The following is a 72089-nucleotide window of genomic DNA, read 5'->3' as shown; positions in this document are numbered from 1 at the left end:
GGCACTCTACGCAGGCAATAGAAATAAAAGTAAAAATAAACAAATGAGACCTAATTAAATTTATAAACTTTTGTACAGCAAAGGAAACCATTAACAAAACAAAAAGACAACTACAGAATGGGAGAAAATATTTGCAAATGATACAACTGACAAAGGCTTAATTTCCAGAATATATGATCAGCTGGTGCAACTTAATAATAAAAAAACAAACAACCCAATCCAAAAATGAGCAGAAGGACTAAACAAGCAATTCTCCAATGAAGACAACAGATGGCCAATAGGCACATGAAAAAATGTTTAACATCACTAATTATCAGAGAAGTGCAAATCAAAACTACTGTCACCTCACACCAGTCAGAATGACCATCATTCAAAAGCCCACAAATGACAAATGCTGGAGAGGCTGTGGAGAAAAGGGACCCCCCCCCCTACACTGTTGGTGGGAATGTAATTTGATGTAGCCATTATGGAAAACAATATGTAGACTCCTCAAAAAATTAAAAATAGACTTACCATCTGATCCATCAATCACACTTCTGGGCATATATCCAGAGAGAACCTTAAATTGAAAATATATATGTACCCCAATGTTTATAGCAACACTATTTACAATAGCCAAGAGATGGAAACAACCCAAATGTCCATCCACTGATGACTAGATAAAGACACTGTGGTATATTTATACAGTGGAATACTACTCAGCCATAAAAAATAATAATGTCATTTTCAGCAACATGGATGGACCTGGAGATTGTCATTCTAAGTGAAGTAAGCCAGCAAGATAAAGAAAAATGCCATATAATATCACTCATATGTGGAATCTTAAAAGAAGAAGACACTGATGAATGTATCTACAAAACAGAAACACACTCACAGACGGAAAACAAACGTATGGTTACTGGGGTGGGGGGAAGTGAGTGGGAAGAGATAAACTGGGAATTTGAGATTTGCAGATACCAACTACTATATATAAAATAAACAACAAGTTTATACTGTATAGCACAAGGAACTATATTCAGTATCTTCTAGTAACATATAATGATGAAAAAGAATATGGAAATGAATGTATGTATGTATATGTATGATGAAAATATTATGTTGTGCACCAGATATTGATACATTGTAAACTGATTATACTACAGTAAAAATGTTATTAAGGAGCACATTGAGTCTGTGAAGATTAAGAGCTATTGAGATATCATTACATTGAGTTGATAAATTTTTGAAAATGTACCTAGATAGTCCTTTCCAAGTGATGACTTCTAATGAACATTCATAAACTTCTTCCGTGAAACAAACCTAATACCAACTTAAACATTTATTGATATTTTTTCTCACAATTGTTTTGAACTGACTAGTCAGTGTTTCTACTATTACACATTTTACTCTATGGTTAACTTATTCTGGCATAGTATAATTCTATCATAAATTTACAAGTATTGTAAGCTTCTTTTTTCAGCTCTTGGTGGGGGAAATAGACTGTGCATAACATTGACCATAAGGATATTACAAGATATTACATGAAGTTGCTCACTTGTGTGGCAGATATTAGACAGATACTAAACATGCTTCCTCTTCTTGGACCAACTTTTAAATATGATCATTTGCTTCTTTGCATACAGGTAGTTGTGCAGTTCGTTCTTGCTGTGGCCCATGTGCAAAAGTGAGTTGCAGTACTCCCGGGCCGAGGTATTTAGGAGAAGGTGTGCTTTGTTCACTTTCTTCTCTTCCCAGCAGCAGAAAAATTAGAGGTTACATGTTAAAAACGGTCAAATACCACAAGGTAGAAAGAACTTGGGTCTCTGAATGAACATGTGAAGCAGGAACCGCTTCCCTGTCATCACCCCTCCCAGAACGATTACACTATATTCTGAATGAGCCATAACATTTATGATATTGTCAGTGATAGTTTTATGTATTTCTATGGCAGGTGGCACATCCTGACTAATTAACATATCATGTAAGCACTTTTCACACTGCCTGGCATCAAATAACCACTTAATAAATGATAGCTGTTACCAACACTTTTATGTCAGATGATAAAATACAGTCTCTACAAAATATGCCTGGAGATAAAAGCATTTTTCTTACCAGCAATGCTACCTTGTTTGGTTTTTACAAAGTAATTATATTTTGAATAAATCTAATTTCGTGCAACAAAATCTTGATATACTAAAAGATATATCTACATTACTGATTTTATAATTTGCAATCCACCTGATATGAGTATTTCCAGAATTTCCCAGTTTTCCATTATTGTGAGTTTAAAAGACAGCCATATGTCTCTTCTAATGATAGTTAGCTTGATCTATTTCAATAGCCATTATGCTGTATTCCACAGTTTAAAACTTAGTGTTATTCGGATTTTTTCTTCTCATGTTCCTTCATTCATTCAACACATGTTTATTGGGTTACTAGTATATGCTGAACACTCTGCTGGGTTTCTTTCCATGATGGATGCTGTTCTTTGCATACCACAGAGTAGCCCTTGCTTCATTTGTCAGATGAATACATATTAAGATGTATTTTTCTCTTTCACATACAGGAGGACACTGGCCCAGGGTATTCCAAACAGGTAGTTTGCATATTATTGTCTTAATATCCTCTTTATTTAGTTTTTTTATTGAAAATTGTGAATGATACTAAATAATCTACAGTCTGGCTTATTGTATGGTGAAAAGTGATGGTTAGGAAAGCTTGGATGAATAAAAAGTAAATATCTCTCTGATTCAGAGTACACAAAACAGTAGAAATTGCCCAGCTGAGCCATGAGTGCAGTGTCTAATCAAGTGTCACCACATTTTATCAACTCATTTTTGAGACTGCACAATTAACCCTCATGTAGATAATCATTGGTATAATATTTTTTATTATTTATTAAGGAGATAGGAAAAATAGAAATCACTGATACTTGGAAGCAAATGTGCTCTTCTCAGAAAAATAAATAAATAAAAAGATAAATAAGTAAATAGAATAAGATTTAGGAGAAATAAAAGAGCTATTAAAACCTCACGTACCCCCAAATTGAGGGAGCATATAATCCTAAATATACTACTAATTTTAAGATAAGTTTAAGATAAAGGCACCTACATTTCTACCTGAAAGTTTTAAAAATACATGATTTTGTTTGAATTTTCTAATACTTGCCAGGATCTAGGTAAGCTAGAGTTATTCATCTTTTCAATGGCAGTGACAAAGAAAACCAATCTTTATCACTGAAATATTCATCATCATAAAACATAGCATACTTTTTTTGGTGCGATAAAGAGTCACAGAACATATGAATAGACGGCTGATTGTAATTGGAATGGCTGATGTAGTATCCAGTTAAAGAACCTAGGAGCATATTTTACTAATACCAGAAGACAACTTTTAAAAATACATACTATTAACTTCATTTGAATAAATCTTGCTACAGACATGGGGCATATGGTTTATAGTTAATTTAAATTATATAATCTTAAATAATTAAGTTAAAATGTTATTAATAATTTGGGAATTGATAGTTAGATTTGATAAACGATCCATATGTCTCAGAGTGAAGAAATTTTAACTGAAGAGAATACTTGTATGTAGGGCAATTTTATGTCTTTCCTTTGTTATGAAAGATGTCATGAACTAATGAAATGATGTGTTCCTGCCTGGGATTGAGTACAGGAAAATAAAACAAAATAAATAAGTACTGTAGTTAGAATGATTTTAGAAGTTGTGATTCCATAGTCAAATAAAACTTAAAAAGATAGTAATAATTAGCTTTTATGTTAATATCTAATATGCGAGAATTTTGCACATTTTAAGAGCCAAAAAACCCTATAAAAATACATTCAAGTTATTTAATCACTCAATTAAGAGGTTACAAATATAAGTTAGTATAATATATGGACAAAGACTATGTAATCACCTTTGGTTTACAGAGTCATTGGCATAATGAACACAAATGGGCTATCTGTGCATATCACTGTAATAGACAAGAAGCCAATCATTATTTTGAATAAACCTACACTAGTGTTGAGAGCTTGACCAACAGAGATGGTCATCCTGATGATTTTGAAGTGTATAGTTACTTCCTTAGTGGACAATCAACTTCTAACTGAAAGGATATTTAGAATTAAATTTAGAAAAGTTTAAGTGAATCATACCTACAGCATTGATATTTTTGAAATATGTAATATTTAAAATATTTATAATGTTTAACAAAATTTAGTGTATTAAGAGTAAAAAAACATAATTCCAACTCAAAATAATTAATTTTAATTTAAAATAAATAATTTCATACTTGATTTAGACTTGAATTCTAAGTTGAAATCTTACTAAACTTACATACAATATTAAAATATTCCAGAGGATTTCAGATCATATCTGTATTGGGGTTTTTGAAGAATGCACATTTTGCTGTGGAAAACTATCATGAAATAGATAATTAAATACAAATTTATAACATCTAAAAGCATTTCTTGCTACTGGTTTATACGATTTCTTGTTTTAGTCTGTTTTTTATTTATCAATAGTTTAATTTGGTACATGGTTCACTTAAGAAATGTTGACGCATTTGATATAATTTATTCCAAATAAAGGAAGGTGTAGAAAAGCATTTGATGTGAGTACTTCCAACCTGAATATAATGCTATAAAATTAGCATTTCTGTCTCTGTTTCAAAGTAACAAGAAAAATGAAAAACAGATTTCAGAGACAGTTAAAATCTAGATATCCCTGAAGAGGATTATGGCTACCAAACTAGTGGAGATTAGTCATGAAGCATGCAGGAGAAAGTAAGAGACAGAATAAAACCTATACATGTGATTCATATATGGAAGAGCCATTACAGAGGTAACACTTGAACAATGTGAGTTTGAACTAAGTGGGTCCACTTATACCACTGGAATTGTTTTCAATGCTAAACACTACCATACTACATGAATTAGAGTTGATTGAACTTGTACATGTGGAAACAGTGATATGGAGGAACTTCTGATATGGAGGAATCACTCTACAAAGAACAGGCAGCAAATTATACAGATTTTTGGCTGCACAGAGTGTCAGTGACCTTAACCTCCACATCGTTCAAGGGTCAACTATAAACATAAAGATGAATGACATACCATGAACTAAAAACCTAAGTTCCTAGTCTGCGTTAACAGGAATGTAGATATAGCAGCCTGTGGCAAGGGCTTCTCTGGACCCAAAGTGCAAGAGGCAGTAGAGACAGGCTAAATATCATTGAGCTGTGTATTAGTATATGTATTCCTAGTCTCCTTTACTCTTCTTCCTCACTTCCTTTGTTTCTGGAAGGCTGACACTTTTGTTCTGAATCAGCAGGATACGTTTGTCTTCTGTGATAAATAAGGTTGGGCTCATGGGAGGAAATAGTGGGGCCTCCAATGGAAGTGGGAGAGGGAGTTTGAGTATTTAGTATCCCAGTCCTCTCCGTAACAGACCAGTTTAATCTATTAAAGGTTACAGCTTCCATCAGGAAGCTCACTATCATAAGGCTCTTCTCCCATTAGGAATGAAGGTGCTCTTGCTAGTCCTGAGTTGCCTTAGCTACTCTTGTTGAGTCCCCTAACAACCCCTATGCTTGTAAATATTTTCACACACCCTTGTAAATACCGTCTTCATATATACATTTGAGTATTCCATCTTTTCGTTTTCAACCTCCAATGATTCTATAATTTATACCAGAAATAATTTTGAACATAGATCCTAAGAGTGGGATTTAGGAATTGAGATACTCACATATTTGAGGGATTTGGGGTCTTTGAAGAATGGGATGGAAACACTGAGAGGTACCAGATAGGACTGAGAATCCCCAATAATCCCTGAATACTACTTGTTGAGAAAAGCATGTCCTATGTCCCATCTGAGTTTTTCCATGCATGAATACATTTTAATGACTTTGAAGCAGTTGTCTCACAAAGAGACGTCAGTTGCCTTTAATACATATTCATTGTCTTTAAAATATATAAAAATTAAATTTCAGCATAACCTGGTCCAGAAGAAGATGTCTATATTTTGAAAGAGTTGCAAAATCTTAACAATTTGTGATGGCAGGGGTCTCCGGATCATGTAGAAGAGTGGATGTTAAAATAATTAGACTAATGAAGAGGAAGGAAAGTTTTCTCTGTTAGTGGTATGGAACTCAATATGTTGGCTTAAAAATCTGTGAGTGACATTAAGAGTGTCTAGGCTGGTTATTTGAAGCTGGAATCAAAACTGAGTCCAGTGTATGCTCAGGAACCTTACACACAACTATATTCCACAGTAGGGTCTGAAATACATTTCCTTCAGCAGTAGAAATGCTGAAGAAACTAAGAAATGCATTAGAGGAAAGGAAGAGGGACGTGCATCATCATCTCTGAAAATCTCTGGGTTTATTATTTTTTCTTTCTAGGCTAGAGATGACTCTAGGAGATGTTGCAAATGAAATTGGGCCCCCTGCTTTCAATGGAAATAATGAGCATTCTGAACACTTTGAAGTCAGTTGGTAGCACTTAACCTTCAGAGAGCCCAGTAGAATCAATGGTGGGTGAAATGATCATAACCAGGCCACAGGGACAGATTAGTAAACAGTGTTTTGATCAGCAGAGAATTGTGGAGAAGGCTAATTGATTATAGGGTCTTTAGGATTGAAACAGATGGGGAGCCTACAAAAATGCTGTTTGGAATGTACAATTAGAGAAATTCCTAGGCTGGTGTGAAGAATTCTAAGTCAGCATACCCACATGCACACATGCACACATGCACACATGCACACACACACACACATCCTTAATAAATTAGGAATAAATAAATACATCCTCAGTAATTAAAAAAACAACAATAACAACAGCAAATTTGTCTATATCTACTTCACCTAAAAAGCCAGTGTTGCTTTACTAAGCGAACACAAGCATCATCCTCACAAAACTGTATACTATCAATAAACTAATATTATTCTGAAATTACTAGTTAATCTGTTTAGATCAGAGAAAGAAATGAAAAATATGAAACATGGATAAGAAATATTTTTTAATTCTGCGTAAGATATGCTAATACACTTGGAAAATGGGATTATACCAATTTCTGTTACAAAAGTAGAGTATGTATGAAACAATAGGACAAAATGTAATTAATCACTAACTTTATACACACAACACAGATAATAAAATAATTCATTTCAAAAGCAATAGAAATATATATCAAAATTAATTCAGAATGAATATTAAAATCTACCTGAAGACATTCTTAAGGGGCATAAAATAACCTTGGAAGAAATGGAAAGGTATTTGACAGACATTCAAAATTAAAAAAAAAATTCATTGTTTTCTTTAAATATATTCACGCACTTAAGGTGATATCAATAAAAATATCAACAGGTGATTTTTGTGCTTGTTGTTTCACTATATACATTTTTATTAAAGTATAATTGATTTACAATTCTGTGTTAGTTTTAGTTGTACAAAAGTTATTCAAGTATATATATTTCTTATTATTTTCTAGTATAGGTAATTATAAGATATCGAATATAGTTCTCTGCGTTATACAGTAAACCCTTGTTGCTTATCTATTTTTATGTATAGTAGTTTATATCTGTTAATTCCACACTCCTAATTTATCCCTCCCCATTCTTTCCCCTTTGGTAACCGTAAGTTTTTTTCCTATGTTTGTGAGTCTGTTTCTGTTTTGTATGTAGATTCATTTATATTACTTTTTAGATTCCATATATAAGTGATATCATGTAATATTTATCTTTCTCTCCGTGACTTACCTCACTAAGTATGTTATTTTTTTAGATCCATTCATTTGGCTGTAAATGTCAATATTTTATCTTTTTATGGCTGAGTAATATTCCATTATATATATTTGTATGTGTATATAGACACATCTTCTTAAACCAATAATCTGTTGATGGGCTCTTGGATTGTTTCCATGTCTTGGCTATTGTAAACAGTATACTTGTTAGTATTTTTAATAGGAAATAGATGATCTAATTCCAGGCTTATATGGAAAGCTAACTTGCAACAGTAATCATGAACATTTTAAAAAGAAGAGAAATAATTGAAGACTAACCTTACTTGTTAAATCACGGTACAAAATCAGTATAGCTAATAAAGTGTGGTTTTGATGTACACATATCAATGAAAAGAATGGATATTGAAGAAAATATATATTTGATAATTAAATATATAGTAAAGATGGCATTTCAACTTATGTTAGGAGATGGATTATTCAATAAATTATGTTGGAAAATCTGGGTACCCCACATAGGGAAAGCACAATTTTGGAACTTTTATCCAAAATTACATCAGGATATGGTATATTCCAAATAAATCAAAGACTTAACTAAAAATTCTGAAGCAATACAAGTGGTGGAAAAAGACTTGGAAAACTTTTTCAGAAACAAAGTAGGAAAAGTGTGTCTCAACATGAAACAAAAGTATCAGACATTATAAAAGAAATAATTGATAAATTTGCTATATAAGATAAAAATTATGAAAAAATTTTAATTAAAGTTTAAAAACCCTAATTCTTGGGAAAATATATTTGCAGCTCATCTGAAAGGCAGTAGTTAATTAATTAACATATCTTTCTACTAATGGATGAGAAAAAGGCAAATAATCATATTTTAAATAATTCATAGGTGAATGAACAAGGCTCTTAAGGATAAAAAGAAGCTAAATCTCTCAAAATTACAGAACTTAAAGAGTGCACATAAATATAATTTCAATGATAAGATTGACAAAAATTCAAGTTTGCTAACAACTGTATTATCAAAGTTATTAGATAAATATATATTCTTATAAATTGTGGGTAAATATACAGATTGATAAAATACTTAGAAAGGGCAATTTTGAAAACATTTTTGAAGATTTTAATTACACCTACTCTCTGATCCTGAAATTCTTTTCTGAATATATCCTATAGATATGTGGCCATGAATCAGAGAAGGAATGTAGGAAAAATGTACTCAACATTTTTCAAAAACAGTCACAAAGTATTGAACCTAACTTTAATATCCATTAATGGTAAGTCCACTAATAAAACATTAATGATCCACAATGATCATATGTTATTGTATACACAATGCTATAGGTTAGACAGGTTAGAAAGAATAAGGAAACTATTTTGAATAGTATCAAAACACTGTACACATATAAAGTATATCAACATATTAAGCACAAATCAATGCAGTGGTTAATAAACCACTGCAGATCTTTGTGGCTTAAAATAACAATTGTATTTCATTCCCACTTTTATGGACTCAAGAATTTGGTAGAGATTTGCTGGGCTCTGTGTCTTAGAGTCTCCTGACCTCTGGACTTTCCCCAGAGTAAACCAGCTGGATGCTGAATGACCTTTTCTGACCTAAATTCAGAAATTAATTACATATGTGTCACTAAGGTCTGTTTTCGTTCAAAGGAAAGAGGTTACAGACCCCTGCTGTTGATGGAAAGAGTTTCAAAGTATTTGCAGACATATGTTAAAATTGTCATACACTGTATGTAAAGAAAAGAAAATGTCTCCTACCTGTATTAAGTGAAAAGAAGGGAGAAAACATAGATATAGTACAATATTTCTTATGGTTAATGGGGGAACATATATTATGCATATGTTTCTACATGCAAAATTCATTAGTTACTAATTAGAAATTAGTAACAGTTGATGCCTTTGGGAATGGATAGAATGACTAAGAGACGTTTGGAAAGATTATGTTACTCTGTAATGCTTCATGTAGTTTGAAAACTATCTTTTTCAAAAATTCAACGGAAACATAAGACAGTTTTGTAAAGTGGGGATAAATACATTAGGAAAGAAATGTTAACCGATATTAGATACAAAATAATGTTTGATATTCCGTGCTTAGAACATTTTTAAGACCATTTCCGTTATTTGGGGTTTATTTTATATACAGTATAATTCACATCAATAAAGTGTTACAGCTGGATGAATATTAACCTATGTATACAACCATGAAATCACTGTGCAGATTAAGATATAGATCATTTCTGGCACCTCCTAAAGTTATATTCCTTCCCAGTTCATTGCTTTCCCCCTGCTTCCCATCCCATAGAGGCATCTACTGTTTTGATTTATTTCACTCTAGCTGGTTTACCTGATTTAGGCATTCATGTATATGGACTCATACAATATGACTTTTGATCAGCATAGTGGTTTTGACTCATCCATGTAATTGCATATATCAATTATTTGTTTCTATCTGTTGCTGACTAGAAATACATTTGTATAAATACAAAAATTTTAGCCATTCTCTTGTTGGTGGACAGTTAGTATATTTCCAGTTTTTTAGCATTATGAGAAAAGTTGCTTTAAATACTCTAATTCAGTTGTGTATATATACATATGTTTTCAGCTCTCTGAGAAAATACAAAAGAGTGGAAATGCTATGACATTAAATTTATTAAATTATGCCATGCTAACTTTTATCAACAGTGTACAAGAATTCTAATAAAGAATATTTTAAAGTTATTTTAATTAGAGAAAAATATTTGACAACTCTAATGCCACATTCTCATTATTTGTATAATGGAAGTAATACTATATGTATTTATAGAATTTCTCAAATAAGTTAAGAAACTTTCCTTTCCTTCCTTCTTTCCTTCTTTCCTCCTGTCATCTGGGTAAAAATGGGTGACAAAGCATAAGCTTATGTGTGTGAGTTGTTTGTTTCTCCTAGGTGAAAACAATTAAGTAGTATAAAGTAGACAAGCTCTTGGATCTTTAAGAATTACCAGTGAGTTTATTAAACTGATTATTTACAGGCCACTGGGAATCATCGACAAGCTGTAAGCACAGAGGCAGTCCAAATAATCCATTTTTGCACTTTCAGATACACTGTTTAAGAATCTAATCACTTAAAGATTTTAATATAACAATCAAATAACATTTGACCTATATCTGAATTTATAATTAGAAAGTATTCAAAATTTTTAAGAATAGAGACTGCACATTATTTAGAAATAGTAAGAAGTCTTTTTTTTTTTTTCCTGTTAAATATAGAATAGTTCTAATAAAACATCATGGAGCTTTTTAAGATCACACATTTACACACATTCATCTAAAATTAAGCTGAAGCTATTTTACAGAATTAATACAAGGAACATTGCATTATTGATTCTAACTCCTTTGGAATTTAATGCATATTAACCTTTAATAACAGGTATACAATTAATCAATCTAATGCATGAGTCATTGGATAAAAAAATCACTGATTTTTTTTTTTACTTGTATAATCAACCTTATTTTATTTTGATAAAGTTTAGGCTGGTGTTAAAAGTTAAAATAAAAATAGGGAGATTTTTTTCTTTGATTCCCTGCTCAACATGTACTCATAAAATAGGAACAGATCTGAGACACAAGAAAATCTTCCTAATCAATAAATTGAATTTGGATTGCATGCTTGTGGCTTTCAAAATCTTTGAAATCCAGATTTTTTTCTTGTATGTCATTGTTTAGAAACAGTTACTGAATTTCTTTATAATACTTTTCTAAATGGCTGGAAAAGTTACAAACTGAGTTCTGACATGAAGGGCATTGAAGGAAGTTTTTAGGGATAAGGTTCACTATACATCATGTGTCTTGAGGAATCCTTATTGTTATAGCAAACTTGCATGAACATATACCCTCAAACATGTTAACTGATTAACAGATATGTGCTGGAAAGAAGAAAGGACAGAAAAAGAGAGGGAGGAAGAAATGAATAAACTCAGGCTAATTTTTGGATTAAAAATTGTATTTATTTCAATATGAAAACACTGACAAGTTTAAAAAATATATAGGGACTTTTCTTTCCTTTCAATTTTTGTTATCTTAAGAATCTTTTGCATGTAAAGTATATTTCTTGTAAATCAAGTTACTATAAAACCTAAAATCAAAAGTATCGGTACCCTTTCTATACGATTAGAGTTAGGAAGCCTTTCAACTCTACACATTTAGATACCATAAAGAATGAGATCAAAATTTGTCCATAAACTGCTGACCTTATGCTTTAAAAAATCATTTAAAAATCAAGAAAATTTAAAGTTATATGATGAAAATAAAGTTAATTTCAGAGAAAAATGAATTAAATTAACCCTAACCATAGAAATTAAATTTTTAAAACTGCAAAGTAGAACAATAATGAAATATCATATAAGGTTTTCAAGAGTTAGGAATTCAGGGATCACTTTATACTGCTAATGGGAGTATAAATTGATACAGTCTTGACAGGCAACTTGCTGATATCTATCCCAGTTTTAACGGACATGTCTTTTGATTCAAGAATGCCATACATATGCCAAAAGTCTATTTTCACCATGAGATTATTAGTATATGCAAAAAACTAGAAATACCAAAATCCCTATCTATAAAGCCTAGTTAAATAAACATACCAAAAACATATAAATGAATAATATGTTTATTAAATAGTATTTGTTTTTACTTTTAAAATTTCTGTACTGTAGACATATGCTAAAAATTGTAAAATTTTTAAAAATCTGCATAAACCTTGTTGAAATATTTTATTCCTTTTCTCAAATAATTTCAATTGATTAATGTAGTTGAACAAATATTTCTCAAAATTAAATGATATGGATGACATGTCTTAAGAGTTCGTGTCATTCCATAACTTTATGATATATATTTAATATCTATCAAAAACATTTGCATGGTTCTACTATGCAGATTTATTTTCCTTCATGATTCTGAAAATATGAATATAGTTAGATGATAATCAGTTTTCATTGCAAAGAATATCAATTCTGTATAATTAAAAAGAATAAAATATACAAGCATTTCATATAAATTTTCTCTTTATAATTTGAAGTATTAGATTTTATGAAGCCTTAATTACCACATGTTCCAATTGCATTACTAAATATATGTTAAAATATCTATTGTTTAGAAAGTGTAAATGTTTTAAAATTCACCATATACTTAACTCATTCAAATAAATACTATGATAATATATTTGAATAAACAACTTAAAACAATCTTAATGCCTGATTTGTAATCTTAAAAGTGTGTCCTTACTATATACATGCCTCTTTTCTTATATGTTTTAAAACGTATGAACAAATAAAATGCAGTTTTATTGTTTCCAAAACTTTGTTTTAGATTTAGATGTCACAACTTTGTGTGAAATTGTCATTGAACTGGACATAGTTTAGATCTAAAGACATAATGAAACTGGAAGTGTAAGATAAGCCTTTATTAGTATATTGTTATGGAAGAATTTAGATTCTGATTTGTATCTGCATGTATAATAAAAAAAGTTGTGCCAATTACTGAGTTAATTTGGGAACCAAACATGTTTTAGCTTAAATAAGTTGAATTTTCCAGGCAAAAGCTTTCTTTAATTGCATTTAATCAATTATCTTTATAAATAAATGTTCACCTATGTACTGCTAGCTTTAAAAGAGTAAACAAAATCATTGAAAATATTTCTATTTAAACATTGATAACATCTTTCACGTTACATATTGTTCATATCTACGTAATGGGATAAATCTGGTTTGCAGAGGAACAGAAAGCTGCATAGAGGTAGCATATTTTAATGGAATAATTCAACCTTACGAACATTTAGTTCCACAATTCCTAAAGACACTGAGTAGGGTGGCATAAAGATGTTACCTAAAGTTACCTGTTAGTATTCACCAAAACTGCTTCATTGGTATTCCCCCATAGCCTCTTTTTTTTTTTCCTATGGCAGGTACTTTGAATTATGAAAAAAAGTGCTTATGATATTTACCCCCCTTCTAACTAAGTAATAAAAAGAGTCACAGAGAAACAAACTCTTAACATTTCTCTTCCTCAGCTGCTTTCCCTGTCTTTGGTAAGACAGATACATAGCTGTCTATACTTCTCAGAAAGACTTTTGGAAATTTCACATGAATAACCACAGTCCTGTCACAATTTATGGTTTATTTTTAGTAAAAGATTACTATTCAGACCAGTACTACTGAACAATAGCTAGAAATGAAGACCACATTAAGATTTTGAAACAGTACATCATTTAGAAATCTATCACACAAGATATAATACCCAACAAACAAATATATAAATTAATTTTGACAAGTGGAAATTCTTAAACTGGAATAGATTATCTATCCCATTGTGGTAGCAAACATTGCTTTAACTAGACAAAAGGTTGCAGAGAATACGTTATCATGTCTCATGCTGAAATTCTTACTCTTTCTCATGGAATTGGGTGTTTTCAATTTCTAGCTATACTACTATCACAGCAGTCTAACCTGAAAGCCTTTCAAAGGAGTGGCTCACATGAATAATGATATTTATAGCTTCTCCTATGGTACTTACAGTATACTTTCCAAGTGAGAAATACAAACTTTTCCATCTGTGAATAGAATTTCTTTAGCCAAAAACTAGTAACAGCAATGTTACTTGGTAACCTGGAACATTGTTTTCCTTTCACTGGCCTCTGACTGTAACAGAGACATTCAGGGCTGACCTGGTGCAGACAGATCTCCATTGCCATCTAAAGACAATCGCAAGCTCTCCTGGATGTCAAAGCCTAGTTTTAATAACTGGTGCTTATTTAATCCAGACAAATGCAGCTCTTTAAATGATTGGCAGCTTACAGTCTGCCAGATCTGCCAGCTGTTATCTTTCAAATGAGAGTGGAAGCTAACAGCTTAATACTGTGTGGCTACAGCAGAGCATGAAGGCCATAAATATACCTCTGTAAATGGGTACAGAAAGTCTGCGTCTTCCAGTTTTATGTGGGAAACCAATTTTACATTATTCATCTGTTTTTATTCTTTTCAAAAATGTGGTTCGCTAATTTAGTTTAATATCTGTAAATCTCCAGGCATGTATTTTTCCAGTAACTTGCATCTAGAGTGCAACTTACCCTTTTTTCCCTTCCAACAGATAACGTTTGGTGCAATTGAGAAAGGAAATGTGGGAGAGTGAAAGAGTCAGCCTCTGGTCCTGTTTTCACATTTCAGTTCTATTTTATCTATACTTTGTAAACAATTGATGGTATTTTTTAGGCCATAGTGGTTATTTAATATAATAATTCAGTGTTTCCAAGGATATTAATATGGTAATTTGCTTTTAATAACACAGCTGCCGTTGGATATTCTCCCTTGGAAACTGATTTCATTAGGTGATGTGTTTTCATGTCACCAAAAGACAACTGACAGGTGAATGTGCAGTGTCCTGAGCTACTGCAACTGTTTATTAAACTCTTATTATATCTCAGGCAGGATCCAAGTCACTTTATAAATACATATTTTTAAAAAATATGTACATTGTAAACTCTCACAATAGTTGGTTAAGGTGTGCATTATTTTCCCATGTGTAAACTCAGTGATATAGGAAGGTCACAATAAATAAGAAACCAGTTTTTGACTTCAGTGCTGGTTTTTTTTTCTCATCATGAAATGTTTTCCTCCCTATCTAATAACGTCAGAGGAGGTATTTATTACATACTCTTTAATACATTTTTCGGAATTGTATCAATCACACAATGTTAATTGCATGGCATGTATTATGATGATACTATGATTGAAGGGAAACTATCAATAACTGTCAAGAAAGTGAATTTAACATATGTTAAACTAATTTTCATGCATTGGAAATCAAAGTGCTTATGAAGAGCTGTGGTACTTACTACTGAGTGATTTAATAGGGCTGTTTTAAAGTCTTCTGATAAACTTTGAAACATCATTGTCCTTCCCTGTGCGTAGGTATGTGTGTATTGTGCTTGTCAAAGCTACTAAAGTCTTTAGCAGTCAAATGAATGGAAAGAAGTGAGAACGGCAAACGTTAGGAGACTTTGTACATAAATAAGTGCATTAATTTGATACAGTGTAGGGTAAAATTATGGGAAGACCATTTTAGGATTTTTCTAGGCAACACCAAAGGTATAACTTGTTTAACCAGAATGCATGTTCAAGGGCAGAAAACAAAACCATTTGTCCAGGCAAGAGGCTGCTACTTATGGCTTATAGTTACGAGGGCTGGAACTGCACATCTCCATTTCTGGACGTTATCCTAAGGACTAGTGTGTGCAGTGAGGCAGCACTGCTCCTATAGGGGAATCAGCAGTAGCTGAAATCAAGAGGACTGGGTTTCCAGTATGCGAGGTGGTCGTAAGGCACAAAGCCAGCAGGTTTCAGCTGTGTAGGAAACCTCTCATTACAATACACTCTGGTTCTACAGAGGAAACTACAAGTCTGTGAGCTTCTTTTCTTTTTAAAATTCCCATTAAAATATATTGTTTTATTTTCATTAAAGAAATTTCTTTCATCTACCTTGTAAGTGATAACTCAATGCTTTTTACTGTAAATGTCTTACTCTTACTTACCTTTAGAAGTTCATATTTTTGGAAGACTCAAACTAATTTCCTGTAATCCACACTGACAAGAAGACAACATCACAGGAGGAACTAAAATTGCATTTTCCTGTTAAATTCTTCTCTCAAGTCTCAGAATCATCTCAGATTTAGGCCTGGCTGCACATCCAAAATGGAGAGAACTACTACTGAATACCTCACTTCACAGAATCTGTTGGTGGAATAGGAATCCAGGGTCTGCTGCAGACACGGTTGTGTCAGGTTGTGTCATGGGCCCACCGAGGCTCCACTTTTAAAGTCCCTTAGTAAGGGAAAATTACTCCTTCGCCTTTGAACACAGACATACTTTTCAAAATCCCTCTCTCCTCACATCTTCTATTGATTGATTTTTGTTGTCCTCCCCAGACTATTAAAGTCCTATTAATTTATATCTGTTTTCATGCAAAATTTAAAATGCTTCATTTAACCACCTTTAATTGAACTATACAAATTATATACTGAATTCATCAATCATTCCAAACCCAAGTCATTATTTCCAAAATTGCCGCCCTTTAAGTGACTTCTGTTACTTGGGCTCCTCCTGGCACACACACCTGGTTGCACCAGGCCATGTGATCTCTGTGGGGCCTTTCTTCCTGCTGAGCTCTGTGTTTGCACAGTGTTGAGATAAGTTTCCTGAGCATACAGAACAGAAAGGGAAAAGTTTTATTTAAAGAAATTGTCATATAACATCATTAAATAGTTCATTTTAAATGGTTAGAAATTAAATGGGCTAATTTTTGCATGTACAATTCAGTGACTTTTAATATGAATTTGGTGTGATTCCCTAAGAGCAACAAGTGCCTCCAAATTAATCATTCCCCGAACAAAGTGTATTTAATACATTTCGTAGGAGAACAAAATTCTGTTTGTGTATAAAACAGAAACAATGGGTTTTTCGAAAGGATGTTCTTCTCAATATAGCTTAATAAAGAGGTGATCAAATTTTGTGTTCTGAGTTCTCATTGTGACATAATTCAAATTTAACTGTCTGAAGAAAGAAATATTTTAATACAGTTACAAGAGTTACATGTCACTCCCCATATATATGGAGAATGTATACTTCTCCATATGAAACATTTTAAACAGTTCTTATAATGATTTTATCCTGATTTTACCAACTAGATTCAGGACTAAATGTTCTGTGAAGAGAACATAATAATCTTGTATACACAGTACTAGTAACGTTGACTATAGAGCTAAGTATGTAGTAGTCCCTAGTAGATATATTTTTGGATAAAAATGATCTATGTGAAGCAAGATAAACTGATCTTTAATAAATTTTCCTCAACTATTAAATATCTCATATGACATTCTGACAATAACTGAATGTCAGACACAGATTAAGACATTTGAGAGCAGATATTATTTGTTAATGCTATGAGTCCAAGTATATAAATAACCTTAATTAATAAATAAGTAACCTTAGTAAAAGTACATCACCACATATTTTAAATAAACTTTAATTTGGAATTTTTAGAATGTTTTTGAGATTTATAGAAAAATTGCAAGATATTACAACCAGTTCTCATTTACCCTGCACCAAATTTCCTTTATTATTAAAATCTTATATTGGTATGGTACATTTGTCATAATAATGAATTAACTGACTCATTATCATTGACAAATCTATACGTTAGTCCTAGTTCCTTAGATTTTATCGAATGTCATTTTCTGTTAGAGCATCCTATGCAGAATACAGCATGACATTTAGTTGTCAGATCTCTGAAGTCTTATCTGTGATGGTTTCTCAGACTTTCCTGGTTTTTAATGACCCTGACATTTTTGAGAGTAGGTATTTTATATAATGCTCCTCAATTGGGATTTGTCTAATGTTTTTTTTTCATGAGTACCCTGGGGTTGTGAATTTGGGGGAGGAAGGTCACAGAGGAAGCGTGACATTTTCTTTACCTCATATCAAGGGTACGTGCTATCAACAAGATTTATCACTGTTGATGCTAACCTTGGTCACCTGGCTGAAGCAGTTTGTCGGGTTTCTCCAATATGAAATTACTCTTTATTCTTTTCCTTCTTCCAAAATATACTCTTTCCAAGGAAGTCACTACAGGCAGTCCACACATATGGAGTGGGGAGGTCTGTGCTCCCTCCCTGAGGGCACAGTATCCACATATGTGTTTGGAATTCTGTTGCATTAGAGATTTATCTCTATCCTTCTGTTATTCATTTATTTAACTGTTTATTTATATCAGGGTGGAATCAAGCATGGGTTATAACTCAGTTCAGCTTTATTGATTTAGTTGATCAAATTGTTTCCCTGCTTTGGCTGTTGGGAGCTCTTTCTGTGGAATTCTCTGTTGAATTCCTAGAACTTTTACAAACCTCCATCACTTGTGTGTAGGGTTTTTTGCCTTTTAATTTATTTTCTTCTTTTTTGAGCTTTTCCTCATTTTCTGGCATGATAAGGTGCTCCAGGCTCATCTTACATATCTCCTGTCCTATCCTAAGATTAGTCATTTCTTCAAGGTGCCCTGTTTTTTTTTTTTTACTAAAGAGTGGAATCAGAAGCCAAGGTTCACGTGCTAGGGGTACTTATTACAATGAGCACGTCATTGTTTCTAGGCCCTCTCAACAGACAGACAAGGAAATATATGTGTGAATACTAACCTACGTGTACATATAAATCCATAAATATTTCTCTAAGTATACATCTGAACTTATAATAGTTTAACATGAATTCATACTGAGATCTTTAACTCTGTTTGATTACTCTATGGGATATTCTGGCTTCTTCCTCTTGCTTCTCTGTAAGCTCTCACTGAAATAGTGGAAAAACGTGGCTTTCACTGTCAGTCATCCATTTACTCATTTTTCAACATATATAGCAATATCAGAATTCTTCATCCCTAACCTTATGTGGCACGCCATTATCAGCTCGAGTACAGTGCTGACGTGAAGCTTCTTTTGTCTTTAAATTTACTTATGCTGTTCATTTCCAAAGTGCACTTGGTCAACCCATTTTCCCCTGTTCCCTTCAGCATGGTTATTTCAGACACTTTTAACACAGTTACGTGTTTTGCCCTATTCTACATTCCTTCCTGGGATCCCTCAGCCTCCTAAATAATTTTTTTAATTTGCATACATTAAGGTTTGTACTGTAAGATACTACTCATTTTGACCAATGGACAATGTCATGTACTCACAAATACAATAACATAACATAACAGGGATAGTTACCACTTTAAAACATCCCCTGTGTTTCACCCATTCAGATTTACTGTGACAATGAGAAATCCCTGGGAACTATCAGTCTTTTTACTGTCTCCACGGTTTGGACATTTTCAGGTTATTATATAAGAAGAACTATATAATTTGTAGTCTTTTTAATTTGGCTTCTTTCACTTAGCAATATGCATGTACAGTTGATCCACAACTTTTTGTAGCTTAATAACTCATTTTTATTTCTCAATAATATTCCATTTTATTTTTGTGCCACATATTGTTTATCCATTTATCTATTAATACTTATTGGTGTCTTCCTTTTTTAATAATTATGAATACAGCTGCTATAAATATTCATGTGTAGATGTAACATTTCAAATCAGTTGGCTAAATATCTAGGATCATAATTGCAAGATCATATGGCAAGACTATGTTTAGCTTTCTAAGAAACTGCCAAATTGTCTTCCAAAGTCTTGCATTTTGTATTTCCTCTAACAGTAAATTAGAGTTCCTGTTGGCCTGCATCCTTGCCAGAAATTGGTAATATCAATATTTTTTTTAAATTTTAGACATTGTAATAGTTATATAGCTGTGTTTCATTGTTGTTTTAATTAAAAATTCCCTAATAACTTATGATGTGGAGCAACTTTCATACTTCATTTTCCAACTGTTTATATTCTTTGGTGATGTCCCTAAAGTACTCTTTTGCTTATTTTAAATTTCGTTGCTTATTTTCTTATTGTTGAGGTATAAAATTTCTCTGCATATTTTGATTCTAAGACCTTTATCAAAAATGTCTTTAGAAAATACATTCTCCCAGTCTGTGGCTTGACTTTTGATCCTAATAACTGTGTATTTCAGAGAACATAAATTTGTAATTTTAATGAAATTCAACTTTCCAATTTTTTTTATATGAATGTCACTTTTCAGTTTGTATCTAAAAATTCATCATCAAAGTCACGGTCATCTAGATTGTCTCCTTTGTTTTCTACTAAGAAATTTGTGTTTTTACCTTTTAATCTTAGATAATGATCAATTTTTGAGATAATTTTATGAAAGGTATAAAATTTGTGCCTAAGTTTATTCTGTGTTTTGAATATTAATGTCCAATTCCTCTGGTAGCATTTGTTGAAAAGACTGTCCTTTATTGAATTGCCTGTGCTCCTTTGTCAAAGATCAGCTGTCTATATTTGTGTTGTGTATTTATGAGCTTTTTTTTCTGTTCCATGGATCAGTGTTTCAATTGTTTCTCCAAACCAGCTGTCTTGACTAATGTAGCTTTATACAAGTTCTTGAAACTGATAATGCAAGTCCTTTAATTTTTTTCACCTTTAGTATTTTGTTGGCTATTCTGGGTCCCTAGCCTTTCCATATAAACTTCACAATCAGCTTGTCAATATCCACAAATAAAAATGTGTTGTGATTTTGACTGAGATGGTGCTGAACCTATAGATCAGTTGGGAAAAACCGACACATAACAATACCGAGTCTTCCAAACCATAAGCATGAAATATCTCACCAGTTCTTTACACCTTCTTTTTCTCTTTCACTAGAATTTTGTAAATTTGTGTATTTTGATTCTGTACATATTTTGTTAGATTTACTCCTATGTAATTCATTGTTCTTGGTACTATTGTTATTGGTATTTTAGAATTTCAGATTCCAGTGGTTCATTGCTTGAATATAGGGAAGCGATTAAATTTTGAATATTAACCTTACATCTAACAACTTTACAGTACCTTTTTATTAGTTCCAAGAAATTTTTTCGTCAGTTCTTTGGGATTTTTTTATATTATTTATGAAGAGAGACAGTTTTATTTATTTCTAATCTCTATACAATTTATTTACTTTTCTTGTGTAAATAGACTAACTAAAATGTTGAATAGGAGTGGTGAGAGACATGATATCCTTGTATTGTTTCTGATCTTAGGGATGAAGCATCTGGTTTCTCACCATTACGTTTGATATTAGCTGTAGGGTTGTAGATGTATTATTTTAAATGGATGGAATTCTCTCCTACTTCTAGTTTTCTGAGTTTTGTAAAATCATCAATGGGTGATATTTATTTTTTATATTATTGATCCAGTGGATTATATTGCTTGATTATTGTTGCTATAGTGTTGAACTGGCCTTGTATAAGTGGAATAAATTCCACCTGGTCATGGTGTATAATTCTTTTAATCTAGTGTTGAATTCAGTCTTGCTAATATTGTCTGAAGAATGTTTGCATCTATTTTCATGAAATACTGGTTTTCAATGAGCCTTTCTTGTAATGTCTTTATCTTATTTTGACATGAGAGTAATGCTGATGTCAGAATGAATTAGGAAGGGCTCACTTTGGTTTTATTCGTTGGAAAATGTTGTGAGGAATTAGTCGTCACATCTTCCTTAAATGTTTGGTAGAATTCACCAGTAAAAATATTTGAGTTTAATGCTTTCTTTTTTTGTAAGGCTATTAATTGTTGGTTCAATCTCTTGAGCAGATACAGCTCTATTGAGATTATCTATTTCGCCTTGTGTGTGTTTTGGTTGATTTTGTCTTTGAGGGAATTGGTCTGTCTCATCTGAGTTAGCATATTTGTGAACACTGAGTTATTAATAGTATTCTTTATCAACTCTTTAATGTCCATGAGATCATTAGTAATAACTACTTTCATTTTGATATTAATTTGTAATTTCTTTCTTGATTTCATTGGATAGCATGACTAGAGGTTTATCAGTTTTATTGATATTTTCAAAGGATTAGCTTTTACTTTCATTCATTTTATATTGATTTCCTGATTTCAAATTCATTGATTTCTACTCTTTTTTATTATTTATTTTCCTCTACTTAAGGTGGTCTTCTTTCCAAAATTTCCTAAGGCAGAGGCTTTGATTACTGATTTTAGATCTTTCTACTTTTCTAATATATGCATTTAATTCTAAAGCCTTAGAACTAATTTCTTATAAAGTTTGATTTTTTATGTTTTATATTTTTAAATAATTTTTAAAAATTTACTTCAGATTTCTTCTTTGACTCATGTATTATTTAGAAGTGTGTTATTTAATCTCTGAATATTTGGGATTTCCATCTTTCTGTTATTAATTTATAATTTAATTCCATGTAGTAAGAGCATACTTTGTTTTCTATTCTTTTAATATTTTAAGGTATATTTTATAGCTCAGAGTGTGTTTCCTTAGTGACTATTGCATATGAGCTTGAGAAAAATGTGTATTCTCCTGTTCTTGGGTGGAGTATTCTATAATTGTCAATTAGAGTATCTTGATTGATTGTGCTATTTACGTCAACTGTATCTTTTCTGATTTTTTGCCTGCTTGATCTATGAATTACTAAAAGAGGGAAGCTAAGGCATCCAACTATAATAGTAGGTTCGTCTATTTCTCTTTGCAGTTCTTTCAGTTTTGCCTCATGTACTTCGATTCTGTACTCTCAGATAGATGCATATTTAAGATTGTTATATCTTTTTGGAGAATTGACAAATTGACCCATTTATCATTATGCAACACTCCTCTTAATCTCCCATCATTTTTCTTGTTCTCAAATTTGTTTCATCTGAAATTATTATAACAACTTCAGCTTTCATTTGATTAGTGTTAGCATGATAATATTTTGCCATTCCTTTACTTTTAACCAATGTGTTTATTTTACACTTAAAGTGGATTTCTAATTAAGATATAATTGGACCTTTTTAATCCACTCTGACAATCTCTGTCTTTAATTAGTATACTTATACATTCATGTATGGAGATTATTGATATAGTTGAATTAACTTCTAACATGTTACTATTTTTTTCCCTGCATTTGTTTTATGTTTCTGACATCTCTTCTTTAAATTGAGCCTTTTATTTGATTCTTTCTTAGCATATCAGTATCCTTCTTTTTAAACATTTAGGTGGGTGCTCTCGGGTCTACAATACACATTTTTCTAACATAGCTTAATCTTCAAATAATGCTATACTGCTTCACAGTTAGTTCATGTGCTTTATAATAAAGTATTCCAAGTTCCTTTGCCTAAGCCTTTATGATTTTGATGTTATTTGTTTCACTGATACATATTATAAATTCTAAACCATTGTCACTATTTCTTTAATCAAAGAATTATCTTTTGATCAATTAAGAATAAAAAAAATGTTTTTACCTCTATTCATTCTCTCATGTTCTTTATGTAAATCTATTTTTTCTTCTGAATCTAGAACTAAATAAATTAGACTATTTTCTTAAATAACTTTGAAGATGACTTCAGTTTGAAATAGTATGTTATCTTCCTTCTACAGAAAATTTAGCCAATACATCTTTGAATCATTTACCTTTTATATGTTCATTTTTTATTATTAATAAATATATCCAAATATAATTACAGAAGTCAATTTCTATTCTTCAGATAGTGAAAAAAGTGTTGTTCTAATTGGTGAAAGCATAGGTTTTATTAAAGGTGTTAAAAATATACAGAAGGTGAAATGATGTTTACACAGGAGATTAATGACTAGACCTCAGGACACATATTTGTTACAGATATGCAGGAACAGAGATGGTGTTCTCTCCATCTACCTCAGTTCTTCTGTTGTTGTTTGCTGTTCTAAATAAGAAAATTGTAGCCAGTAAACATTTTATCCTTTCAGGGTTCTGGTTTTTGTGGTTTATCTCTTTTCTACGTTTGTAATTTCCAATCTGGCAACCCATTTCTCTTTTCTCCTTGGAACGTAAAGTAATGATCATTAAAAACAATGATTTGGCTTCCATATTTGAAAAAAATAGTTTGGATGAAGAAGAATAAGGATTAAATTGGGGATGGTTTGATCCTTTCACTAAGGCAGCATTAGTTTAAAAGTACCTCTCTTTGTAACCCAAAATATAGTTTATTTTGTCATTTTTTTCCCTTATGAATTTTCTAGTCAGCCAGTTTGAAAAGACAATCCAGTTCTTTACTCCAAAACAGCATAAGCTTTATAAGCTTTCTGTAATGTTCACATCTGGTTTTTTTGTTGTTGTTGTTGTTTTTCCCCCCAAGCATTCTAAGTAAACATTTGTGAAAACTCTTTTCCTGAGATATGGTGAACTAGTTGGATGGCACACAATGACTGGAGATCTCCGTTTCTCATTAAGTATCTTTGTTTACAGCATCATTTAGTTTAGTCATTGTTTTTCATGATGTATTTTGTGGTGAATTGTCACCCTTAATATTCTTTTTTTTGGTATTGAATGTCTCCATGGGTCATGAATGGGATAGTAAGTACCAGACAGTCTGACTCCAGAAAAGTAGAAAGCTTTTATAAAAGGATTTCTATTTACTGCAAGATTTCTATTAGTGCACAATGGCCAAATAAAAAAATACAGTCAGCAAGAATAATAGTGTATAAAGTTGTGGCATAGTGCACTAGACACATATAGAATACTTCAATAAGTATAATGATTTTTATTTGTTAGCATTAATTTATTAAAAGAAAATAAGCATGCATACCAAATCCCTAATTTACAGGTTAGCTAAAATTTAAAAAAGAAAAAGTCAAAGATTCTTGTCATACAAAGTTATATATTTTTAAAATCTCAACTTTCAGAGATCAATTATATGGATTAATATTAAGCTATTAAGATATTAATTTATGTTTCTTATTTGGATATAAAGAGACTGAAAATCACTTTATTAACCAAGGTTGAAATATCCAGAAGTTTAGAAATCTTTCTACTTCTATTTAATACTTACTGCTCTTAAGTTATCATATGTATTCTTTGTAGCTTCACACATGTAGCCTACATTTCCCATTACCTCAAATAATACTTATTTTTGATTTGTTAACCTATCAGTTCCATAAGGACTCTTCAGAAATATTTAGTTTTATAAGATAGTAGATTCCCAGAAAAAATTTAATGATCTGAAAAAAATATTTAATAAAAAATCACAGAAAAACAAATACACTTTAAAGCTAATTTGGTCTCATATGGTATCATATTATTGTATTGTTACACACATATCAATATTTATGTAAGAGAGGAGCTGAATGATTTTGTGGCAAAATTCCAAAAATAATCATTATCTGTGCACTTTGATACAGAAAAGAGAGGTTAAAAATTTATTAAAGCTCTGAATTAATATTCCTTGAAATATATTACAACTATAGAAATTAACTATAATTTTATAACAGTCTGTACTAAATGAATAGCCTAGATATTTCTCCATACCCTTTATCCACTTCTTTCATCTGTTCTTTGGATAAGTACTGTATAAGTCAGGGTTCTCTGGAGAAACGGATCAACATAATGTGTGTGTGTGTCTGTGTGTGTGTGTGTGTGTGTTCTCAAAACAACATAAAGTGTAAAGAAAGATTAGCTAAACTTTGCTTAGGTGATAAAAACCATTATTGTCTAGGTTTATGCAGCCACTTACCTAAGTTGCTTTCATATATAAATATGAATTGGCTTGTAGAATTATGGAAGATGGCAAGTCTGAAAACTGCAGGGTGGGCTGACAGGCTAGAGAACCGCAGTTGAGACCCAAAATCAGTCTGCTGCGGACTTCCTTTTGCTGAGGGTGGGGGATTGGGATGGTGATCTTTTGTTCTTTTCAGATAGTCAGCTGATTAGAGTAGACCCACCCACATTATTTAGGGCATTCTGCTTTACTCACAGTCCACTGATTTAAGTGTAATATTGTCCAAAAACACTCACAGAAACATCAAGAATATTTGACCAAATATCTGGTTACTATAACCCAGAAAATTTGACACATAAAATTAACCATTATAAGTACATTTGTGTATTTGTGACTATACAATGAAACAACTAGTGTATTCACTGATTGCCAAAAAAAGGGTGTGTGGTGGGGGGGATAAACACAAAATGCTATGATATATCTTAATTATTTTTTCCCAATTTTTCAAACAGTTAGATCCAACTTTTCTCTCATTTGCACAACAGGCTTTGTAAGTTCTTAAAAAATTTGTAACGTGTAAAAGAAAGATTAGCTAAACTATAATTAGGTAATAGAGAATCATTATTGCCTAGATTTTAATGCACTTACCTAAGTTGCTGTATCACACACCTCTAAATAAACTCTAAAATCCCTTCTTATATAAGCTATATAGTGCTATTCCCTTTCAGTTCAGAAATGTTTATGGTAAAATTTGATAAAGTTATTTCTCAAATATTTCATTAGCAAGAAAGATAATCAACTTGAGTAAATTTGCAGGATCTGGATATTAGTTTATTCCAACATATTTAATCATATTACCCTGTTAAGGAAAATGGCAACTGATATGAAGTTGAGAATTTTAGTGGAAGATAGCTATGGGAAACTGTGAATTTCTAAATCTCTGTAAACATACCTCTTTTCCTACACTTTGTCTTACACTTGATGCTGAGTGTTGATTAGATAGATGTCTTGATGTTTCCATCCTTTAAATAACAAAGAAACAATAGCTGATTGTAATAATTACTTAAAATGCCCTGGAGACTGTTAAACATTGACAGGCACAATTAATTATCAAAGAGACAGTGTAAGGCTTGAGTAAGATCATTATGTCATAATTTAAGTGGGATATTTTTAAGGCAGATTTGATATACTTCATCTACAAGGCTAGGAAAGAGAAGGAAAGTCATGAAAAGGAGATCATCCATTTATATAGCAGTATCTAGTGTAAGAAATTTGTGCAAATTAACATAGTGTGTGTTGGGTACTTGGTGGAGAGAATCTCACACTTTTTCTGAACTATCGAGACACAGTTTGGTAATGGCAGAAGGCATAGAACTTTAGGAATGATACTGCTGAGAAAAACATAGTATTTATTGGTTTTGCGTTATAGCAGTCCTGAATGTAATTCCTTGAATTAAGTGTAGGACAACATAACTCTCTCCACGTAATAGAGAAAACCAAAACTAAATTGCACTATTTGAGGCTTTCAGTTCCAGTTGTTGCTTCATGTCTTTCTGGCCCAGGGATTGATGACTAAGACAGAAGATAGGTGGTGAATATTATTTTATTTTGAATCATTGGGCTGGCCATTAGAATGTCCTTTGAATTACCGAATGACTGGCAACCTCAGTAATGCAATGCATAGAGTGGAGAAGCCACTATACCAAGCAATACATCAACCTAAATGTGTAGAAGCCCTGGTCCACCAATTGCAAGGTGGTGATCTTGGGGATTTTAAATAATTTAACTAAACTTCCACTTTTCTTCTCTGTAAGATGCAGTTCATAATATCTCCTGTATAGAGTTAATATAAAGATTATATTGGATAAGCGTGAAAGATGTTGACGCTTTGTTTATAGTGTCAGGCTTTTAACAATATTTGCTGAGACCCCATGTTCCAGGAACTGGACATATAGCAATAACCAAAATAGTCAAAGCCTCTGTCCTTGCAGAGCTTTCATTTCCTGTGGAGAAATGAGGATAAAAATAAACAAATAGATAATACATTTAGTAATAAACAAGAATTACAATGAACAAAAATGAAGCAGGGTAAGGGGAATGGGCACAGCTGTCTCTCCAGAACTGTGTGTGTAGGGGTGGTTGATTCTGTTTAATGTGGAGTGCTCAGGGACTACTGTAATGATGAGGTGTGGCTGGATGAGGTATAAAAGCCCAGATAGAGGAGAGCGAATAGTGAGTAATCAACAGAGAGCCCATGTGCCTGGGACATGGGGAGCAAAGGAAGAGAGGAGGAGATGAGGGCAGAGCCACTAAGGGGTTAGAAGACTTCAGGCCACTCTGAGGAGCATGGTTCCACTGAAGGTCATGGGCAGCTACGGAAGGTTTTGAGGAGAGAAAGGCATCATCCAGAACATAGTTTGAGAGGTTCACTCTGGCAGCTCTACTGAGAATAGCCTGGAGAGAAGAAAGGGCAGACACACTTCCTAAGTGTTCACTGTTACTGTATCACTGTCATCATTTAAAATACTATACAATCGACACACAATTCTTTTTTGCAAGTAAACTAAAATAAATGCCACAATATACAATGTAGGGTATAGCAAGTTTTATTTGTTCATTTAGCATATTTCGCCTCTTTGTTCATACTTTGTCCTGTAATAAAATGTCTACTTTTGGTAGCAGGTACAGCAACAGCAGCCAAACCTGTGATGGAAGTGGAAGCAGTGTTTCTGTGTAGCTTTTCATATTCTACTCTCAGTGTTTCTGTAGATTTCTTATTTCTTTTTTCAGATGAGCTAGACAAGAAGAGGTCTATCAATTCACACTTCTGGTTTCACTTATTGTGAATCACCTGAAACAGCACCTCCCTCTTGTTTTTTCTTTGCCATTATCTATATCCTGCAATTATTTTTTCATGTCTTTTTTTTTTTCCACACCAAAGGGATTTTACAAAGACATGAGTGATTTTATATGCAGCAACAATGATGTCTATTCTGTCAAAATATAAAGCTATATAGCTATCTAGTTGTATTATTATGAATGTTTAAGATTTGAAACCTAAAACATGTAATTTAAGTCCACTGGCAACAGTGAAAATGTATGCACCATTATTTGTATACTTATTTAGCCAAAGATCAATAAATGCTCAATGATACTTCTCTATAGACTTAGACTTAATCCATGGCTTTCTAAAAACCGTCTCCTGAGACTTTTCACCACAGAATCAATATTCACGTCTATCCTCCTGCTGACTGATTTATGCTTTGTTATAGACTGCACCCCAGCAACTTAAATGCAGCCCATAAAGCAGGTAACCACCAATCTATGCACTAGTAGTATTTGGGAAGTTTACATTTAATTACTAATAGGAAGCCAGGTGGAAACAAAAGTAATTTGTTATTCGTTGTTATATTAATATTGCCAAATGTTAAAGAAATAGACTCAAAATCGACTTGATTCACTCACTTGAATGTGAGGTGCTAACCTTCTTTAATAAAATACTATAGAAACTTCTAATGTGAAAGTAGACAAATGATTTTAATATTCAAAAATAGTCCACCAATTAGTTTCTTCTTGGGCTGCAATTTGTACACCATGATGTGTGTATTGTTTTTGTGTCTTTTCATGGATTCACTTAATACATATGCTTGAATTTCTTTAACATATTTATGTAAATTTGTGTGTGAAAGAACTAACAAGTTTGGGAACATAAAATGGAAGCAGTAAAGAAACTACACAATGTTTTCTTTTTTTAAATCCTTTCCCTCCCTCCCTCCCTCCTCCTTCTTTCCTTCCTTCATTTATTTTCTTTCTTTCCTTCTTCCTTCCTTTCCTCCTTCCTTTCTTCTTCCTTCCTCTCATCTATCTTTGCTTCCTTCATTCCTTCCTCCCTCTCTCCCTCCCTATAACCCCTTTCTTTCTTTCATGGAAAGTCATGTTATGTTATATATGTTTTGATTAATAAGTATGACAGGCAGGATTGTAAAGGAAATTTATATATGAAATCTTTACAGTTAGAGTTGTTTTAGGCTCTAATTCTGCATAATAATAATGACTTTTTTATAGCAGTGGATAAAACAGAGAGTGTTATGATTCAGGACCTACCTTATTTGAACACACACACAGAAGGGGTATCATGTTAAAGACCTGGCATTGGTAGCATCTCAGAACAACGTGCTTCAAGGTGTACTGTCTTGCTGGGTGAGATGCTGGGTCCCTACTAATGAGAATTTGATGTAGGAATCAAAGGGGTAGCAACAGATTTGTCCCTCTGTCTTAGTCAGCCTGGGCTGCCATAACAAAATACCATAGAGTGGGTAGCTTAAACAAAAGACATTTATTTTCTCACAGTTCTAAAGGCTGGAAACCTGAGATCATGGTCAGGTTCTGGGGAGACCCTCTTCTTGGCTTGCAGATGGCTGTCTTCTTGCCATCTCCTCACATCACTTTTCGTAGGTGCTTGTGGGTGGAGAAAGAGCAAACTCTCTGGTGTCTCTCCTTTGAACAGCACTTTAATCATCAGGGGCTCACCCTCATAATTTCATCTAAACTTAATTACCCCTCAAAGGCAGAATCTGGGGGAGACACAAACATTCAGTTTGTAACGCTGTCTGAAAATTCCCTGTGATTCACTGTGCATTCCTGGAATCCTGCAGATGCAGATATTCGTGTCTATTACAATGAGGAAAATTAGCTAGAAATAACTGACTCCTAATTAGTAGCTTAAGATCCTGTAACTCTGAACAGAGGTTCTTAGCCAGTCAGTTTTATTTCTTCTTCTTAGGGATACACAGAGAAGAGAAATCAAACATTATAAGAGAAGTAGTTGAAAGGAAATAATAAGATTCTTTAGTAACTATGAACCAGGGTATTGCTTTTTAAGTAAGCAAATTAAAAGGCTTTCACAAAGAACATAAGACATGTAAAAGGAATGGCAAAGAACAGAAATTCTGGAAAATGCTTGCTTGCTAAAGTAGACAGTTCCCTTTTGGTGATATTCTTCTAGAAGTTAATAGAATTTCAGGTAAGTCCAGCTGTTTATTTTATGAGTATAACTGATTTAAGTAAACAAAGATAACTGCGGTTTATTGTAAGAGAGTAAAGCACCATTCCATTCCAATGAGCTTTAAGCATTTAATGTTCCTTAAAAATTAAAGTGTTTATTGGAATACGAAAATAACCAAATGGCTGAGCATTTTGATTATGCATCTATGGCCAATTCATATTATTTAAATTATGCAAAGCTATTTTCATCAGGACATGTAATCCAAACAGACTTGCCATTTAATAACAAGGAGGACAGAATTCAATGGAAGCTCAAACCCTCTTCAGGAGATCATTTCTAATTTCTTCTTCAAAATTGTATGCTAAACATAAGCTTTCACCTTCCTTCCCTCCCAAAGTAATTTAGCTGAATAAACAAAAGGAAAGAGTGAGAAACCCATAAAAGCAATGAAAGTAAAAGAGCGTATTGTCAACAGCCTATCTTTAAATGGCACTCTGCTGTAAAAGACTGAGATAGAGTTCGTCTGGTGAAGTCTGCAAACCACAGAGTCACAGGAGAGGATGAGTGTGGCAGTGAGGGCTCTTCTTCCCAAGTGATCCCCCAGAAAAGATGGCATTTGTAGATGGCCAGGACTGAGAATAGGAGAAAGACGGGGCCACAGTTAGAGTAATTAATTGGATGGCTATGGGAAGTTTGGACCCAGGATTTCTTTTAAGCCTTCATCCTGTAGCCCCAGGTGTAACTTCAGGAAGTACTTTATAAATAACGTGGTGATGCTTCTCTGTGTCTTCTTACTATGTGTGGCAGTACAAGAAAGAAACAGGAAAAGGCTACTTTGAACCTTATCAATAATTATGGTAGAAAGCACACAAAGAAAGAGAGAAGGTTTAAAAATTAGGTGTATTATAAAATACAAACCCAGATTAAATCTTTATTACTTTTTTATTCATGTGGCTGATGCCTATTTTCTCTACGAACAGTCTAACTGGGAAGCACTGTTTAAATATCCCCTGCCCACTTAACCACACAGCCACAACCAAGTCATACACAGAGTGGAAAGAGATGTGAAACAGACTTTCAAAACTGGATAGAAATAGTATGCTTGCAATTAAGAAGCCAGTCCTTTCTTAACTGCAAGCATATTTATGTCTATGTGACTCTATGTCTATTTGCAATGTAATTTATGTCTATGAGTAATTACAAATCATCAGTTCATTTGGCAAAAAATGAGAATAAACAGGAAAACCATATGAATTAAACAACTGATCTGGGAAGAAGCAGAGACAAAGTAGAAAAAAAAAAACTTGAATTATTTCCTCAAGAGAATCTGCAGAGAGTTTGGGGTAGTGTTGAAATATCAAGAAATATCAGCCAACGAAAAAACAGAATAATAAGGGAACAAGAATCATTGTTGAAAAAATGAGCATAATTGATGTATGTGAAGTGGGATAATTCGACTTGAATGATGGTTAAATCCAGCCTCTCATTTGGTGGGACTTATAAATATTAGTTATTCTCACTTTGTAAGAAAGAAATATTTTAAGGTTATTTGAGAATTAAAATTAATTTCTGAAAATATAGAAATAGGATATAATTCCCTTATGCTAGTAGTAGAAAATATCATGAAATTTCAATCAATTCTGGAAAGTAAAGAGAAAAGAAACAAAAGATTGTAAGAAAGCTTAGCTTAACAAATAAGATATATAAAATATAGTAATATGAAGAAGCCAAATGTGTTCAATCATTTTTCCTACTTCATCCCCCTCATTTCGCTCATCACTAAGCCCTTTTCGTCAAAACATTTTGAGGATCTTTTTTTTTTAATTGAAGTATAGGTGATTTACGATGTTGTGCGAGTTACAGATATACAGCAAAATGTTTCAATTGTATATGTATTATATATATAATATATATATTCTTTTTTAGATTATTTTCCATTATACATTATTATAAAATATTAAATATAGTTCCCTGTGCTATACAGTAGTTCATTTTTTTTTCTATTTTATATATAGTAGTGTATATCTGTTAATCCCAAACTCATAATTCATCCCTCTTTCCATTCCCCTTTGGTAACCATAAGTTTGTTTTGTGTGTCTGTAAGTCTATTTCTATTTTATAAGTTAATCCACTTGCATCATTTTTTAGATTCCACATATAAATGACACTTGTCTTATCTCTTTCTTACTTAACTTAGTGTAATAATCTCTAGGTCTGTTCATGTTGCTGCAAATGACATAATTTCATTCTTTTATGGCTGAGTAATATTCCATTATATGTATGTATCTATATACATCACATCTTCTTTATCCATTCATCTGTCAATGGCCATTAAGGTTGTTTCCAGGTCTTGACTACTATAAATATTGCTGCTATAATAAACATTGGGGTTCATGTATCTTTTCAAATTAGAGTTTTTGTCTTTTTTGGATATATGCCCAGGAGTGAGATCACTAGATCATATGGTGACTCTATCTTTAGTTTTTTAAGGGAAACTCCATACTGTTCTCTATAGCGGCTGCACCAATTTACATTCCCACTAACATTGTAGGAGAATTTCCTTTTCTCCACATCTTCTCCAGCACTTACTTGTAGACTGATGATGGCCATTCTGACTGGTGTGAGGTGACATCTCATTGTAGTTTTGATTTGCATTTCTCTAATAATTAGCAATGTTGAGCATCTTTTCATGTGCCTGTTGGCCATCTATATGTCTTCTTTGGAGAAATATATATTAAAATCTTCTGCCTACTTTTTAAATTCAATTGTTTGGTTTTTTGGATATTGAGCTATATGAGTGTTTGTATATTTTGGAAATTAATTCCTTGTCAGTCTCATCATTTACAAATATTTTCTCCCATTTTGTAGGTGGTCTTTTCATTTTGTTTATGGTTTCCTTTGCTGTGCGAAAGCTTTTCATTTTAAGTAGGTCCCATTTATTTTTGCTTTTATTTTTATTATGCTAGGAGATGGATCCAAAAAAATACAATTGTGATTTATGTCAAACAGTGTTCTGACTATGTTTTCCTCTAGAAATTTTATAGTATCTGGACTTACATTTAGGTCTCTAATACATTTAGAGTTTATTTTTGTATATAGAGTTAGAGGATGTTCTAATTTCATTCTTTTAACAGTAGCTGTCCAGTATTCTAAGCACAACTTATTGAAGAGACTATATTTTCTCCACTGTACATTATTGCCTCTTTCATCATAGATTAATTGATCATAAGTGTGTGAGTTTATTTTGGGCTTTCTATCCTGTTCCATTGATCTATGTGTCTGTTTTTGTGCCAGTATCATACTGTTTTGATTACTGTCGCTTTATAGTATAGTCTGAAGTCAAGGAGCATTATTCCTCCAGCTCTGTTACTCTTTCTCAAGATTCTTTGCTATTCAGGGCCTTTTGTATTTCCATACATAATCTAAAATTGTTCTAGTTCTGTGAAAAATGCCATTGGTAATTTATAGGGATTGCATTGAATCTGTGGAATATCCAAATTTTAAACAGAAAACCCCACCATTTTTAAAGATAGAGACTTTTATTTTGTTATTTTTAAATATACAATAACTTTCAAAAATATATTTATAAAAATGATACAAGTTTTGAACATAGAAGTCTATAAGGTTTGACCAAAGAATACTAAATGAATAAAAATATAAAAAGTGGCACACAATCTGTGGCCAACTCAAATATTTATTAGAAAAGATAAATTATATATTATTTATACTGTTAGCTAAAAGGTCATATATTCTTTATGCTGCAAACAATACTACATTGCTATTTATTTTGCTTAAAATGGTAAATAATTGACTAAAACAGTATTATTGAGAGGAACTTCTGAGGCAGGAAGGTACTATGCAAAAAAAGCAGCATACATAAAGAAAGCTGCAACTATAAGAGTCTATATGCTTCACATTTTTGTATAAGGGAGCATGACTGGTCTCCCACAGAGAAACATGACAAGGTGTGCAAGGATGTGCAAGGCACTATCCAAATGTGGACAGTTTGGACAGTGAAAGCCATTATCAAGGGGACACTGTATGATCTGAGAAGCAGTGCCAGCCCCAGACTGTGCCCATGGCAGTGACTTCCTCCACCTCTGCCTATTTGCTAGTAGCAGTGAAATCTCTTTTCCATGCCTACTGTTCATGATTGCTATCCACTCAGCTTTGGACCTCTTTATCCCTTGTGATATTTAGTTAATCAAAAGTTAGTCAAAATGGTCCCGGAAGGACAATTCTGAAACTCAAGTTATTAGAAAATTAATATGGATGTGCCTTTTTTTGAACCCAGAGCTCATAGTAAGTCTAAGCTACAGTTACAGATGGAATTCAAGCCTAAGAGTAATGTTTTAATTACATCCTTAATGACCACATCTGCTCACACTTTATCCCTGGTATTCACGAGGGTACCCACAGCTTTATATGTGAACATCCCCTCTCTGAATATGCCCTGACAAACTGCTGAAGATAGCAGTTTGTAGTGAGGAACAAGAAAATAATTTCTATAAATTTACATCCTTCATTCAAGTTTGTGTCTTCTCTATGAAACTATAGTTAATGCATTTGCTATAATTCCAGGTTAAAATTATATCTAGTCATTGTCTCAGTACATACAAAAATATTTTTACATGCTTAGTTAGGGAGGGGTATTATGCACCATATATTTTCATATATAATTTTGATTCTCATACAGACTTTTGGGATAGATAATATTAGTCTACTTTCTGAGTTGAAGATTCACAGTTTGAAACTTTAAGCAAATTACCAAGTTCTTACATCTACAAGGTGGCAGAGCCTGAATTTGAACATATTTTAGTCTGATGTCAAATGTACGCTCGTAACCACTTCATTATATTGCTTTGCAAAGTCTCCTGTGAGAGGACATTTAAACTAGGCAAACAATCCCTTTAGGGAATGTGTCAGTGAATGTTTATGTTATTCAGAGGGACAGTGGATGACAGGGGGGTAAAGTAGAAGGTATAACTGTGTAAAACGTTCTTCTGCTTTAACTTTCCTACTGTTTCCTTTTGCACTGATCAAGTCATTTATTTGCCAAGTTAAAAAAAAAAAGCTTTCTGAAAAAAAATTCCCTCTTCGAAGTATCATGTGAGGGAAAAAAATGAGAAAAGAAAGATTAGCAAATGTAAAGTTTTTGACTGTTTTTCATACTGTTTGCTTGTATATTTTTTAAATAAAAATTTTTTAAAGTTATTTTTTATACATAGTAGTTCACCACCTATAAGTCTTAAGAAATAAACCCTCAGATTTTAAAGTATTTATGTATTTGCAAAACTAAAGTCTGGGTTAATATTTTTTTATTTATATATGTATTTTATTGAAGTATAGTCAGTTTACAACGTTGTGTCAATTTCTGGTGTACAGCATAATGCTTCAGGCATATGTGAACATACATATATTTATTTTCATAATCTATTGGATTAATATTAACAATATCAGTTATTAATATTAATAATAATATTGAGTTAGTATTGGCTTTGTAATCTATGGGTTAATATTTCATCTTCTGTTGGGTTAATATTTTATATAGCTTCTCATTGCAGCAATTATTGGTGTGATGACAGTAAACAATGGGCAGTCTTTATATGAAGAGGCAGCAGGCTCAGTGTTTAGACAGTTTCTTCAATATTGTGAGGAATTTAGCATGCTTATTTTTCTGAGAAGCTATATTTAGTTATTTCTAAATTAAGATGGTATTTTATTTTTTGTGAACTTATCTAAAATGAAATTACCTTTGTGGTAAAATAGAATGGAATTCCATAAATGTTTAGAGAATGGCAAGAAACCAATTACAATTCCCTGTGAATGGAAAATTGAACTTACACTTTCATGAAACTGTCTGTTGAAAATAAATCCATTAATAGAATAATACTTGAGTTTCATGACAAGCTTTCATCACTTTCACTGAATAGAATTAGGCTAACATAAAATATTATGGGAATGTTGACTAATTGAATTAAAAGAGTTAAATAAAAACTGCCAGCAAATATTTTTCTTTGATAAGGACTAATAGTAATCTTTACTATTAATCATATAATTCTGCCTTGTATTAGTTTTGGTAGTAATAGTAGTAAAGCCAGGCATCTGTGATTCTACCATTTAGTAATCTTACAGTCTCTCCATTCTTGTAGCCTGGTCACACAGGGTATGCAATGCAATGAATGTGGACTCGGGCCCTGCCATGTGACCCAGGAATTCTTCCTATTTCCAAAAATAATATAAGACATCCTTTTTTAAATGGTGGTATCTAAACTGTTTTGTGGAATCTTTTGTTAATGCCTTCTTTATTTTTGGAGCACATATCTCAAGATGTGTAATCATCCTCTGAGCTTCCTATCTCCTTCTATAAGTAGAATGATGTTGGAAGGGTAGAGGAAATTAAGCCTGACCTTGATCAGTGGCATGATGATTTTTTAAGTATTTATTTTTTCATGTTTTTAATTTGTCAGCGTATCAATTTCCTTCTAACTTAAGTAATTGAAGTTCTAGTAGAGTATGTATTCCATGATATACAGCAGCAAATTAAGAGAAACATAAGTGCATAGTTCTAAACATATAATAATATATGACTTTTTTTTTCCTGAGTTGATTTTATCACAATATTTAACACTATGTAGCAAAGCAATGACTAAGTGCTTTGTCAGAAGAGAATAACAATTTATCTGTAAATGAAGGTGGAGAAAGTAAACTTCTGTAAGTGCACACTTGCAAATAAAATCTTCTTAAGAAATCAATACTTATAAATATTCTCTACTAAGTGATGTAATTTCCCACATTTTCAGGGATTTTATATCATACCATTTGCCATCCTGTACTTTACTAATACCCACACAAAGCATACACACATATATACAAAAATTATAACTTTAAATATGTAATACATATATTTATCAATTTTCAATGTCAAGATTTCTCAAGTTAAACTTAATATTATTATATTAGATTCATGTAATTTAAAGTAGAAGTATAATTTTTCTATGATGTGGATTTATTTATTTGCATCTGGTTTGTTAAAATGGAAATACAAAACAAGAGTAAATGTTCAACACCAATGTAGTCTTTCTCTCTTAATAAAGGTTAAAAATCTTTAGTGTATGCTAAAGTTAGAAATTGTGGTAGAATATATGAAGTTTTAGTGTAGAAACCTTGTCTTAGTTCTAAGTTAATCTTTATCTCTAAATTCTTTTGTGACAGTGGGTGACTTGTTTAGCCTTTTAAGCTTAATTTTTACATCTATCAAATCAGACAGCCTAGGGTAGCTTCCTTGTAATATCCTTCTCATGTTTACAGATTATTTAAAATAACAGGATAATAATAATAGTAATAGTAATAATAGTTATAATTTCTACAGTCCCGTCCTATATCAGGCACTAGCTAAGAATCAGCATGTATGACTTAAGTTACGGCTCAGATCAATTCTATGAGGTGAGTAATATTATCATCTCTACTTCACAGATCAGGAAACTAAGGAACAATGAGGTCCAAAGTTACACATTTAGTAACTATTAAACCAAAAAGCAGTGATTGATAAAAAGCAGAAACTTTTCAAAATGTCTTCAACTTTATCAGTCCTTATACTCTAAAATCTAAAATATGCATGAATACACACACATTCACTACAAATATGCATTTTGACATATAAACATATACACACTTGTAAATTATACCTATAGTAAAATTTTCCAAGTTATTGGGCTTAATAGCAATGAGTATTTTCAAAAATATTAAATTTAAATATTTAATATAAAATAAAATTAAAAATTTTAAATGTTGCATGTTCTTAAATGTTTTCTAACTAAAGAGAGAACCTCAAAATTATTGACTATAGATAGTAAATAAAGCAACCTCCTTTTAGTACCATTACTTTCAATAACTTATGTGATTTAAGACCTTTTCTGACCTTTGAACTAAGCTATGAAGTATTTTAAGATAATTGCATTTTTAAGATAATAAGTTAAGGCTTTACCAGTGAATTCCTGTTTCATATACTTAAAGCCCAATGAATCAGACAACTATAGTAATTTTTAATTTTGAACGAAGGTGAATGATAATTTACTAAAAGATGTCTATTGATGCAAATTTGCTAATGGTCTCACCATTAAGAAAAACTGTGAGCTTTGCCAGAATTTTCAGTCTTCCACCATATTTTAAAAATAGAATTTTTATCACAAATTTTCCATGATTATTTTAATAACTATGAGGAATAGTAAGGCTCTTCATTTCAAAACTCTTTTGAAATACCATTTAAAAAAATTATATGAAAGCAAAAAACAAAGAAAACTAACAAAAATCCACCTAAAAATTTCACCATTACAGGCTTATATTCTTTAGATGCATAATAGAGACTTTTATTCTTGTACATTTAGATTTGCTTAGATTCTCTGATTTACAAAAGTAAGATTTAGATAATTGCCTTTTCTAAAAAGAATATTTTCCCCCAAAATAAAATGTTTTTCAGAATTCCAAAGCTTAAATAATTTATAGTTAATTAAAACATTATAATTTGAAATTCTAAGCAAATTTGCAATTAGCATTTGTAATTAGCGATTATAATTAGCATTTAGAATAATTCAATATAATACATTAATTTTTAAATCTTGACATAGGTCTAGGTATAGATATATAAGCTCTCTAAAGACAGGATTGCTTTTTACCTCTGTTGTATCCTTCTAGACAACAATCAATATCCTGTTGAGTAATAAACGAATGAATACCATCCACAACTTTGTATTAAACATAATTCTTTCTGTCAGTAAAATTGTTTTACTGCAAAATTAAATAAATGGACTTATTGTAAACATAGACATATCTACACCTTTCCGAATGTCTACATATACTTCTTTTATCTCTATACCTACACCTGTTTCCTGTATCTGTTTCTATTCCTGTACCTACCAAAAGTCTTCAATTTTTCAAACCGTATTGTTTGTTTTCTTGGTTTCTATATCCCCAGTGGTAATACATAACATGTCTATTCAATGGTAAATGAACGCATATAGATGAAATTACTTGATTCCTAATTTCTATTAAACTTCACAATCAAATTTTCCAATCTTCCAGAAAACTGTGGAGATGAAACCCAAAGACCTGTCTTGAATTAGGTTCTATCTGAGGCCTGTCTCTAAATACAGTTGTCAGATGATTTGCCATATGATGGATTTAATGATCCATTACTTTTTGGAGCAGGTAGGGAGGCTTATTTCCTTCCCTTAAAACTTCTGTCTTTGAAGAGGGATCTCTGTTATTGCAGTTCTTTTCCGTTTTTATTCCCTTTACATGCCTACGCTATAATGTTGCTGGAGTGGTTTTGCTAATTAGGGATTTAGAAGAGACAACAGAATCTGGACTGTAGCCCTTTGTTCTCTTCTCTCTTTTGGTAGCTCACTGCTCTTTGTTCCTCTCTGCCCCTTCATGCCTCAAATTTTTCAGCCATAAACACTGAAACTGTAGCGGAGACCTCTCTCCTAATGCATCGCTGGCTATAAATAGGTAGAAGTCTGTCTCATTCCCAGTTTCAGGTTTTAGAACCATAATTGCTTCAGATACGAGCCACAGTCTCCAGTATCAATTTGTTCCCCAATAAAGACACACTTTCATTTCTACTACGCCTTGGATCTCTGCCTAATTTCTCAAGTAATCCAGCTCTGGGGCAAGGAATGAAAGCGATGTTAAGGCAACAACAATTTTAACTAGAACACACATGCCAGTCACTGTTGTAAACATTATATATAAATTCAGGGCATCACACATCACCCTCATCAGTTAGATGCTGTTATTTGCTCTAAGACCTCAGAGCTAGTAAGTGGCGATGATTTGTTTCAAACCCAACAGTCTGGCTCCAAACTTTACCACACCATTTATTAGACCCCTAAATCCTCCTTTCCAAAGATAATTTCAAAGACAAAAAAACTCACAACATTTTCATTTTGAATCAACCCAACTTTGATTTTGTTTTCCATCTCACAAAACTTAAGGAAAATGAAGTCAATTCTAAAGTCAATAAAACTGATTTGACTGTTTCTCTCTTTGTCAAAATTGTAACATATGTTTTCTGTTTTCTGTTGAATTTCTCAGTTTCTTGACATCAATATATCAAGCTCTTAAGAATTTAATTTATGAGTATATATGTATTTAAATAATTATGCTTTCCATAAATATTTTTGAATTAATACAATGATTGAATAGTGACCAACATTATTAAAATTTCTGTGTTGAATACATTTTAAAAAACAAGAAACATAAATACATCTAATAATAGTAACCAAAGTAAATGGATTAAATTTAAAAGTAATTAATTAAGAAGTACACCGAAAATAAATGGATTTTTAAAATTGACTGCATATGTATTATGTGTGTCCTCATACACACTAATGGGAAAGTGAAAAAAAACACACTATAAAAAAAAATTAAACCTGAACAAAGCAAAATCAAGAATAATAGCAATTTGAGTATAGAGGAACTAAAATTATAGATATCATATAGCAGCTATATATGAAGTTTATAGAAATATTGTCCAAAGAAGAATTAATGATAATTATTTGCTAACTAACTATGATATATAAAGCTGATGTATAAGACAATGGTCATTTCTGCAGCACACAGAACACAGGCACTATGGAAAAGGTATATAACAACCATAGCTAAGAAATATTAAATTAATGGTCAGTAATTCAATAATTTGCTTTCAGTTGTGACAATTTTAATAATTTACTCCATTCCCAATCATTCGACCAAGTTTCCTTAATATCCAGAAGACATCCATTATTAAAACATTGCTCTAACTTCTTCTCATCCTGCAAGGCAGAGACTGACACATTGTAACACTGAATTGAGAGGGTGCTAACTGCTAGCACCTTTAACAGGATGGCACAGGAGCCTGCCCTCAAAGTGCCACATAAGATCAAGACACAGTCGCCTCTGACTTGCCAGTGCTCAAATAATCATAGGCAGGATCACATTTACTGTTCTTTATATACTGCTGCTATTTCATACTATCTAAAGTTTGATTTTAGATATTTTATATTATCTTCTATTGTGACTACAAGTCATAAAATTCAGTATTTTCAGCTTGTCAATATGTATGTTGCCAAGAATAAGAATGATACAGCAAATAGATTCAGTAGTATCTCCAGGTTCCCAAGTCCCATACTGTAAATACATGTTATGTTACAATGGAACTTCAATTAATTTTCCAAAAATTGTATGTGTAAATATAATACACCAAACACAATATGTTTAAGTCCAAACTACATTTCCAGTTTTATTATCTTTCCTTATTGCATAGTTGCATAGTCAGAGGGCACATTAAATAAAAGTATGGGAGAAAGGCATTTTTCAATTGTCTTTGTGACTTTCTAGTTACAATTTCTATTCCATAAAACATTCTTGTAAAGATTGAAAGCGGTTGTAATGAAATTTAGAAGGCATATACTTTTCCTATCCTTTTGCATGGCTGGATTTCATAACTTTTCACAAATGACCAATTAAAAATTTTATATAGACAACAGGATGAAAAATATATTTATTGCCTTAATTTCAGTTAAAATTTATCTTCTAAGTAAAACACTCCTAAAAGACACACTGTTTCGATCTTATTGAATTATATGCATTTAAAAGCAGACCTTGACTAGCAGCCAAGGCTGTGTGGGAAATCTTTCCACTAAAAAACAAACAGGAGACTGAAAGCTCAGTCAGCTACAGTAGTGTTTTGTTTCATTTTTTTCTCTAAGATGAGATTTTAATAATACTTTTCAGTATATTGACTTTCAGATAATAATGATTTTATTTCATAGTGTTAACATGATGGAGTAAAAAGAAGACAGGTAAAAAATTTTTTTAAAAATTGGCAGAATCAAAACACCTAAGTTATTTAGCCTCAGAACTTCTATTTAATTTTGTTGGATTTTCCCCCTCTGAACAATGTAAATCATTCTCCAAATGAGAATGTTCTCTTTTTTTCTTCTTCTATCATTATGTTTATTTTAATCCAGCTGTTCGTGTCTTCCTGTGGGACAAGCAATAACCTACAATTAAATGCAGGTGCTTTGAGAACAGAATACCCCTGTTCTTCCTAATGACTTGAAGTAAATACAAAGAAAGGAGACAAAAGTGAAACCTAAATATACTGCCTGCTTAGTAAAGAATGAGATCTTTCCCCAGGCATGAAAATGAGGGTCTGCTTTCTATTAAGGATGTGATTCCATTAAGGATGTGATTCCCTTAAACATGTGAAACGGTTCTTTTTAATTTGTTTTCTAAGCAGAAAATTAAATAACTGAAATGGGAAAGTATACTCATTCAAAAGAAAAAAAGAAGAAAGAAAGAAAAGGAAAAAGGAAGGAGAGAGAGGGGACGGGAAGAAGAGAGAGGGGAGAAGGGATTGGGAGAAGAAAGGAGGAAGAAAGAAAAAAGAAAGAGAAGAAAAGAGGAAAAGAAAAAAAGATGCTGGCATCTATAAAAATAATTGGGTCAAAATATTATAACCTCTAAAATGTAAAACAGAACTGCTCTCATACTGCCTTAAAAACAAACAGAAGAGTTCTTCTGTTCTTACACAGTATTTTGTAGATTGAGAAGCTTAAAATATTATATGCCAATTATTGTCTATTATAATAAAAATATTTCCATTTTTGTATTTCATTTTTACTCATCTATATACAAGCAGTGGATGAATATGACTTATTTATGTTCACTCACAACATGTATCTACATTGAACATACTTTTATAATTACCCAAGTAGATAACTTAACACATACTCTTGAAACATCAACTTAAAAAAAAGTCAACCTAAACTACATTTTTAATTTCCTCAAAAATCTGTTATTTATATATTCAGAATAATCATCAAGTGAATCAATAAAATTAAGTTCACAAAACAAAATGTCACATGGGAATTTGCTTTTGACTGAAAACAACCAAACATAACACATACAAAGATAGGGAAAATAAAGAATTGTAAAATACCATGGCCTTGCTTGTACAACTTATCTTTATTATTGCCTAAACCTAGAGTTAAGACAGTGTTAAATGGGATTTCTTAGCACTATGCTCATTAAGAATCCGTAAATCTGCTTGTGTGTTGATGGGTACTGGATAATAGATTTCATTGCTGATGTATACAGGTTTTGAATAGTTCTTAAAAATGGTGAATCAATTTGTTGTAAGCAGTTATGCAATGGAAGTCAACTTTAAGACTCTGAAATTATACATCGCTCCCCTCTCCTTTTTCTGATTTCACTCTTAAATGCAGAAACTTTCCAAACATGTTCTCTGGTATGTTATGTTTTGTCAACCATAGCAGATTTGTTTTTATTTGTTAGGTATAGTGGTTTCAAATAGGATCTTATTTGATAAAAGGCATTATGCTACTAGCTAACAAAATATGAAAGCCATTGCTTTTAATACATCTGAGATTAATTTTGGCAAGTAGTATGGTAACATAATGAAACAATTTTTCCCAACATTAGGAAAAGAGATCTCACCTTCTCTTACTAAATTATCCTTCCCCAATCCCATATATTATGATCTGTGTCTAAACTCAATATTCTGTTCTATTAATTTCCTTACCTATTTTTATAGCTATTGTGTGTCATCTATATTGTTAGAATTTTGATATTTGGCAGTAAAAGGCCAACATTATTACTCTTCTATATCAATTATTGTCTTGCACATATGTTTTTTCTTCCCAGTAAACTGAGAATCACACAGATTCCAAAAAGAGTTTCTATTCTTTTAATTTAGACAAATTATATTGTACCATATTTTTCTTTTCTATAAAGAGGAAGATTTGTTTTTCTAATTATTAAAATTTCTCTAATTTTCACAGTACTCTTTTATAAATCTTTTAAACCAAGAGGTAGAATGTAGTGATAGTCAAAAACTTAGAAGTTGCCATCAGACTAATACAAATTGAAATAGTGATTCTGCTATCTGAATGTGTGACTTTGAAAAATTACCCAAATATATTTTAAATACTTTTGTATTTAAATACTGAAATACTTCAAATTTTGCATTTATTTTTTCAAATTAATATTTATCAATACATCATAATTTCTACATAGAAAAGAATTTGTGTTAATATAAATTCAGAAATGAGTATACTTGCCGTAGGAAAACTAGATCATTTTTCTGATCTGATTACTATTACATTCTAGTATTATCAGGATCTAATAATACTGTGATAAAGCCCAGGTAACAGATACAATTAAAGAAAGAAACAGACAAGGGTATTTGAAATTGTTAATCAGAGATGTCTTGTGCAGACCATTGTACCATTCACATTTCCTTGTACCTTCATTATTACTGTCTCTAATACTTGAAGAAGGAACACACTGTGTGTGAACAGGATGCTCTTATTTCTTTTCTGAGGGGGAAGGTACAATCCATCAGAGTCCTCATGAAGGTCGTATCTTTAAGAAACAAGCAACAGTCCTGCTGCTGCAATTGCTCTTATAGCTGATAATTTTTCATCATCTCCCTTCTCCATTACATATTCTAGATTTCTCTTACCCTTGTGCAGCTCTTGGGTCAGTCAGCTGTATTTATATGGTGAGATGATTACTATGGTCTGAATGTTTTGTTCCCCCGAAATTCATGTTGAAACCTAATGGGTAGTGATGGTTTTGGAGGTGGGGACTTTAGGAGGTGATTCAGTTCTGAGGATAGAGGCTTGACGAGCAGAATTAATGCTCTTATAACAGAGACCCTGGAGAACTGCCTTGCTCCTTCAATCGTGTGAGAACACAGTGAAAAGATATCATCTATGAACCAGGAGCTGGGCCCTCATTAGACACCACATCTGCTGGTGCCTTGATCTTGGACTTTACAGTCACCAGAATTGTGACAAATAAACATCTATTGTGTATAAGCTATAAAATCTGTGTCATTCTATTATAGCTGTGTTAATGGGCTAAGTCAGGGACTCACAGATTCATGCTCCAGGCATCTGAGTCTTAATTGTTTTGCCTTTCTTGTCACAAATGTTACTCTGTAATCACAGGAAGTATACACACCACATCAACAGATGCCGAGTAAATGCCATAGGTTCCAGATACTTTTCTTCCTGTAGCAGTCGTACAGTGGCAATTAGAACTTCTTATGATAATCAGGACCTATTACCACTGGCAGCAAATTAACTCCTTCCTTTGCCCTCTAGTCCAAAGATAAACAAGCAGTGTAAAATGACCAGTGGGGAGTAGCAGTTTCAATTCCATGGGATGCTTGCTGTGTTGCCTAGTGGAAATAACTCCTTTCTGCTCCCCATGAGCTAGGACCTTTAATCCAATTTTGGGGATGGGATGAATAATTTATTATCACACATGTAGACTGCTGGTAATGATGGTAATGATGGTGAGAGGAGCCATTGTTATTTTCACCATTTCTTCTGATCCCATGTATTTTAGCTATTAAGTGTACAGGACGACAGAGTGGAATATGGCTTAATTCATTGAATTGAAGATGCCTTTGTTTATGAAACTTATTTTTTATGTGTTACCAAAAAGTAAAATTTAATTGCCAATTAAACTATTTTACTATTGTGCAATATATAAAATACTATATTTTCATATCACACAGACTTTTAAAGTTCGTTTTATATCTCCTGAAAAAGCTTTTTAAAACTTATATTTCATGAAATCTAAGACAAAGCATTATTTTACATACCATTAAGAAAAAAGCCTTGCAAATATAAATTTAATATACCACTGATTGTCAATGATTGAATGTAAATTATTCCAGAGATGATAAAAAGTGAAAAAAATATGACTAACAACTGATAATATAAAATGAAGTGAGAATGAAAGTAATAACACCTAATGCTAAGGGAGAAGTTGTATTCTAATGCGCTAAAGGGTAGAAATGTGCAGTGTTTCCTGCCTTCTTGAAAATGAGTCAACATCTGTTAAAGTTTAAATGCTCATGTTCTTAGACAGCATTTTTGGTCCTGTGACTCTACTAGATCAAAACAGAAACTATACTTCAATGACTTTATTCTAGGTAATATTTACCATAGATTTGCTTATCGTACGAAAACACTATCCACAACATGAATGCCCGACACATTTGAGCTTCTGAATAAGTTGTGACCGTACAAAAAATAAATATTAAGGCAATAAAAAGAATTAATTAAAATAATAAACACATGATTATATTCAGTAACAAATGGAAAGAAAAAACTTATATAACATTAAGCAGTTTTTACTGAACAATAAAAAATCCTCTATGTACATTTTGTGTATTAGTTCATTACTATGGAGAAAAGTGTGGGTAATCTATGTAGGCTATATAAGGGGGGAAGATGGATAGGTAAATAGGAAAATGATACTACAGCATTTTTTGATAATCACAAATTATTAGTTAATAATAAATGCATAATCCTATCTATGAATATTTTATAAAATATGTAGATGTTGATTTTTCACTTTGCAAAGACTAAAAGATTATACCAATGAAAACATTCACTTGACTTCTTTATAAATCTGAACAGATTTTTTTATTGGATTTCCATTGGTTCTCTATAATATCTCATATAATGTTTGTGGAAAAAGATTTTTGATAATTATCTCCATATGGCAAATTACATCTTTCATCTTTATAAAATTACCTGCTTGCTACTTTAAATTATTTTCATTTTAAATCATATTTTTCTTTTATTTATAAAATAAACAACAAAAGTATTTGATAAAGAATTGAACACATATTAGTATAGCTGATCTGAATTTGAAAAGCTTGAGTGAATTATTTGAATATGAGAGAAAATAAGGAAATATCTGAATATTTGAACTTGAATATAGTAAGGGAAAATAAGAAATGTTTCACTCAACCATATATACTGTACAGCTATTTTAATGCTATTTAAGTGGTTTGACCTTTAGTTTCTAGTGTCATGTAAGGGAATGAGTACATATTTTATTTTCCTCATACTACCTTAGAGCAAGTAGGATTTACACCAATATTTTGTTAAATTACAAGTGCAGAGAAATACACTTATGGGGCATAGCTTAGTGCAGGCTCAAGATGCAAAGCAAATGGTTTGGAATGTTGAACCCACAATTGACAGCCTGTGATCCTAACAACTAACTTAATTTCTGGTATCTCAGTTTTCTCATGTTAAAATAGGAACAGTAATAATACATCCCTGAAAGAGCTATTATTAACATTACACATGTCTAAGAGCTATTTATTGAGGGAGTACGTATTTCATGTCGAGGAAACAGTCTGGCAAATAATAACACTCAATGAATGTCAGCTATTACTGTTGTTGTTATCCTCTCTGCTTAAGTGCATTTCTCCGAGGGAGGAGAGAGCTCAGTAAGACAATAACTTGGCCTGGTTTCTCTGATGGACAATGTTAATATATTAAAATGAATAGTCACAGACTCATATTCATATCCATCTCTCTTTCTCTTTCCCTTTCTTTTTATCTCTGTCTTGCTATAAACTATTTTCATGCTACAAACTTTCATAGACAGTAACCTCAATATCTAAACATTTTAAAAGTAGAAGCAAATTTTCCTTTACTCTTATATTTCTATCACTCAGAGCATAATACAGTTAAGATCTAAACATTGATATTGTTAACCAAGGAACATAGTAGAGAATTTAGGTTATCAAGAGAAGAGAGGAGACAAATAAAACACAACAGAAAAAGAAAATATTATTGATTTCATCCTGGCCAGTATTTCATTCTGTGTTGCTTTTTTTCAAAATCTACAACCTGAAAATACAAACAGTTTAGAGAATTCTCTCATTATAAGGCTACTTGTAACTTACTACTCTGGCATCATAGACAAATGTCCATTTTGGATATTGCTATGATTAAAATTTTAACATAATTTGAGATATTTTAAGCTTCTAACATGTTAGAACTTTTTTGTGGTAGAATAAACTAGTCAACAGATCTTATTCAATGCTTGTCTTCCCTTCAGTGTTCTTCAGCCATGTTGTTTCCTCTCAAAACTGTCCTGCACACTCATTACCTCACGTGAGAACTGGGTGTTGATCTCCAGTTGATTACAAAGACTCCCTGTTTCATTCATTTCACATTCAATTTGGGAGCATGAGTGGATTTCTAGAATTGGTACTAAGTGATACTGTAAGAAAAGTTTTTGCTGTGTATTCTCCGCAGTCTCAGGCTCTTTCTCTTACTTTTGTACTTCCCTTTTTATATATTCTCCCAGACATTTTTAGCTGTGTCATATTGCTGCCAAGATTCTTAATTCTGATCATTTTGTTTCCTAGGAAGGGATTCCCAAGTTTCAACATTTTCTGAGCTGGAGAATTAACCTCTGAAGATCACTGGGCTAGAGAATCTCTTAAGACTTACAAATCTGGGATCACCAAGGGCCCAGAGAGGAAAATATATCTTTAATAGTTTAAAAATTTCTCCACAGGGAAAAATCTAGGCCCAGATGACCTCACTGGTGAATTCAATTAAACACTTTAAAAAAGAAAAAATATCAATTGTACATGAACTCTTCCTGAAAATTGAACAGGTTTGAGTATGTCTCAACTCATTCTATAATGTCAGGAAAATGATGACAGCAAAAACCAGACCAGGATACTATGAAGAACTAAAAACTATATGGTAAAAAACTAAAAATTATTATCAGAATTTTAGCAAATTCATCTATCAGTACAAAAAAAAAATAAAACCACCTGATTACCAAGTATGGTTTCTTCTAGTTGATTTGACATTTATAAAGTCAATTAGTTCTTTATATAAATTTTTTAAAAATTAAAATACTACTATCAAAATATTACATCCATTACTGATAGAAATTATCAAGACATTGAGATAGATGGAGACTTCCTAAACTTGATAAAAAGCATCTACAAAAAAATCTACAACAAACATAATATCTTGTGGTAAAAATTTAATCCGTTACTCTGGAGATACGGAAGAAAACATGATATCTATTCCCACCTCTTCTATCCATCATTGTACAGAGATTCTAGTCAATACAATATCTGAGAAGAAAAAGGCATCTAAATTAGAAAGGAAGTTTTTTTTTTCTGATGAGCCTTTATATATTTATTTGCAAACAATACGATCATCCATTCAGTAGAATCTGAACCTACTGAAACATATAAGTGAATTGAACACAAAAATGAGTAAGTGAGTGAACGAAACAATATCTTTATACAAAAATCAATTGTATTTTATATAATAGTAATGAATAAACAGAAATTACATTTATAATCAATACCATATAAAGGTGTCAAAACTTATGACATACTTAGAAATAAATCTAACAAAAGATAAGAAAGACCTGTGCACAGAAAATTATAAAACACTGGTATGATAAATTAAAAAAGAGCTAAATAAATAAAGGATATACCATGTTCATGAGTTGAAAGACTTGGTATTGTTAAGAGGACAATTCTGTCCAAACTGATATACAGATATAAAGGAATTCCAATCAAAATCCCAGCAGGTGCTCTGTGGAAATTGAAAATGTTATTTTCAAGTTTATTTGGAAATGCAAAATTATATAATATTTTTAAAAGCTTTGAGAGAGAAGAACAAATTTATATAACCAACCTTACCTTTTCATAAGATATAAGGCTACAATAATCAAGATATGTGGTATTGGCATAAATTCTAAGAAATAGAGCAACAGAACAGAATAGGAAATAGTGACAGTTGCAGAGGCAATTCAGTGGGAAATAATTTTTTTAAGTAGTGATAGAACAGTTGCATTATCATTTACAAAAAATGTACTTAGACCCATACCTCACAACATACAAAAATTAAGTCAAAATTAACCAGAGATCTAAATATAAATCCCAAAACCATAAAATATCTTGAAGAAAGCATAGGAGAAAATCTGTTACCGTGAGTTCAACAAAGATTCATTAGATACGACACTTGTAGACATGCTCTATCAAAACAAAGTTGGTAAATTTGACTTCATCAAAATTAAAAATCCGCTTTTCAAAGATACTGCTAAGAAAATGAAAGAACAGTACCCAGACTGGGAAAAATATTTGCAAATCATACATATGATAAATTACTTGTATCTAGAATATGTAAAGGCTTCTCAAATTCAATAATAAAAAATAAAATAAAAAGCCAATTTAGAACAGGCAAAAGATTTGAACAAATATTCCCAAAAAGATAAACATGTAAATAAGCACATGAAAGATGGTCAAAATACTGATTATCAAAGACAAGCAAATTAAATGAGATAACACTACACAGCACTTAGAATGGCAATTAAAATTCCAGATATCCCAAAGGCTGGTGAAGATATGAAGAAACTAGAATTTTCATTCACAGAATCACCTAGAAAAATAGTTTGACAGTTTTGTTAAATTTAACAATACACCTACCTACCATATACACTATCCATTCTACTCTTCAGCATATATCTATGAGCTATGTAAGCATGCATTCATACTTTTTCAAGAATTTTCATAGAATCTTGACTTGTAATAACTTAGATCTGGAAGCAATCCAAATGTTCATCACCAATTCAATGAATAAGCAAACTGCTATATCATGGCCATATTACTCAAGAATAAAAATGAGTGTACACTATAAGCTGGATGACACCTCAAAATAATTTTATTGAGTTGAAAATCTACAACCTTCATAAAAGAATGGATACTTTATAATTTAATTTTATAAAATTTCAGAATATGCAAAATAATCTAAGTAAATGTAAAAAGCAGATCAAGGATGCTTAGAGTTGGGGAGAGAATACGAATAAGGAAGAAGGCAAGAAATATAAAGGGGCATGAGGAAACTTTGGGGGGCAATGAATATGGTCAGTGTCTTTTGGTAGTGATGGCTTCACAGGTATTTACATATGTTAAACCTTAAATTGTACACTATAAATATGTATAATTTTTTGTATGTGACTTCTTCAACAGTGCTGTTAGAAAATTTAAATTTCGATGCATTAATTTTGTGTTATAATAATTATAGTAGTAGAAAGGTGTGGGTGCAGTTCTGGAAGAAGTAACCTTGATTATATAAATTCTAAATGAACTCCTCTGGTTGACACTGCAAAATAAAATGTCAGACTGAGAAAAATTAATACAACCTGAGAATTTAATAATTGAAATTACTATTAATAATGAGTAATACTTATTCAGTACTTACTGTGTCATAGGCCTTTTTCTAAGAGTATTCCATATATATTGTTAATATGATGTAACAACCCTATGAACATTCTTCCTATGGAAATCTTCAGTAATCATCATAGTAGTCACATGGACTTTGAGATATTTTCCATGCCATAGCTTTACTTCTACCTGGAAAGAGTCTGAATGAGTAACTTGCCTCTGTTATTTCCAGAGCCTGATCCTACAGAGTCAAGGCCACTCTCTTTCAAGATATAATTTACATATGCTCTAATAGGCAAGCAAACAAATTTCAATATTCTGAAATTTTTGTCTCTATTCTCTGTGTGAAAACTATCCATGAATGCTACTTTTTAATATTTTATTAGTGTATAGGTGAAAAGATTGCCTCTTGTTGTCACAATAGAAAGGGATAGTAGTGGATAGGTTGTAATTAGCTATCATTACTGTTAATTAGATCAAATGTATATGGATTTAAGGCACATTTAACCCTTTGGAAGCAATTCTTGTAAAAATTTAGGACGCTTAACTATTTACAAATTATTTACAACTATTGTCTGCTCAAGCTGTTTTCTGAATCTCACCTCTAATGTTCCTGAACATGAGGATCAATATTTTTATTTTGAATACTAAGCACCTGGAAAAGTTAATAATACAAAGCATGGGCCCAGTGTGTACCAGTTTAACTCAAATAAATTCAAAAGAAATAGAAGTCTCAACTTGCTCTAATAAGTCCCTTCTTTGTCATCGTGTCCATCTTTCTCTCTGCCTATCCCATTTATTATCTAATATTAGCATTGTATGAGGTTTCATTAAGAAAGTCAGATTTAGATAGGAATATAGAAGGGATAGTATTTCAAAGTTGCTTCATGTGCAGTGATTTTCATAAGTTTTCTAATTTCTGCTTTCACATTTCGTATAATTTTATATTGCAAACTTTATTCATCAAACCTGAAACTTTTAATTTCCTGATTGAAGACGATAACTTTAGATCCTGTTCATGCTTACATATTTAACCAACACACAATTTACTCTAATTTTGTCAGAATTTAATTTAATCACTTTATGGGTAATATCTTTGATCTTTGATTTGAATTTTATTTCTTTCAGATTCAGAAGCTGTTATATAAATAAAGTTTGATTATGTGCATATTAATCATTTATATCTTAATATTCTTTCCTAATACAGAGTGTCAAATATTCAACTTTAATTCAAACACCTCTATAAGGTGTTTCAAAGTATTTATTCTGTCTACTCCCCATGATTTCCACATTTTTAGCATTTATATCATATAATTTTGCCCAGAAGTTAAGAGTTAAGTTACTTTTCCAGAATATTTTTCCTCTCTATGTAAAAAATTTTTTCTATTAGTGGATAAAATAATTGATTCATCAGAGAAAAATAATGTGGAAAATATGCTTTTCAAATGCTCAGAGTTCAAAATTTAAAAACTGTATGTAAGTATGAAATATGGAACTTGTTATATTTTATTAAGGCTAGCTATCTTTGTTAACATCAACTATAAAATCCAGATCATCATTCTAACTCTTATTCATGGGTAACTGTTGAACCACTGTCAAAAAAGTAGAATGTCAAATGTTTTCCCATATATCATATGTTCAATATTAATTTCACATTAATGATATAATTAAAGAAAAATCTATCATCAATATGGCCACACTCTAAACAAAAGTGATAGCTATTTCTTTTTTTTCTACTATACTGTCGACATTACTGAGTGCCATAATAGGAGTTGGAGATACAACAAAATGCATTACATTTTATCCTATCTATAACATGTATATTTGAATTTTTAACACAAATCTTGGGCTGAAATTTATATAAATTTATTGGCTGATACATTTGTTATCATTTTCTAGTAAAATTTGATCCAAATGTTTAATACATTATGAAATTGTAATGACCAAAATAAAACATTTGCTTCCTGACTGCTCAGTTTGTTGGAAATTTTATTATTGATTTTCAGGAAAGGAAACTCAGACATTTTAACTTTCTGAAAACATTTAAATCTTTGAAGAGAAAGAACACAAATCTGTAGTCAAATTTGAAAATACTTTGTGTCCATTTAATTCTGTGTTGAGTTTTAATTTTTTTTTATGTACATGTGCAAAAATAACATTTTAGTTTCCAACATTAATTATCTGGGGAAAGGGAAAGAACCAATAAAATTAATCTCTTTAAGCTTTCTGAACAAAAATAAATTTATCAGACTAATGGATCAAAAAATAAATTTATAGTCCAGGCATCAATTCTGAAGTTTATTTTTATGGTGAAATTAGTGGGACATCATTTGATACCATTTTTTAAATATATTTTAAAAAGCAAATGTTGAAATCTACAACTAGAAAATAATTGTGTTCCTAAGAAAAACCTACAAGGCTTGACAATTACCATGGTTTTCTTTTTAGGGTCGGTGAATCCTTTCATATAGTTTTTAAAAAATAGAATAAAGATGAAAATTCAGTATAAAGCAATAAAAAATCAGTTAAAAAATAACTAGAAAAATATCACCAAGAAGTGGGTTGCAGGAAGCTAGAAGTGACCTATGGGCATGTTGTTATGTACGTGATGAGTTCAAGCTTGACTAATTATTTGTCTGTCCTTGTATTTTTAAGCTATATAATACAAGGTGCTTACTTTATTAATCCAATGCACAATAAAGGCATTAGCTTTTCTTTTGAATTTATACTTACTCCTTTACCAAGCTATTCATTAGTAAATATGTAACAACTATTATGGTTTGATAGAAAAAATTGTTTGGCTCATGTATCAGGACAGTCATAGGAGATAATAAAATTATATCCTTATTAATTATAACAGAATATCTAAATAACTGTATAAAAAACAAATCTTGATTATACATGGTTGGATTTTCAGCATAAATTATCAAATTTTAACTTAAGAATTTTTAGTGTAAAAATATTCAAAAATATAAATTCTATTCTATCAATGCTAAATTGGGTTAATTAAAATATTCCAAATAACATAAACATTTATGCAAATAAATCAAACAAATAGAAATTTTAAACCCTAATGATGGATTTTGAAGTTATTCCGTCATGATGATAGCTCTAAAATTTAAAAAATAGGACTTTGTCCTACTATCATGCATTAATTATATTATTTTTTCTATATTGAATATATAATTTGAATATATAATATCAGGGGCAACTTGATCTCTTTTGGGTGGAGTGACTTTCCCCATCATTGCCATAGTACAGTAGCTTAGTGCACATCTCTCTCCTAGGCTTTCAACTGTATAAGCATCCATGCAACTGCTGATCTTATAATTTCAGTTCTCTGTCTGTCACAAAGTCACACACACACACACACACACACACACACGCACGCACATGCACACACACACAAAGCACATCCGCCCCTCATTATTCATGCATTTACTGTGAGTCAGGAAAATTTTCTTACAATTGGCACATAGCCCTGAAGATACTTGGTTGGTTCAGGAAGAATTATTTTCATTTAAGATAAGTAATAATAGAAACAGACCTATCATATCAAGTATAAAAAATTCTATAGGATTAACATATCATCAATAAGACAGCACAGAGAAAAATAAACACAAAAATGTTTGCTATACATTAGATTAAAATCATGTTCATAGATTTCTTTTAAAATTATATAAGTAAGTAAATACATAGTATATTAAAAAGTTACTAGGAAATTTTGTTTTAGAATTCTAGGAATATGGAATATAAGCTAGAAGAATTCAGAAGAGAGGAGAAAGATTGTAAAAGTCATTGCAGAAATAAAGATTTCCTTTAAGCCCTCGAAAAAGGAATAATCTCTGCTCAATACATAGTTAATGAAAGTAAACACTTAACTCAAGTGAAAATGAGCAAAATAAAGTGGAAATGAGCAAAAATTTGAGTTGTTTAGAGAGGTATTTCATTGATGTGCAAGATAGCCCGTATATCTATATTCCCAATATATCCATAATTGGTATCCCGGTGGAAGAGAAACAAATAAGGTGGTTTCAGAAATATAAAAATTATAAGAAAGTATTCCAAAACTAAAAGAAGACTTCAGAATTTAACACAATGTACCCCATACTATTCCAAATAAGAAATGCTGGATACCAAGAAAAATCATGCCACGTTTGTAAGATAAGGAATAAATCCTTTGGAAGTACAGGGAGTAAAAGTCATCTCCTAACTTAAAATAAGCTTGGTGAATTCTGATATTAAATTCACAAATTCAGAACTAGAAGAAAATGAACAATAACTATAAAGTCTTTGGTAAGAGAAAGAGTGAACAAAGAATTTTAAACAGAGTTAAACTGTCATTTAAACATAGTAACAAAAGGAAGACATTTTCAAACATGATGAAACTTTTAGAGGACATTCTCATTTTAAGAAAAACTGCTGGACAAATAATTTTAGACAACTGAGAAATAAAACAAGAATGTATGCAAGAAGATGGTATAGGAATTTCTGGCACCTGTCCCCTCCCAGAAACATTAATTTGAACATCCAAAAACAAAAAACAAAAACAAAACTTTCACAAAGAGCTAAGGATTCCAAGTGAGGATTTCTAGCACCTGTATGAAGCACAAAAATATGCACTGAAGACTGTAAGAAAGACAGGTTCATATTATTTTCATCGTTAATCCCAGGTAGCCCAGCACTGAGAGAAACACCCATGGGAAAATGAGAGTGAAATGAGCAGCTGACTTCACTGAAGACATCAACGTTGGCCAAGCTCTAGCACAAGGTCAACTCACAGCTAATGATGGCTCCCATGGCCCCAGGCTCCCATTAGATTCCTGTAAATCTTGGCTTCTGGTGCATCCCTCCACAAGCTGGCTCCCCTCATCCCAGGCAGCTCCTGTGGCCACAGGCTCCAAACCAGCCCCTGTAAATCCAGACTTCAGACTCCTAAAAAGGACAGCAACTGTTTGGCCCCACAACCTAGTCTCTAGACTGGTTCCTGCAGACTAGATGTGGAAACAAAACAACTCCTTAACACCAATGGGTAAAATAAGAAATCCAAGGGGAAATAAAAAAAATCTTGAAATAAATAAAAGTGGAAACACAACATACAACAATTATGGGATGTAGCAAAAGAATTTCTAAGGGGTAAGTTACAGTAATGAATGCCTTAAAAGAAAAAAGGAAAGATCACAAATAAACAACCTAAATTTACAACTCAAGGAGCTAGAAGAAGCATAAACTAAGCCCAAAGTTAACAGCAGGAAGGAAATCACAAAGATTAGAGCAGAAATAATCAAAACAGAGGCCAAAAAAAACAATAGAAAAGAGCAATGAAACTGAGAGTAGTTTGTTTTTTTTAAAGATAAACAAAATAGACAAACTTTGACTGGAATACTTAAGAAAAATAGAGAAGACTGAAATAAATAAAAGCAGAAATGAAAGTGGTAAAATTACAGCTGACATCACCAAAATACAAAGCATCATGAGACTGCCATGAAAATTATACACCAACAAATTTGATAACCTAGAAGAAATGGATGAATTTCTATAAACATACCACCTGCCAAAACTGAATCATGAAAAAATACAAAAAACTGAACAGGCGAAAAACAAATAAGGAGATTGCATCAGTTTTCTTATCAATTCAATCTCAACAGAGAAAAGTTTGGGGCCAGATGGCTTCACTGGTGAAGTCTATCAAACATTTGAAGCAGAATTAAGGCTAATCCTTCTCAAACTCTTTTAAAAAAAAAATTGAAGAGGGGGGAGTACTCCCAAACTCATTTTATGAGGCCAGTATTATTACCCAGATACCAAAGCTATATAAGGACACTACAAGAAAAGAAAACAACAGCACAATATCCCTGATAAATACAGATACAAACATTTCCAACAAAATACTAGCAAATTGAATTCAACAGTACATTAAAAGGATCACAAGAATGATCATGTGTGATTTATCCCTTGAATGTACTATTGTATTGATTTGCATGTGGTTCAATACATGCAAATCAGTAAATTTGATAAGACACATTAATAGAATGAAAGGTGAAAGCATATGATCATCTCAAAAGTTGCAGAAAAAGCTTTTGACAACATTTAACATTTCTAGTAAAAACTCTCAAAAAATGGATTCTAGAAGGAAGCAACTTCAACATCATTAAAGCCATATATGACAAATCCACAGCCAACATCATACTCAGTGGTGAAAGTTTGAAATGTTTCCCGATAAGATCAAGAACAAGACAAGAGTGCTCAATCTCACCAATTTTATTCACTTCAGTGCTAGAAGCCATTGACAGAACAATCAAGCAAGAAAAAAAAGTAAAATGCATCCAAATTGTACCGGAAAAAGTGGAAGTTTCTCTGTGAATGCTAGGATCTTACATATAGAAAATCCTAAACACTCCACCAAAAAATTGTTATAGCTGATTAAATAATTCTGTAAAGTTGCAGCATATAAAATCAATATGTAAAATTAGTTGTATTTCTTTATACTAACAATGAACTAAAAGCAGAAACAAAAACAATCCCATTAACAATTGTATAAAAAGTAATAAAATATTTAGGAATAAATTTAAACAAGGCAGTAAAAGATTTGTACTCTGAATATTACAAGAGGATGAAAGAAACTGAAGAAGACACACAATAAATGGGAAGATATCCTGTGTTCATAGATCTGCGTAATTAATATTGCTAAAATGTCCATACTATCCAGAGACATCTATAGACTCAGTACAATCCTTGTCAAAATTCTAATGACATTTTTTAATTCCTAAAAATTGAATGGAACCACAGAAGACTCTTGAGAAAGAAGAACAAAACTGGAGGCATCATACTCCCTGATTTCAAACTTTATTAAAAAGCTATAGTAATCAAAACAATCTGTTTTTTACATAAAAGCAGACACACAGACCACTGAACAGAATCGAGAGCCCAGGTGTAAACCCACATGTGTACAATCAACTAGGGAGTATTTGACTAGGGAGCCAAGAACACTAAATGGGGATAGGATAGTCTCTTTAATAAATGGTGCTGAGAAAACTGGATATTCACTTACAAAAATTGCACTCCAGAATTTAAAAGTAAATGCATTCTCACCACAACAAAATACAATAAGGAGTTTATTTGCCAACAAAACCTGTAATAAAGAAAGTTGGAAATTCAAATATACATAATATAAGATGATGCCAGAACAATAACTATAGAGAGAAGGAACATAACAGTTTGAGGAAGATGATAATATAAATAAAGACCCAACGGCATGATCAAGAACAAGCTTTATAGAACATTAAAAAAAAAAAAGCTATAAGTTGAGGACAGCGGAACAAAGTGAAAGAGACATATGCCTTAATGAATTGAGAGACCCCATGCCAACCCTGGGCAGACTACCCGAATGTGATACATAAACCTGTCAGATCAACTATTACTTTACTCTGTTACAGCTACCATAACTATACAAAATTGAGCGTTATAATCAACTAACATGATAAATCAAAAAAGCAACCTTCATTGATACTGAACTAACATATAATAAATGTCAACAGCCATTTTCCTTTACAATATTAGATACACCAGTTGGCTAATACCTTAATATTACAAAATAATTATTATAAATATTACCTAATATTAAATTCAAGGTGAGTTATTAATACTCTAATTAAAAGCAGGAGTAGAATAGGTTCATTATTACCAAATCAAGATAGGCAGAATAATTGAGAAAACATCTAATGTAAAAAAAATATACAAAAAGGCCAACAATTACAGAATTATTCAACATTATTAGTCATCAGAGAAATGCAAAATAAAACCATAATAAAGGACCATGACACATTCATTGGAATAGCTAATATTAGAAGACTGAGAATACCAGTTGTTAGCAACAATATGGAGCAATGGGAAAACTCATCCACTGGTGGTGGAAATGCAAAATAGCCATCTAATTTGCATTTATTTTTCATGACTTATTACCATTACATATGAACTACATGTGGAAATATTTTCTTCCTTATACTTAACATCCATTTGTATTTCACTTATTTACGGTATAGGTTTTGCCAATATTTCTATTGAGTTGTGGGTTTTTTTGTTTATTTGGTACTTCTGCTTTATTTAATCAGAATATTAGCCACCTGTTGTACACATTGCAAATTTTTTCCAGTTTCTGTCTTTGAAATTGATTTTCTTTCCAATAATTTTATTACTATTTGAATAATTTTACTTTATAGTAGCCATATGTTCCAATCTTTTTATGTTTGTGGTTTGTGGTTTTGTTTCTTGCTAAACATAACCATTTACATGCTGGTGTTATTTCTAATAATTTGGTGATTTCATTTTTATGAATAAGTCATTGATGCAACCAGAATTTTTGATGATACGAAAATTTGGAGTAAAGGATTATTCTATATATTCATTACTTTTTTAACCATTTGTTCCAGCAATGTTACTTTGCAATTTTCTTCCCAGTATTTTAAAATTCTACCTTTATTTAGTGCTGTATTTCCATTATGATTTTAGATATATTTCTAACCTCTCCTTTCTTTTTTCCCAACATTCCTATCTGCCTACATATATACCTTGTAGCAAACACTTTTAATTATTGTAGCATTACAACCTAGCTTAATAAATGCATGCAGGAAAAAAAGGCTCCACTGTCTCATAATTTTTATTTACTAAAATTTGCTGGAAATTCTTGTATATTAACATGATAAAACCAGTTTTTTGATATAATTTATACAGAATAACATGCAAATCTTGTGAATGCAGGGTTTAATGAATTTTGGCTAATTGAGGCAGCTGTGTATTCACCATCAAAATCAAGATAGAGAACATTTAGATTATTCCCAGTATTCCCCAGTGTCCATTCCTAGTCACGTTGCCAAAACCTTCAACAACAAGTAATCTTCACTGTCATTATAAATTTTATTTGACTTTTCTAAAGTTTCATATAACTGAAATTATCCAATTTGCACTAATTTGTTTCTGACCATTTACACTCAGCTTCGTGTTATGGAGGTTCACCCATCCATGATATGTGTGTATCTAGAGTTTATCCCTTTTTTTTGCTAAGTAGTATTCCATTGTATGAATATAACATAATTTATATAAGCTGTCACCTGTTGGTTGAAAAATTCTGGATTGTATTTTAAGTGCATATGTAACTTTATAGTAAACTACCAAGCAAGTCTCCAGAATTGTGCAATTTTACGTATATAACTTTCTTTTGGTCACCGATACATCATTCCAATTGTCTGTGAGTGTACCTCACCTACCATGCCCTAAATAACTTTCAAGATTTTTGTTGAATGATTGAATGAATGTAAGGAAGTAAGTAGCAAAATTGCTTACAATAATAACTTTATGTCGATTAATTTTAATGTGGAAGGTAATTATCAAATCAAAATAAATATTAAGAAATATTTTAGAAAAATTATGATATTTGGCTAATGCATTTATGGAGAGAACAGATAAAATAGAAATGAATACTTATAGAGGTATTAATTTTACTGTTTCTTAGTGTGTGTATCAGTATTTTTATGATTCTGTTCACACAAACAGATACGATCAGATGGCGTACTGACATTGGGCAAGGAAATAAAGGTGCCAGAAGCTAGTACAATCTAACTCCAGTTCTTTGATAAGCATGTTGAACCTAGGGAGCTCATACAGGTAGATCCCATGGTGAAAGTAAAAGCTGATTTAGTGATTTAAAACTAATTCCTACACTTGAGCTTAAAACTAAGCTTAATTGCCATCTACCAGCTTCGGAAATATGCAAAGCCCATGAGATTTCAACAAATTACAACCCTAAAAAGTGACCACATAGAAATTGACTTGATTAGAATTTATAATGGGTTTCCTAGTTAGTTCAATAGTGGACCTTGTCATGATTCAGTAGTGAGATATATATATTCTCAGACATAGATGCCAACTAAAATTACGTTTGAAATGTGGAACAAAAGAAAATATTAATTGGCTAAGTAGATCCATTTTATCATACTGACAATGATATGTCATTCTATCATTTTTGTTTCCTTTTTCACTCCACAAAAATGTATAATGAATACATTTAAATGTAATAAAGGAAAGAATGATGTGAATTACAATAATATAACCAGTAGCTGTGCTTATATCAAAGATGAAAAATAACATCCTTAATCCCACACTGAATCCACTTAATGAGAAAGCTGGCAGGTAGACATTTTTGTTTGAAGTCCTAAAGATTTTACCAGTGTGACATTTTGGAATATCTACTATCTAATCAACTTAACAATAATTGAGAATGAGGAATCTGTCAAAATGGGGGTGTCTTGAGACTTAAAATGAAAAGAAAAGATTTTTAAAATACACTATTTCATATTATCTGTTACGTCAACTAATCAGACATATAATTTTCCTTTCATTTGCATAGTCTCAAAGTCTCTTTAATATTTCAAAGTCAGCTTGATAGGTTGATAATACTTTGTGGCATGTTTGAGCCTGGTATATGTGTCTTCTTATAGGTGACACTAGTCACCTATATATATAGGACTCTAGTGAAGTAGTCTTTTCTTTGATCCTGACATCAGAATTCTTACTTGACATGTACGTGTTACTTGTTGGAGGTTGGGGGGGGCGGGCGTTGACCGCCTCATCCATTTGTCATGATGGCACAATGTCCAATTCTTGGTCAATTGAAGTACTTCTCTGGAGTGTAAATAATGACTTTTTCCTGCTTTTCAATTTTTAAAGTGATTTTTTAAATTTGACAAGTTTCACAGCTAGCCACTTCAAAAATTCAAATACTTTAGAAGCACAGGGAACATTGTATCAACTAGTGCGTGCCTTTTATTTTTCAAGTATCGCAAACTGGCCAGGGGGTGTAAATTTAACAGTGAATGTAGTCTTCTGCTGTTGTTGTTGAGATTACTTGAAAAAGCAGCAGTCATGGCAAGGTAAGAGTGGATCCTGCTACCAATGTACCTTCCCCTATAGAAATGGAGTGGAACCACCAATTCAGAAGATGTTATTGGCAGTATTTTGATATATTGTCATAAATAATAAGGACTATCTAAGACATGCAGGGGAAACTATTCTATGACATTCAAGGAAACCACTTGTTCTGCAATTACAAAAAAATGTCACCCACACATCTGCATTCATTGTTAGGTGGATAAATTTGGTAGGGAAAGGTTCAGTGAGGAGAATCAAAAGCAGTGTATTTTGTTAAATCCTTGAGGATTTAAAAATATGCTGAAATTTTAGTTCCTGTATGAGTTGGTATGTCTTTTCAGGTATTTGTAGTCATTTTTCTAATTGGTCAATATAAAATATTTCTGTAAAGTGTACATTTTTAAATGCCACATGAACTATTTTCATATATTTGGGTACCATTGTTTACTACAATACAATAAGTTATTATGTTATTTCAGAGTATAGCCTTATTACTTCTTAATGGATGGGTTTAGTGTTATTCTACTCAGTGCTGCCCAGCAGTGCCAAAGGTGCTTGTAATCACACCCCCACAGCCAGAGGCATCAGAGAATACCAAAAGGAAAGGCAGGCTCTCTGTGTTGAAATGAATGACCTTGTTCTACTATTCATCAGTAAGTGGTAGGGGATCATCATTAATTTTAGTTCATATTTTTTTATTTCTACTTTCAATCCCTTCTTGACACCTCTTAAGATTATATGAATTATTATATCAGCAGGTATGAGGTACTGAAGCATGCAATTTCATGCAGGGAGAAATCAAGCAGTTGAACCATTAAAATTAATGCAAATAGCCTGTTTCTATTTAAGAAAGGAAAGAGGGGTAATCTTGAGGAAGAATTATACGTAGTGTAACAACATTGTCTATAAACTACCCTTAAAATTATGTATTGTTTTAATCCAAAGTAATTAAATTCTTTTGCGATATTAACTTTCTTTTCTTGTATATTAATTCATTACAAATTAGCTATAAAAAGACCAGTCCAAACATCTAAATTTACTTTTATTTCCATTTCCTATCAATACAATGGTTTTATTTAACCTGTTTTCCAGCAGGCCAATAGGAACTTTTGAAATCCATTTCTTTATACTTATAATTCTGTGCTTTAAATAATGTAACCCACACCAACCAGAGAGAAATTAATTAAAGATTCCTTGGAGCATTACTCACCTCCTCTTGAGTGTCTGCTACATGAAGATTTAACCCATAGTCAGTAAGGGCTTCTCTACATCTTTCTTAAACTATTACTGCTAAAACTTCAGGTTTGTTCTTGGGAATAAGGAAAAAGTTCTCTGTTTATAAAATATATTAAATCATCTTTTGTAATACTGCTAAGTATCTTCTCACAGAACATAGCAATCTTTTGTAGAGTTTTCACATAGTCTAAGACTCTTTGATTTTTTTTTCTCAAATGCTGTGTTCCCCAGTTTCCTGTGTACTTACCACTACATAACATGAAAATACCCAAACTGTGTATTTCCATTGTAAACAGTTTATACATACAGTTTGGTTAGGCAGAATCTATACTTCCTGTGCTGTGATATGCCTGGGTTCTAGTTTAGCTATGTGTCCTCTGTATCCTCATGTTAAAAGAAGATAATAGCCTCTATATTTTCCTCAAAATGTGTAAAATAACGTGTGATTTCTTAACATTTTAAGTTTAAGAAAACTTTATGGTACGGTAGACATAAGAATTCTGGAATATTCTCACAAACACATGGCTGACTTTCATCAACATCTAATTATAGAAACTAAAGTCACTAAATCTTTTTTCTGATACCCATCTTTAACATCTGTAATCATTATGGTTGTGGCTTACATGAATGAATCAGCTAAAATTATGGAGAGTTTCAAAATGTGTGGCATTGGAATTGTCTTTGACACTAAAACAACACAAGGAGAATAGCTTATCATAATGAGTTCAGAATACACAACCTCTTCTTACCATGAGCAGCAGCTGATAGCATTGCTTGCTGCTTGCTTTCCATTGCAAAATAATTGTCTGGACCAGAAAAGATCACAAGCTGGTTAATGTCACAAGCCTGCCCCTGTTGCTAATATGATCTTATCAGTCACTGACTGATCACTTTCTAGGGAGAAGTATCAGCCTGTACCCACCCTGCCCTTTTTTCTTAAGTGGGCTTACGATGAGAAGCAAATACTATACAATAGTAAAATGAGCTTTCACTTTTTATTTTTTCTTTGATAAATATTTTGTTCACAGAGCTTGTGTTTACCTCATGGGACTGCTGCCAAAGGCAGAGGTTCAATTCCATGAACTGAAATACATCATCATGTTTTGGCATAATTGCATTTCTAATGGGCTCTCTGAGAAAGGAATGCATAAGTGCCAATTACAGCATGATACAAATAAAGCATTATTATGTTTTCTGGAACAATCTGCATAATGGCAATATAGTCATATTATATTATGTTCAGTTATTTCTATTTCCTCTACTTGAATCTTTCTGTCAACAAACGATTTTTTAAGAAGTGCCTCAACTGTGATTTGAATGCTATAAAAGTAATAATTTGTCAACAAAGTATGTAAAATCATATATATGTTACTTACAGAGAGAGAGAGCTCATATACAGACATTTATGGATATCTATATGCAGGGACAGATATAGAGAGGTATACCATATGCAGTAATAGATACATATCTAATGATCTGTCACCTCTTTGATTATAGTATTTAATTATCCAAATTGCTGTACTGCAAAGCAGAAAATAACTAAGAGTAACTAGTTTCAGCCTAGTTAATATGAGACGTATGAGAAAGTAGTAACAACCACTTTGAAAGCAAAATCACACAAATAATAACTCAAAAAGAAGTGTAGAGATAAGATACAAGCACCAAAATGAAATGCAGATTGTTCCTAATGTTTGAAGGAAACTCCTTTGTGCTGTTGAAATAAATATTATGCAATAAGTGAAAAATATATTACTTAGATTTGTCTTCAAGCCAAAAGGTCTTAAAGGGGCATAGTCTCTGGAAAGTGTTGTGCAATCGAGGGAATGCTTGCTCTAATGTCAGCACTACAACATTTTCTGATCTTGATCTACACGACGAGTCAAGCAGAATTTTTTTCACTTTAGTTTTTCATCAAGTCAGAACCTATTTGACAGTATGGCAGCACTACCCAGGAAGGAGCCTTATTGATTTGGGCATCTAGTTTAAAGGGAGATAAACCATAATATGTTTGGGATGAAATGTCTGTTGTACTTGGTGCTGTCCTTGAGCAACAAATTTAAATCTGCAGCAAGGAAGGGTTTTTTTTTTTTTTTCCTTCAGAATAACAGGTTATTGATTTTAGCAGAAAATCACCTCATAAAAGTTTATTTCAAGATTTTTATACTTTCACAATTACAGATTTATATTGAGGAGTGTTAATCATTCCAAGCATAGAATATTCAAACAATATTTAATATAAACAAGAAAAGATAAAGTCACAGTTCATTAAGCTCAAATGGTATTTGTATAGGAAATATATCTATAGTAAATACTGCAAAAAATGCCAGCGAATATATTTAGAATAAAATGAAATGGCAATGTGGAGGAGAGGAAAGAAGTGATTAGAAATGAGAGAAACCACTTTATGTAATATGGACTTTCAGTGAAGACTTCCCTTGAGTCAAGAGATTATGAAATATTTATCTGAAATTTTCTAGTAGATAAAAGAAAAGTAATTACAGGTTTGTTTGGTGGCTTAACTGATCGACCATCTTACTGCTGGAATAGCAAACTTTATGAGTCATCAAAAGCTACAAATGCTTAACTCAAAATGGATTAAAGACTTGAATACAGACCTGAAACCTCCTAGAAGAAAATATAGATGGCAAGTTCTTGACATACGTCTTGGAATAACTTTTTAAATTTGACACCAAGACCAAAAGCAACAAAAGCAAAAATAAACAAGAGGGACTATATTAAACTGAAAAGTTCCTACACAGCAAGGGAAACCATTAACAAAATGAAAAGGGAACCTATGGAATGGGAGAAAATATTTGCAAATCATATATCTGATAAGGGGTTAGTAAAAAAAAATGTATAAGGAACTCACACCTCAACAGCAAAAAAACACAAACAAGTAAACAAACAAACAATTTGATTGAAAATGGGCAGGGGATCTGAATAGATATTTTTCAAAAGAAAACATATAAAAAGTGCTCAACATCATTTATTATCAAGGAAATGCAAATCAAAACCACAATGAGATTACCTCAAGCCATTTAGAATGATTATAAAAAAGTCAAGAAATAATACATGTTGGTGAGAACCTGAAGAAAAGGGAACATTTATGCACTCTTGATCAATTTAAAAAGCTACAAGGGAAATTTAGTGTTTGTGTTCATCAAATACCTTTGTCTAATTCACTAGATTTTGTGAACTTTCATCAGATTTTACAATTGCGTGTAAATAAATGCTATTTGTTCACTCAAGTAATATATGCACATTCAAAGTTTCAAGCAAAACGTTATCAGTTAAGAGATTTTTATAATTGTATACACATGTAGAACCTATATGTGCAACAATATATTAATATAATAATGAGAAAATTTAATCAAATATGCTTTGGTTATAGATTACAGAATAATTAAAAAGGAAATATTTTCCTCGTTTTTCTCAACAGGTGAATGTTTCTAATAACTAAGTATTTTCTGTAAAAGTAAATGCCTTAAATTTCTGATACTAAAGGTCAAAGATTATCATATTATTTTCCATATTTCTTTGATACTAATAATGAGTTGAAAAATATCATTAACTTCAAAATTCTGTGAGTTTTCTGTGAATGCTATTATGTCAAAGCATTACTTGTGCACTTTTCCAAAAGTAGACATTCCATCTTGTTAGCTCTTTAACCATATTGTGAAAGCATAATTGTATTCTGTGCATTCTTGGTTGACATTAAAATGATTTGTTAGTTGTGCCTAGCAGAATGTCATCCTTTCTGCATTATGTATTTAGATTAACTCACCCAACAACTTCAGATCAACGGTGTGTTTCTACCCATCCATCTGTCTGTAAGAGTGAAAACTAAGATGTAGGATTACTAATTTGTTAAGATATCTTTTTCATTTGTCTTAAAAATATGAATTAAAAAGATGTGTGAAAAGAGCATTTCACAAAAGACTAGTTTCCTTTTAAAGGCATATTTGAAAGTCTTAGATGAGCCTACAAATACAACTGTCAGGATTATTCAGTATTAGAGCAAATAATAGAAAATTATCACTGTCCACACATCAGATACACATGATCATTTGATTTGTTTACTTGCTTCTAGTTTCTGAAGGCTTAAATTTATATAAAACATCTCTTTTTCAAATAATTTCTCTGTAAAAAATTGTCTTATTTCATTATTATAACCTCTTTTGAGTTTACTTACAAGACTTCTATAACATGGCTGTTTTCCTATTTAAATGTATTCCCCTGAGTTGGCTGTATTCATGCTTTGACACTCTTTAGATATCATATGCATATACAACAATTTATGAGTTTCCTTCTGACTGGAATTTGCTTCTTTATTTCTTCCATTTGTTCATAATATTTTTATTTCTTAATGCAAAGTCCCAATAGTCTATTAGCTTTTTCTTCTCACTTTATTCAAGGATCGTTCCATCCCTGAAAGCTGAGAAAGTCTATAGCTAGATTCTATCAGCAAATTAATAATATGCCAATAGTTGTACCTTTTATCTGCTTCCTTCTAAGAATTTATATCCAAGTTACAACTATTAAAAATACAATATGTTAAAAAGATACTCTAAGAATCAGCAAAGACATTACAGATACGATGATATGACAAGTCTGTTAAATATTATTAATTTAAGAACTCCTACAAGCAACAAAGATATATTGTACAGCACTGGGAAATATAGCCATTATTTTGTAATAACTTTAAATGGAGTATAATCTATAAAAATACTGAATAACTGTGTTGTACACCTGAAACTAATATAACATTATAAATCAACTATACTACAATAAAAATTATGTAAAGCAACTGTCAGAAAATTTACAGTAATAACCAAAAATAAGTTTAAGTTCCCTCCAAAAAAAGAATATTTGGTGACATGAGGAAATCTGTAACATTGTTTTATGAGTAAATAAGGCTACAAAACTTATGTATAACATAACATAATTCTATTAAAATTATTTTACATGTAGTATATACAAACATATTATAGACATAGAAATAATACACATCCACAATGTAACAGTGATTATTTCTGGGTAGTGGAAATACTGATATTTTTTAATTTTTTTACCTAATAATTCTCTGCATTATTCATATTTTCTAAAATAAACTTTAAAAGTTGTAAAAAATAAAATTAAACTAAAAAATAAAGAACTCCTACAAGTGAGAATATAATACCTAACAACTAAAAGAGAATATCCTTTAATGATTCACATAATCAGAATTTAAAAATAAGTGTATTTAATTTTTTCATCATAAAATACAAAATAATACTTTAAACTGATTGACATACTAGCTTTTCAACAAGAAACTTTTGTCTTTTTTCAGTTGTAAAAATTAGTGAAAAGAAATGGACATGTGATATATTGCTGGGACCAACAGAAACTGGAAAGTGATCTCCCATTATGAAGTTATAGCTTTAAACTCATTAATACTTCTGTTGTGGCAATGCTACAAGTGTGCCTTTTTCCTAGAGAAATAATGAAAATAATTTAAAAGCCTTACATATATGAAAATTTATTGTAGCATTATTTACGATACTAAAATGTAAAGCAGTCTATAGGTTATAGGTAAACAGTTCAAATGATTCAGGAATGTCAACTTGTAAGGGATATTGGGTAGTAATTAAAATCATCCTGAAATGGTGATAAATGTAACCATATGACTTAACTGATGTGGTTGGTATCAAATAGTTTTTTCAGTTATTCCATGTAATTACACTCATATTACTCAGATAGCATTCCCTAATATTGGATTCATAACACATTCACTGATAATGATTTGCTCTTGTTTTTTTGGTCTAGATTTTGGATCCAGGATGTCTTTCTTTATCCCAGCTTCCCACTGTCCACGCATGGTTTGCGTGTTATGTGTTTTAAGTAGTCATTGATTCCGTATTCTCTTAGCCATTCCCTTCTCTATTATCCTAGCTCAGATCTGCATTATCTTTCTTCTAAAACCCTTTTTAAACTTCTTTCCTCTTCTGCCTTTCTCCAGATTTGTTCAGTTAAAATTCACATTCCATTTCCTTCCTAGGGGATCCATGCATAATGTAAATCAGATAGTGTCACTTTCCTTAAAGTTTGGCTTCAAGACAAAAATCTAAGTTTTTTGACCTTCCATGGCAAGTCTCATCTGTCATCCCCTCATGTCTCTCTATTGAAACTTCATTAACAAACACTGCCCTCAGCCCCCTCCATACTGTGCTATATGTTAACTTTGTTCCTATTCTGCCTTCTGCCTTGAAAATATTCTTTCCAGTTCTTTACCTGTCAGTTCCTTCTGTTTATTGATAATGACATAAATATGAAGTTAAATACAATGGATAATAGTAATAAGTATAAAGTATCTTATTAAAAACAATTTTATTTCAAAACATCTTCCTTTTTTCAATTTTATAATTTTAAATTAAACCTACAAATGAATATTTAGAACTGTCAACCTGACCTCATCTGAATTCTTCTTTGCTATAATATTTTTGGAAACTCAACAAATAACCAAAGGCCACTTGCTCCTTTTGAGTGGTCAATCTTCTGTCAACCGACATACTCTGATTTGAAGTTTAATGGCCATGGGTCATGTATCTGAATCTGTGATTGGGGTCCACAAATAACTTTCTAAATAACTGACCTTAAGTTTTAGGCCTTAAGTTTAGTTTAAATTCTTTGAAGAAAAAGAGCAGAAAAGTTTTATACATTAAATTTTTGACAAAATAAAAATCTGTGTCAGGTGATAGATGTAACTAACCTTAGTTCCAATCATTTCACCATATATACATATATCAAATTATGATGTTATAATCTTAAACTAATACAATGTTAGATGGCAATTATATTTCAATGAAACTGGAGAAGAAAAAAACAGTATTACCTAGCATTTTAAAACTCTAAATGCAAATTTTGATAATTTAAAGCTAAAAAAGATATGTTGAATATTACTACCTTCTGGAATCTATTATTGCCAAAAAACTTACATTTGGTAGATCCTAAATTAAAACAGAGTTAAAACTAACATTGAAAAATATAAAAACTAACATTACAAAAATAAAAAGTTATTTTCAGGATTTTATGTTATATATCACCTAAATCAGAGTTCACCAAACTATAAACCAAGGGTCAGTTGCTTTTTTTTTTTTTTTTTTGTAAATGAAGTTACACTGGAACACAACCACACCCATTCTTTTACTTACTGTCTTTGGCTACTCCTTCCTACAAGGGCTAGTACTGTTGAGTAGTTGCAACAGAGCTTAGATGATGCTCAAAGCCTAAAAGCATTCACTATCTGTTTCTTCACAAAATTGTCTACTGACCTCTGACCTAGCTTATGTATTTTGTTCAATTCTGACTCCACTTTAAAAAGAATATTGGGGAATTGTGTCTTATTCATATCCTGTAACTCTACTATAGTCTTTATTCTCTGTCTGTTTCCTTTATTGATACATAAGCAGTTTAGAGCTTTTAGTGGAGTGAAATGGTTTTCTTCAATGGTTTTCTTTATTCATTTTTAGTTTTTATTTTAGTTCCATAATTCATACACATTCCACAGAAAAAATAGGCTTGTTATTATTGGTTGGAAGGACAGACAACTCACTGATTTAAGACTTAAGTGAGATTTACACATTGCCAAACCAATCAGAGTATATCTCATTCTAGCTTCTGGATCTAAATTAACCCTCTAATCTGATTTAAAAAAAAACTTTCAGTACTTTGGGAAGGTAATTATATTAATTTTCCTGAGTTAGATAACACATTAAAATATTTTTACATGCCATGCCCAGTTTATTTGACACTAAGTATCTAACTAGTGAAGCTTAGTATATTATGAGACAAAAATATGTTTGTTTTAAATTTTTATCCTATCTTATGTATAACAGAAGAAAAAAGTCTACTAGTCACAAAAACAAAACCAGAGATAAAATCTACAACATAAGAAGGATTAGTTAGGTGAGGAAG

The sequence above is a fragment of the Camelus bactrianus genome, chromosome 2 (assembly GCF_048773025.1).
Source record: "Camelus bactrianus isolate YW-2024 breed Bactrian camel chromosome 2, ASM4877302v1, whole genome shotgun sequence".
NCBI lineage: Eukaryota > Metazoa > Chordata > Mammalia > Artiodactyla > Camelidae > Camelus > Camelus bactrianus.
Note: the sequence above shows the minus strand (reverse complement) of the source record.